The 72,089-nt window shown below is 37.1% G+C and overlaps 2 protein-coding genes across 2 annotated transcripts; one reads left to right on the forward strand and one right to left on the reverse strand.

Moving 5' to 3' along the window:
* Positions 1 to 15,993: 15,993 nt before the first annotated feature.
* Positions 15,994 to 17,594, forward strand: LOC149676392 (uncharacterized). Its single transcript, XM_089838677.1, has 2 exons — positions 15,994 to 17,184; positions 17,275 to 17,594. The coding sequence occupies exons 1-2, from the start codon at positions 15,994 to 15,996 to the stop codon at positions 17,476 to 17,478; spliced, it is 1,395 nt and encodes a 464-aa protein (XP_089694803.1). The 3' UTR covers positions 17,479 to 17,594.
* LOC149676393 (uncharacterized) lies at positions 17,456 to 21,316 on the reverse strand. Its single transcript, XM_089838676.1, has 9 exons — positions 20,816 to 21,316; positions 20,656 to 20,742; positions 20,367 to 20,570; positions 19,475 to 20,300; positions 19,363 to 19,410; positions 18,587 to 19,293; positions 18,301 to 18,525; positions 18,008 to 18,242; positions 17,456 to 17,934 (listed from the first exon to the last, which is right to left on the reverse strand). Exons 1-9 carry the CDS (start codon positions 21,065 to 21,067, stop codon positions 17,573 to 17,575), a joined length of 2,946 nt encoding a protein of 981 aa, XP_089694802.1. The 5' UTR covers positions 21,068 to 21,316; the 3' UTR covers positions 17,456 to 17,572.
* Positions 21,317 to 72,089: the final 50,773 nt, after the last annotated feature.

Raw genomic sequence — 72,089 nt, forward strand, 5'->3', positions numbered from 1 at the left:
ATATGGTTGAGGTGAGACGAGACGATAGTGTTTACACTGCAAACCATTTGTGAATGTAGCTTTCAGAATAAAGGGTAAACAGCTGAAGCGTAGACTTCATTTCCTGTTCTTTTCCCCATTGACTGATTCCCCTGTGTCCAAGATTTATCCTTATTGGATGTAAAATGTCGTCTGCTTTACTGTACATTCATTATGTTTGGAATACTGCTTCAATATTTCGTAAATTTTTACTTCAAAAAAGTGAAATAATTCCATATCTAGGTAAATATGTTTGTAGTAGTAGACCTCTTGACACGGAGAGGTAAAATTTTGGTTTTCCCAACTTGTTTATTTTTTTCAAGAGGTCTTCGGCGCGAGAAGATGAATATAAGACCGTGCAAGTTCAGAAAGGGGTTCCCCTCAACAAGTTTATGAAACATGTTGAAACCAGATGACTCACTCTCGAGCCTGCGTCACAACGTTTATTACAGCAAATAGAAGCTCTCAATGAATATTTTCTGAAGGTTTTAGCTAAGCAAAAGTTGGAAAGCAACAAAAATTACGCCGAAATACGCAGAATTTTGCGCAAACCAACGATTGTAGCGGAAATCAACATGGTACTTAGTGCTTGTCAAGCGTTTTCCCGCTGCATGACGTTTTTCCAGAAAGAAGATCCAATGATACATTTATAGTATGAGAAACCTAGAGATTTAGTGATAGTAATTCTTGCCAAGATATTGAAACCTGATGTTTTGGAAGCAAATAAATTCCATCTTCACAAAATTAATCTGAAAGAAAATTCCAATTTGGCACCTCTGGACAAAATGGAATTAGGCTTTAAGTCATCAAAAGTAGTGACAACAGATAGAACCAATATGTCACTACCTACTTTAAGCGCGATAATGTCTGTGAAGGACGCTGTTAAGGGCTATGAACGTGTCCTTCATTTATTTCCCATTTCCCAAAAATTACTATCTATGGCGAAGGAAGCTCATTCTTCGTACATCGTAAGATTGGAGTAGCAAAAAGAAGAGGAATTAGAGAGAAAAAGACAAGATAATTCGCAAAAAGAACTTCAAGCACGGAAACTAATGAAAAAGGAAAATATGCGTAAAAGGAAAGACGAAATAGCCGATTTATCTAAAAAAGTTGATAATTTAAAAACTGAAAGGGAGAAAGCTGAAGCTGTTGCAGGAAGCCTTCTTGAAGAAGCAAATGCCAAGTTAAAAGAATCTCTGAAAAACTAGGATTTAACGGGTGTTGCAGTTGTGCAGTTAATGATAGAGTCGTGCGGTGACCAATTTAAAAAAAGGATTAGACGCTGAAAGAAATATAATGGTAAAAGAAAACGTTTTGTTAAAGACGCACTGTAATGGATGAGTTTTTTCCAAAAACCAAAAAGTTCCTAAAAGTAGTCTTTATACTATGTGATATAGTTGGTGATATTTTTTTAGCAGTGCAAAGGCATTGTATACTATTTTAATTGAAAAATAAAGCAGTATTTCATTAAAATTGGTCGGTTCTGGTTATATACTAGTCATTTAAGAGTCCTATATTATTCTATAATTTCATGAATCTGGTCCTATATTATTCTATAATTTCATGAATCTGGTCCTATATTATTCTATAATTTCATGAATCTGGTCCTATAAAATCCTATAATTTCGCCTAGCGAATCCTATTTTTCCAATTAAAAATTTCTCTGCAAGAGATGGCGCCCTGCATATAATTACTACACGACACGTAACAATGACAAAACGATTTAGTCGTAGTCTGCTTTAGCCTCTGCTATGCCCGATACGAGCGAGGAGGACGCATAGTTGCATACATCGTCCTGGCTAGAAGTACGCCTTGTGCCACTCTCATGCCTTCTTTCGCTGGCCTCGTCACCAAGGCAATAGCCCACTCTATTACGCGTTAAGCTGCTCCAAAATTCCGTGTGAATAGTACTTTTTAAGGTTTCCGTCACCAAATAGTAATTGTTTTTGAGAACATTTCTCGGCTTGAAATAGGACAACTACGAAATAATTCGACAAAATTTTATTTATAAATATTTTCAACCATTTCAATTTCTATAAAAGTATTCTACCAAATGTATACAGAGTGCTACCAGAAGTCTCTGGGGCTACTAGAAATACTACATTTATATAGGAAGATTCGCAGCGACAAGTATATAAATCCAGGGCTATCCCTGATAAATCCCATATTCCTTTAAAAACCGTTAATACATTTATTAAACTTGTTCCTGAAGATATACAGACTAAGAAGTAGCAGAGTCGAGTCACAGCCTCCTAGATCACGCCACTCGGTGAACGCAGGCTATATTGCAAAATAGTCAAGTCAGAATTTTCAGGCTACGACCGCGCTGAGTCCAGCTGACACTCTCACACCCTAAGCGCCCTTAAGTTGACAATTACAAGTTTACAACAAAGAAAATAAAAAAAATTTCGAATAGTATGCACCCCCCTACTGCTTGCGAACCATAGAAACGATAGAGACGCCATGGGCCTGGCATAGAACCGTGTGACCGTTGTATGTCGTACCGCTGCTATAGACCCTTTCTACTTAAAAAAGAGAGATGTCAATCCTCAGTATCGGGATATACAGGGGGTTGACCCCTCGACGTCTCTACTCTTTTTATGATCTTTCCATCGAGCGAGATGGAAGGCAAAGTATTTTTCCTGTGTCTTTCCCTCTTACATATATTCAGTTTAACCAAGACTAAAAATCATAACGTCCCTTTGGAATTTGCTGCCATTGTTGAAATTTGCACCAAAAAAAGGTTTCACTATAAATCGTTCAGGCCATGAACGGGGATATGTTAGCAACCTATTAACGACAAAATGTCATACACGTACTCTCCCAAAAATGATAAATGCAGTTATAAAATGTAAACGGGGAATGGAATCGTGCTCGAAAACCCGAGATAAGTAAATTTTTCATATTATTGAGAGGGAGTAAATTGACTACCAGTAAATTAAGTTTACTCAATGGAATAGGGTGATGGAACATTAGTTTCTTCAAGGGGCTGTCCGACGCCCTCTTCTTTCTTACCCACCTGCCATGTTAAGCTCTACGAGGAAGATCGTCCTTTGTCCCACTGTCCAAACAGCATCTTAAGCATGTAAGTCTTAATTTAAAAAAAATTTTAATATCTGGCCTTCAGTCACTTGCTTAACTCTCTTCTTACCGATACTTTTTAGGTCTTTGTTAAATCCAAGACCTTTTGATTAATCTTTACTGATTTCCCAAATAATACTATGCCTTTTCAAAAAAATTGCTGTTTATATTTATTTCCGAAGTTACATTACTCCTTTTCGTATAATATTGTTCTTCATTTTTAAATACTATATAATAGAGATTTCCCTCCCAATCAATCACAGTTTTGGGGGTATTTTTTCTTGGGCTGGGAGGAACATTTTCAGGGGCTGGGGAGAATTTGACCTCGGGCTGGGAGGATTGTCCTCGACATCCATTCGGGGGAAATTGGCCGGGGATTTTGTCTCGTACGTGAGGGGATTGGAGATTATATCCTACATTCCACAGCAGTAGCTGACTGAAAGTACTCAGTTAAGCCTGTAAGTTTTTAAAAGTTTTATTTTATTATTTTTATTATTTATTGAAAAATATCAAGTTAAAGTTTCAAGGCGGTGAAATGGCAAATTAGCGTCGTCTACTTTAGAGTAATGAACAATTAGCGTCGTCTGCTGTAGAATAATCTTTTGAGGTACTTACATTTTTAATTAAATTAACATACTTAGACTTAATTAATTTTCATGAAACTTGAAAAAGGCACACCTTGAATAGTTACTTGTTAATTTGAAAGTATTCCGAAACGTAACTTCGCTTTAGTTTTTAAATGATTCGATGTACAGGAGCACCAAAAACCCCATGTTATTCCTATGGGAAAATCGGCGAAAATCTGTGAATTTTCATTTAACATTACGGGAGGGTGTGGGATCTTATCTAGAAGGGCCTACCGGCCCTCTAGAATGAGAAATTATTTAGATCCTTAAGAAGTATGTCTTCAGTCTTTTATACTGTAACAAACTTTTCAATGCTCGAACTTCTTAATTGCATTCATCGCCTTGATGTCCAAGCCCAGATAGCTTGTGAAGATTTCTTAAAATTTCCAAACCAAAAAAAAGATGGCCATCGTTTTGTTAATCAAAGAGTGACCTTGAGTTTAACAATACCCAACCGCTTTTGAAATTAAAATAGCCATTGAAAAAGCTAGATTGGAAGCAAAAGAAACAATTTCAATGTAAGAATGACAGATGTTGTTGGAGTTGTAGACGCGGGACTGTTAAAGAGCGTTTTAGTGAAGGTGTGCAAACCAAAGATTGAACCTGCGTTAGAAGACTTCGAAGAAGATGAAGACGAAAATAACGATGCAATTTGTGATGTGGTACCCTCGACTACGTCGAATCTGGATTACGAAGTAGTTTCTGAGGAATGTGGTGGCTTAGCAGAAGATATGGAAACAATTCACTCTTCGTGCAACAGAAACGGAGTAAGGTTTGTAAAGCGTCAACCTGATTTAAGAAGCAGTGGTCTTCCTGTGTACGACATGGTGGCGAGCGTTGGCGCAAAAAATAGCCGAACCTTGGCAAAAAGTAGCAAATGCAACTCTCCATTTACCGCTTTTACTAACACAGGCGAAACTCTTTTCATAAGAAAAACCACCGCACTATGGCTATTGAATTCTCATGAAACTTTGTCAAATGACCGCTTACTTCGCGTAAGAGATAACTCTAGTCAAAGTTCAGGACATTTCTTGAGAACGACTAATACGAAACCATACAAAGCAGATTTTTATTATTATTAATTTATTAGTGCTCATAATTCAATTACAAAGTTGTACAATTACATAATTCACTGCCCTATATGCCACAGGAGCTGAAAGCGCTTGTGCGTGGCAGGGCTTAATCACATAATATAATAAGTAGAATTTACAGGTTACGTTCTAGTATTTCTACAACAATGACCTTGGTGAGCTTTATATATAGAAAAATAGTGTTCACGTGTAATTTCAAGAGAGAAAATCATTGCGATTTATGTTTTTAACATGTCATTAATATTTGATATTCCATTGTTAATTATCCAAATTGTAATTTGTTTCTTAAATATTTGATAAGTATCAATGTCCGAGTTTAGATAGTCACATAATTTGGGACCCAAAGGGAAAGCATGTCTTTGACCAATGGTTTTGAAGTTTCTATCACTAGAAATATTACCTTCTGTGGTAAAACGTGTAATATACGTATGACTTGGTAATAAATTTACTCTGTTTTTAAAAGTGTATAACAAAATATCTTTTACATATAGTTGTTTTACCGAGAAAACTTTAAATTCGTTATATAATAATTGTCTAGAATATAAATTGTCTTTTTTCAAGCATATACGTATTATTTTCCTTTGGAGGATTTCTAATGGTTCCATTAAATCACCATAAGCTCCCCCCCCCGACCAATTAGGCCATAAGATATCACTGATTGTGTTATAGCAAAGTATATTGTTCTAATCCATGAAAGTTCCAGAAAGTTACGAATAGCGTGGAATTTACTTAAGCTCAATCTTATTTTATTTTTTACATAATTTATTTGACTGTGCCATTTTAAGTTAGAGTCAATTTTAATCCCTAAGTACTTTACTGTATTTACCTTTTCGAGTGTATGTCATTTTATATCGCATTCTCGGCGAGTTGAACAAGAGATATCTGTATGGATTATTAGGTCGTTAGCCAAGTCCATTGGTGTAGGAGTGAAGCAAATAAATTTAGTTTTTTTAATGTTAAGTGTTAGAATATCTTTGTCTAGTTGAAGTATTGTTTTGTTTAGAACTTCTTGCGCTTTGCAGAAGGCATCTCCGCAGTTTAAACCTTCAACTAGGAGCACGGTGTCATCCGCAAAGGATACTACTTTTCCATCAATTATAAGGTTACATAAATCGTTTATATATACTAGGAAAAGGATAGGTCCAATTACTGTTAACTGAGGTACACCAAACTCTATAACTAAGGGGCCACTCTGTACCCCATCGATTCTAACAACTGCATCACGTTCATACCAATAGCTCCTGAACCATTCTAAAGTAATGCCTCGAATGCCACCTCCATCTAATTTTTCTATTAGTATTGGATGGGAAACTGTGTCAAAGGCCTTTTGTAAGTCTAAAAATACTCCAATTAATTTTTGGTTTTTGTCCACCGCCCTATACAGCCGCTCGGTAACTTCTGTTATAGCATCTTTAGTACTTAAGTTTGTACGAAAGCCATATTGATTTTTTGATAAATAATTAGTTACTTCTAAAAATTGTGATAGTTTGTTTTTTCGAGATGTTACTAAGCAGCGATATAGGCCTGTAATTTTGCATGTCTAGCTTGGATCCTGATTTATAAACCGATATTATTATAGCTCTTTTATAAATATCTGGAAATATGCCCGTTGTTAAAGATTGATTTACGAGATGTGCTAGTGGTTGGCTAATGAATTTGCTTACTTTTTTAAGGCCTTTGATCCCAATTCCATCATGCCCTTTAGCATTGGAATTTTTTAAAGAGTTTATTTCTTTTTCGATGTCATAGGGGATACTGGTGTCAAGAATAAACTTTTAGGGTTCCTGGAATTATGTGTTGTAGCTTTTTGCTTTGACAAAATATCATGGGCCAATTTTGACCCAACTAGACTAAAATGTTCGTTAAAAGAGTTAACTACTTCCTTTGGGTGTTCTTTAACCGTGTAGGTAAGATTTTTTGAGATAATTTTTTCAATTGAGTCCTGTTTTTTACTATTACTCATCGCTTCATGGACTGTGTTCCAGACTTTTATAGTATCGCGTTTGCACGTATTTATTTTATTTTTGAAGTAGTTGTTTTTAACTATTGTAACCCTTAGTAGAATAAACTTAATTCAAGGGAATAATTTCCCGAGGGCCATAAAATAATTTAGGTTAACTTACAGTTTTAATCCAAATTCAATAACAATTTTATTTCAGTTAACCTATATAGGAATAAACCCGTAACCGAACTAGTATACAAAAGTCGATCCGTCTTCGGAGAAATCATAAACAGAACTGATTGACAAAACTAAAATTATCCTAGATAACATCTGTGGAAGAGGGAGTGGCTTGTAACATGGAGGCTAGATATGCCCTGCCAGAACCAAGGAGTGGAAGCTCCAAGAGTTCTGACAGCCATGTTACATCCCCCCTCTTTAGGAACTTTTATTTATACAAAATTATAGAAAAATTTCAAACATGTTGTTTCAAGTAAAGGGTTACCCCGAGGAACCCAGAAAAATCTTTTGCAGGGGTTTCAAGTACTATCACAAAATTTTAAAAAGTTTTTTTTCTTTGGCTCTTCCGTTTGATGACGGCATTTTAGTTTTACTTCGGCCACCGAACATTATACGATTTAGTAATTCTTTTAGTGGCTTGGGTGATAAGGAAAACTGAGATTGGTTCTCGAGCAAACGAGAAATGTTCCCTGGTTAGGTTCGGGATCTTATTATTTTGGAGGTAAACTTGGACCTCGTAAGGTGACCTTAATCTTTTATTGTCTGGAGGACGGTAATAGATATCGACCTCGTTTCCTCCCGGCCTAACCGTTGCCCGCTTACACACTTCTCTACGCCATCCCAATCGAAAAGGCTCTATATAGGCATCGGGTAAGGTAGCCCTGTTTAATCGTGGGGTCCTCATCGACTCAGATAATGTGGCCGATGAACTTTCGGACTCACGTAGCGATTGGGAATGCGACTGAGAAATCTGTTCAGGTGTCAAAATCTCCTCCGAAAAGCCGGAAGAAGGTGATTGATGTGGCTCCGGTTCCGCGACTGGGTTTTCAGGAGTTTGCTCAGGCGTTGGAATCTGTTCTGTAAAACTAGAAGTTGAGTAGCTCAGGTTCTTCGACTGATTTTTCATGCTCAGGTGTTAAAATTTCTTCCGTGAAACTAGAAGTTGATGTATGTAGCTTCGTTTCCACGACTGATTTTTCATGATCAGACGGGGAAGCCTCCCCTGCCGCAGAAGGCGCACTATCATTAGTGGGATGAATGAGCTGGAAAGCTCTCATATCATGGTTAGTATGGAGTAGGAGAGGAGGGTCTTCAAAAAGGGTCATGCCCGGTTCACTATCAGAGTCAGTTGGTTGATGTGAATCATCTGGAACTGCAGGAGGGATCTGTTGATCCGCTGCTTGATCTTCTAGAGTACTTGATGTCGACGTATGAGGGACATCTGAAATAGCAGGAATGATCGGTTGATCGACTTCCTGACCGTCCTGGGTCGATGACGGTGAAGTAGAAGATGATTCAGATGAAGTAGTTGAGGAAGTCGCCGTAGGAGGGTGGTCCATGGTACCACCGTTCGTTGCAGGACTAGACTCAGGATTATCTGGAACGTTCGATTGTGAAGTAATGGCATTTTCGGCGTTGTCGAAGACAGCTACATTACTCCAGTAGAGTTTCAGATGCTTTAGGTTGACTTTCCCTACATTTTGTCCTGAGTTAGCGTCTTCCAACTCGTAGACTACGGGAGAATGTTTTGCAACTATTTTAAAGGGACCTGCCCATTTAGGACTGAGCTTTTTCATAAGCTGACCTGTCGTACTTGACAAGGGATGTGTTTCCATCCATACTAACGTTCCTACCTCAAATTCTAGAGGGTCATGACGGAGGTCATAGTATTTCTTCTGATGAGCTTTGGCTAACTTAGATAATTCATTACTGAATTCAAATTGTTCCCTAAGAACTTTTAAAGCTTTTGTACGACTGGGGTCATCAGGGTCCTGAAGGGGTTCTTCAATTTCTAAATCCCAACGGAGACGTGGCTCCCGCCCTAAATTCAAAAAGATAGGGGATCTGCCCGTGGTTTCATGGGGTGCAGAATTAATTGCAAATTGAAGAAGGTCAAGGGATTCATCCCATCTATCATGATGATTCCCTACATAGAATAATATAAGCACGCCTATTACTCTATTTACTCTTTCAGTGGGATTTCCCTTAGGCGTGTAGGGGGTGGTAAACTTTGGATTAATTCTAAAAGCTCTGCATGTCTGCAGCGAAAGTTTCGAGGTAAATTGTACTCCTCTAACACTGAGAATAGCTTTATCTAGAAATAATAGACTTGAAAGCTTGGACACAAGTCTTTGCAGTAATGGTTTTAAGTGGTATCATTTCCACGAATTTTGTCATATAATCAACAAAGACTATCAGGTATTTGTAATGGTGTCTACTTTGGGGAAAAGTTCCCATAATATCGACACTAATCTGGTCCCAAGGACTTGTGATCTCAGAGGGTTGCATTAGCCCTGGCTTTTTCCTATTTCTAGCCTTAAATTGTTGGCATAGTGTGCATCCTCTAACATAATCCTGTACATCATTAACTATAGTAGGCCACCAAGATCTATACGTCATTTTACTTAGGGTCTTATCTTTGCCCCTGTGAGCTGATAGTGGGTGGTCATGTAATAACCTCATGGCTTCTAGCCTTAAACGAGGAGGTAAATAATTTTTTTCAGGATAGTTCCTGTAAGGTCTTCTATAAAGAAGATCATTCTTTAATTCAAACATTTTATTCCTAACTGGGTTAGGTCCTTGCAAGGAATTGATAATAGGGGAAGCAAATGGGTCTTCCCTTTGAGATTTTCTCACATCTTCCAATGTAAATACTGAATATAAGGCTCTAGGACCTGCGGGACGTATTTGACCTTCAACAGAATCACTAGAGGAAGTTGATGAACTACTACCGGTAGAATTTGAACGTGTACTACTACTAGTTGGATCCTGTTTACTAGTAGATAAAGAAGGGGAAAAGCTAAAATTTATGTTTCAGACGTTTATCGGAGCTCTCGATAAAGCGTCAGCTACCACATTCTCTACTCCTTTCTTATGTTTAATTGTAAAATTAAATGTTTGAAGGTACATTGCCCATTTAACTAGACGAGAATTTGGTTCCCTGATATTAAATAACCACTGTAAAGCCTGATGGTCAGTAAGGACAGTGAATGTCCGACCTTTTAAAAAGGGCCTAAATTTCTTAACTGCTCAGCAAATGGCTAAACATTCTTTCTCGCTAGTGGAGTGCCTAGTTTCTGCGTCTTTAAGTCCTGTACTAGCGTAAGCTATAGGAACTTCTATATTATCTTGGATTTGGGAAAGAAAATCACCTAACCCGGCATCACTAGCATCTGTAATTAAAATGCAAGGGGAATCCCTTCTAAAGGAAGCTAAAGCCGGGGCCTTACAAATTTCTTCCTTAATCTTTTCGAACGCCAATTGCTGCTCGTTATTCCAAACAAATATTTGATCTTTCATTTAAGTTTATTAATAGGGGCTACTATTTGAGAGTAGTGATTAATAAACTTATTATGCCATCCTGCCCTCCCTAAACCTCTCTGTACTTCCTTGATATTTTTGGGTGGTGGGAATTTCTCAATGGCTTCAATTTTTGAAGGGTCAATATGCACTCCTTTTTCGTTAACTTTGTGACCAAAAATAGTAGCTTCCTTTTGAGCGAAACGACACTTAAACTGAAGGGTGAGACCCGCTTCCTTTAATCTATTTAGGACGAATTCTAAACACGCCAAGTGTTGATCACAATCCTCACTAAGAGAGATTAAATCATCTAAATAATCGATTAGTTGGAAGTAATCGGCATCTCTAAAAATTTCGTCAATTAAACGCTGAAAAGAGCTAGGGGCGTTACAAAGTAGAGATGGGCCGATACCGATGCCATATCGGTATCGGTACCGATATTTGGCTTTAACCGATATATCGGTATCGGTTAAAAATGAACCGATATTTCTACCCGATAGTTTTTGAAGAAAATAAATACTTATGTTGAGAGTAGATGGCGCCATAAGACCTAAACTCTGAGACAGCACAGTTTTTCATCTATTTTTGGATAACGTAACTAGTGTCTAAAATGGGTTTTTCGTATGATAAGCCAGTTTTATAGTTTCAAGTACCGAAATTGGATCGAGAATCATCTATAGAGATGAGCCGATACCGATACCATATCGGTATCGGTTTGATATCGGTTTAATCGAAGGATGGGGTAAAATATCGGTATCGGTACGTATCGGTTTCCCAAGTATCGGATCATATCGGTATCGGTTTAAACTGGTATCGGCCCATCTCTATTACAAAGCCAAAAAGGGAGTACATTAAACTCGTACTTTCCCATGTGAGTCACAAAGGCAATTTTAGGTCTGCTCTTAGGGTGCATTTCTACTTGGCAATACCCTGATTTAAGGTCAAGGGTTGTAATGAATTTTGGTCTTCCCACTCTAGCTAGCATGACCTCTATGTTAGGCAAAGGATAAGGGTCCTTGATGGTAACGCTGTTCAGTTTTCTATAATCAATACAAAACCGATAGAGTTTACCCCGTTTTGTTTGATCAACTAAAACTACGGGCAATTGACCTGCAGGAATTCCTCAATTGTTCCATGGTAGTAAATTGTAAAGTTCATCCTTTAAATTACTTTTAATTATGGGAACTAACTCCTTTTCGGAAAGAGGATGAGTCATTACTAGATTTAATTTCATAACATCCCCGAAAAAATCCTCTACTGATTCTTTATCCTTCTGACTACTTTGGGAAATCTCTATTTTAAGCTTCGAGTCAGCTTCAGAATCTATAAAAAGAGCCTTAAAATGTCTTTTAAAAGTTTTCCAAGCTAAATGAGGATGGGCAGGGTTTGTATTGCAAATATCGTCATACTGACGGATTAAATCCCTGTACCAATACAAAGCATGCCCTCGTAAAAGGAGAGGCAATGCCGCTAACTTGTCTTCATTTGATAGCTTGTGAAATTTAGCATATTCCTCAAAAGCGGCTAAAAACTCTGAGGCTAACCTTTCTGGCTGTTCAATACGGACTTTTACCGTCTGAGGAATTGTACTTCTATTTAATAATGAGGGTAGATCCCTAGCTAATTTATCCAAACTAGTAGCTATAGCTTTATTTATTGCTATATTCTGAGCTACGGCGTTAGCCTGTGTGGTTGAATTATCAGCCAAGGTTTGGAGTAAGGCTAACATAAAGGATCATAATTCCTCATCAGTAGTATCTGGTCCTAATTGCGGTATACTTCGAGACGGAGACATTTGAGTTCCGGTTGTTTTAATTCTAGGATTAGGTAAGGTGTTTGTAAAACTAACTTTAGGCTTAACACTTTTGAACGCTGATTTAGGAGGGACAAGGGAATCTATCCCAGTTTGAGGAGGGAAATTCGAGGGAGTTGAACTTCCCTTAGGAGCGGGAATGTTCTTATGAGGGAATAGTTGATAGGGCGAAAATCCCAATACTGAAGAGGCGGCCGTCCTCTTTCTTGTATCAGAATCCTCTTCATCCTTCTCTTCTTCAAGGCGAAGAATCCTGTTAAAATTCTCCAAAGGATCATCTATTTCTGGCGGTGCTACCGTGTCGCCATCGTCCCCCGCAGAGGCAAACAGTTCTTCCTTCGAATTATCTTCCCCTTTATTTAAAGTAGAATCATCCTCTGATGGTCCGAGTAGGCCATTATTTATTTAATTAAGTTTAGTTTACAATGGTCAAAATAGTCAAACAAGTTAAGTTTATACAAATAATCATGTAAGTTATCTAAATTCAGTATATTAATTACAAAGATAATTTTAGTTTTAATTTATTATTTAAATTAATTATGATTAGTTTAGATTTAATTTAATTTAATTATTTTTAATCATTTACCATCGTGGAAGCCAAGGCTTAACACCACGTGGGGGGGCGGATATACCGACAATGATAAACATGTTTTTCAACGGGACTGACCAAGGCTTAAGGCCTAGTCTTATCTAGTCGTGTCCTTGTTCGGGCGCCCTTTATGTAACCCTCAATAGAAATTAACTAAATAGGGAGAAACTCCCGAGGGCCATAAAATGAATAAAGACAACTTACTTTAAATATCCAAAAATAAAAGAAATAATTCTTCTAACTTTTATTGAAGTAAATAACAAAGGGATAAAAATCCCGCCTTAACCGGTTAACCCGTACATTTTACGGTTCTTGACTAACTAATTACAAAACCGTTCTCATTGAGAGATAACTAACGACTGCGCTTTTGATCGCAGTGATATCACTAAAGTAAAGTCGGGAGGACGAGCATGTAACATGGAGGCATATATACCCTGCCAGATCCAAGGAGTAGAAACTCTAAGGAATCTGGCAGCCATGTTACACTATGAAACGTAAAAGATCTTCGAAACGACGAAGGAAAGGAAATTTTTGTCAAAGTTTAGCTAAAAAGAATATACATTTAAGCATAAGTAGAATAATAAAACATAAGTATGCCAATTAAGCCAAATCCAACGAGAACCTTTTTTCACGTCAACTGCTTAAGTTCTTCGGCGCAGCGACCCCTAGCAGAAACTAGCAGAAACTCAATCAATGTATCCATCCGCGAATTCCGGTTTTGGTCTTGGGCGGAAATAAGACTTTTTACTGTGTTTGGAAGAGAGGAGGAGTGGGGGTGGGGGTGTTATTAGGCTAAGGCTTAGAACACAGTAACTTGTTTGTTAGCAGTTGCACCGTTGTTTAGATTTAGAGTTCATAATTTTAACGGTCAAATTATTATATTTTTACCTCTCCGAGTGACGTATGTCACGGAGAGGTTCTAATTTCGACGTGTCTGTGTGTGTGTGTGTGTGTGTGTCTGTCTGTTGTTATTGACTTACACCCCAGGGGACCGTGTTCGCAGTTTCCGAATTGAAGCAAATGTGTTCGCTATTTCCGGACCGTATTCACAGTTCCCGGAAATTTCAAAACTTGAATCTATCCACAAATCAACTGGCCACTATTACTTCATCTGACTAGTCAATTGTCTATTCTACATGAATACCAATCTACACTTATTGGCTTCAAACACCACCATTTTGCGGTCTTTGTCCATTCCACATAGACACCAGTCGGTACTTACTGGCTTCTATCACCATCATTTCTGGTCTTTGTTTTTGTCCATCCCACATGGACACCAGTTTGTACACCTGGCACCTAACACCACCATCTTCTGGTCTTTGTTTTTGTCCATCCCACATGGACACCAGTCTGTACACCTGGCTTCTAACACCACCATCTTCTGGTCTTGGTTTTTGTCCATCCCACATGGACACCAGTCTGTACACCTGGCTTCTACTCCTTAAGGTTAAGACATACGCGGCGATCGGCCAGGGTTACGAGAAACGTCCGGCCTCCCAATGGTGGGGCTTCCACCAAAGGTTCACGCAATTGCGCTGTTCTTATCCATAGCTGAGATTCGACACCGTTATATACTACCTATTTGATGAAGGCGAAGCAACCGGCGTATGCTTCATTTCAAACGCCAATATTAGTCAAGTCTCTCAAGAATGTTTAATTGTTCTTTTTCAAAACGATGTAACGCTCAATAAGGCGAACAACTATCGAAGAAAATATTTAATATTAATTATATTTATTTTAATATTTAAGATAATCATGTCCCTCAACTCAAAATTAATACGGAAAGGGTAAAACAGCAGTCTATGTGTTTGTCTATATGTGTCCGTCCGTTGTAACACTAGTGCGCTGCGTTAGAAGTTCGTTTTGTTTTGATGTGTAAAGAAATCCTTCAGAACCTTAATATTCCCGTTTTCCATAATATAAAATGAATATGTGGAAATATTTTTCGTAATTATGATGCATTTAGTACTTTTGTAGCTTTAAAGCTCCGTTTCATTTTGATATTCCAAAGATTTTGTTTAATATTATTATTTAAAATGGATGTTTATATATTACTTAAGCTATACTACATCTGTTTATAGCATAATCCTTTCTAAAGTCACAGTGAATACAAACACAACGCTGCTATGTTGGTCAAATGAACTTTTATTTGTCAATAGGCCTAGGGAACCAAAAAGTAAACGTTTGGGTTTGGTTTTCGTTTCTGTATGCAGAGACATTAACGGTTCAGAGTGAGCCGAAAGTTAAATACACTTTTAAATAATTAGGCTTAGATTTTATAATCATGGTGGAAATCTGGGCCGCGTTCAGCAGAACCCAGCGCTGCTAGCAGTGTCCTACATAACGGGATTTTGCTTTTGAATTTTGACGTCACGGTGCTTAGCGCTGAGCTAGCGCGGTCTTCAAAGAAAATAGTCGGCTTTTTGGATAACGTGACGTAAAACGCGTAGTTCTCAGCTTGGCGAAAAAACCATGGAGGAATTAATACAAATAACTTTATGGGACTATAGCTATTTAATTGGCGTGAAACCAGTTGATCACCCGAGAATTTTAAGAGATATGTTATTTTCTAATTTTAATTATAAAAGTTGTTATCTATCTCTATAAATATGTTATCCTACAATTTTTGTTAAGCCTTGGTACCTTGCACGCTTTATTGCGCTAGCGTCATTTATAAAACGCCGATGACCGGAGAAAAGCTATGACGACAGAGCTCACCGGTAAACATTTCCAAAATCCGCTGTCTTTTTTGGTGAGCTCTGCCGAACGCAGCCCAGACCAGTGAAAGGTCTGATCGTAATCGGATAATAGCTTCGTGTTTTCATGCTTTTTATGGTACGCATTTACTTTCAGTGTGTGTAGCCACAAATAAGCTTTGTTGTTATGTAACGTTAACAGTCATGTTGTTAAACTAAGAAAATCGTTGAGGTGAAACGAGAGGATAGTGTTTACATGCCAACCCTGTTGTGAATATGGCTTTGAACATAGAGGGCATACAGTTGAGGAGTAGAAAATTGGGCCTTTACAAACACGTAAAGGTAATATCCCTCCAAAGTTTTATCTCTTCATTTCCCGTTTTTCCCCCATCGGATGATTTTAATGTGTACAAGTATATCATTATTGGATGTAAAATGTCGTCTGATTTACAGTAAATTTGCTATGCTTTGTATACTGCTTTAATATTTCATAAATTTTAACTTAAGAAACATTTCCATATCTGGCTAAATAAGTTTGTAAGTAGTCGTCTTGACTCGGAGAGGTAATATTTTGGTTTTCCCAACTTGTTATTATTTAAAATGGATGTTCTAAATGCTGATGAGTTTTCCGAGCTATTAAACGATACCGATTTATTGTTACCCAAGTTATTTGGACCGTCTAGCAACGTGATATGCATTCATAAAAAATTAATTGATGGAAATCTTGTTAAAACTTTACTTCAAAACGTCTACCATTCCTTTGTGAGACTGTACAACGACAATAAACCACCTATGACGAAGAAAGGCGAACTTGCTAATGCAAAGAGTAAAAGTAATCTCACAGTTTATATGCTTTCTCAATCTGTTAGACAAAATATTGAATTTTACAAGAATACTGTGTCGTCAATTGGCGAAGTGGACGACAACGAGTTGTTGCTTCTGATCCAAGCATATGCCGAAGCAATTTTAAACTATTGGTGTCAAAAGCGGCGAATTTTTTGTGCTATAAATTCTGATGATATTGAAGATAGCCACAATGTTTCAGTAGGTGAAGAAAACTATGCAAGATCCCTATTAACGGTGGGTGGTGGATGTATGGGCCAGATTTGGAAAAAAAGCAAAAGGAAATCGTACATTGGGAATCAGGTTTTAACTGACAAACAGAAAGCTGAAGCTAAGATGCTGTACGACACAGTTTTAAAATTTCGTCAATCAACGGAGGAGAAAGCTCAGATAACATTTTCAGGTATCAAACTACGAGACACTGGAGGGCTATTCATTCCAAAAGAACAATTGCAACCATATCTTATCTTGCTCAATAAGATTTGCCGTTCTGTCCTTGACAAAAAAGGAATTGTTAAGCATGGGCAAAATGTTCTTCAAGTCGTGTTTAATACTGTCAACAACGATGATAATAAGCAGAAATTACGAGAAGTTTTCTTAGAAGGAACCAAAGGTATTGTTGAAGATGAAGCAGCTGAAACATTCAGAAAGGAGTTTGAGCGAAAATTTGTCCATGCTCTAAGCAATGAGTTTCTAACCGGCATGGATGAAAGAATTAAAGATTCCAAAAATGATTATTCTAAAGGGGCCAATGGTTTGCGCGATGAATTGTACGTTATATCGAAGAAAGGTTCCAAACCAGGCAAAGACTCTAACAATAAAGTTCCTATCAAATTACCAAAGATAAAGAAACCTACCAAAAATCATTTAATACCAAAGAAAACATTGGAAATTGATCTAACACCTGAGAAATCTACCGAAGAGTTTTTAACACCTGATAAAAACTATGTAAGCCCTATACCCACGCAAAGACCTTTGAAAGAGGTCATTAATATTGCAACAAAAAATAATCCAACTGTTCATACAACAACAAAACAGGTTGTAATCAATAACGATAACTACAATAATTTAACCACAACAAATCCTAACCAAGTTCCTAAAACAACGAAAGATGAAATTCCTCAGACCCCTAAAAGAGCTAAAACTATAAAGCAGACTGTTTTGGCTAAAAAACTGTTAGACGAACCTTCAAAGACGAGAGTGAAAAGAGTCATAAAACTTCCTAGTCGTTATTCATTGTGATTTTATTAAAGAACATTTGTTTATAAAATTTAAAAAGTGATAAACTTGTGATAAAGTTTTTTAAAAAATAATTGGCAATAAATGAATTTAACGCTTATTTTTGACCATATTTTTCTTCAAATGATTCCCTGACGTAAAGGGGAACATCTCGATAACCTTGGCCGCTGTGATGACCCTTTATGTCTATTTTGGTTAAGATAGCTTTGCGTGACGTATTAAAATTTATGCTTGTAAGTTTTCCCCCAGCTGCATGTTTATATTGTGAAAACAGGGTTTCCACGGCGCTACCATTTATGCGGATGGGACTCAAATAATGATCTCCACTGGGATAAACTCTCAGATATTCTTCTGACAATCCTTTAAGCCCATAAACCATCACACGAAGTAATGCCCAAGTCTGCCATGAAATGAATTTTTTTTGTCGGGGATGCCCTGGATTAAAATCTTTGTCTTCATCTAAAACGTAAACAGATTGGAATTACAATTTAATATTTATTAAAGACATTGTTAGAATTTTCACGTGACCCACCTAGGAGATATTTTAGCCAATTTGTGAAATAATTCATTGCCATATCGAGATTTTTTATAATGGGACTATCTAGTGAATCGATTTTTCTGTGTTTCTGGAAGAAACCATCTTCAAATAAACATTTACACGCTTTTAGGTAGTTGTATGTTTCCATAACGTTTGAAGCATCTTGTGGTTTATCTTCACCATTTGGAGGGTTTGCGTATTCAAACAAAGCAGAGAGAACTTCATTTTGCTAAAACATACTTTGGGTAAACGTAAATATTCAATTAAGTCGTTGATTATTGTTTTACTTGCAAAATGCGCGCAGGTTTAACGTTAAGCTTAGTCCAAGCGTCACGTTCAACGTAGCTCTGAACCAGTCCAGGAACTAATCTAGGTACTCCCCTGTCACGCAGTTCGTCGTCCCTCATCTTCAGATTCACTATTTGTTTCCAACCAAAACGTGTTCCATTGTTCGAAAAATCTTTGGCCCTTTCTGGATCTGACGCAAAGAGCTGGTTGATCATGTTTTTTAACTGAAACACATAAATCCAGTTATAACTCAATGTCCAGAAAACATATTAGAATATTTTAAACCTGATGGGACGGGCATGTGATAAAATAAATGTTCCTATCAAGCCGAAATGGGTTCGGAAATGATACTGGGATTTTAACGTCAATTTCGCCATTAATGGTCTTGTAGCTAGGAAAACTATCGACACGAACCATCATTTTAAGGACTGACAAGTTTGAACTGGCACCATCACAGATAATTCCGCAGACATTAAAACCTTGGCATTGAAAGGCTTTTATCACTTGAAGCAAGCAGCCAAATGTGAAATGGGCATCTGCTGTAGAAGCTGTTGAGAAATACGGCCCGATCACGTCGTAGTTTGATGTAAGATCTCTCCATAAGAATTGAAGCATATAATTTGCTTTTGATATCGTTTTCTCATCGCTAACTTCAGAATAGAGATCATCTAAGTAAGCGTACTCTTCTTTCCGCATTGCCAATCCCATAATTTTGTGATTTTTACTGTTCCATATAATTTTTGCTGCAACTTTTACTTCATCAAAAATTAATAGACCATCAGATTTTGGTTCAGCTAGCCCTAAGGAAACCTGTTCCTTTCTGAACATATCGTAGGTTTTTTTTTGATCTTGTAAATACTCGTAATTTATTCCGGGCTCGTCTAGATTTTTTGCGGTTTTCCTTTGCATGCTTCGCCAGGAAGGCAAATTCAGGATATTAAAGCCCCTTAAAGCTTCGTATGCAGCTTTACTTCTACAAGCAATGGCCAAAGCTAAATTTGTTTATAAGTTTAGAATTAACATGACATTTTTAAGCTAAAAGATGGAAAACTAAACGTTACCAATTCGATAAGTAATGATGCTCCAACGGTTTTTGTGTTTACCATTTTCTACAATTGTAAAACATTTTACAACATTTTGTTTATTACAATTCATAAGGCAAAGTTAAATTACCATTTTTCTGCTGATCACGCCGGAAATCTTCTTTTTCTATGGCAGAGTACAGAGCAGTATCCTCTTCCCAAACTTGACGAAGCCTTCGGCGAGCCTCTTTCGTAGTTTCATTTGTTTCACTTTGTTCTGACAATATTGTCTCTAACTCGTCAGAAAACCGACTTCTTATTATTGACGTGGCAGATTTCATATCGTCATGCTGTTGATCGGTCACGGAAATTTTCAGTTCATTCAGCTTCGCTTTTAGCCTAATGTTTCTGTTCTTTAGGTTTTGATATCTGTAGGAGACTTTTATCTTTTTTGCTGCGAGACTGTGTGGTGAAAGGAATGAAGTTGGGTGTGTTGACGAGGGATCACTTCTTCTTTTCCGGGCACTGGGACTTGATAAGGCATTCACCCTTCTTCTCAAACAAGAGTTTCTCAAATATCTCAAGAGACTTTTACATTCTTTACAAACGTTTCCTTCATTGTCAGCTATACGATTTCCTTTTTTAAACCAACCTGGGCAACGTTTTGAAGCAACATGTTTTATGGGATACTCATAAATGATTAAGTTCCTGGGTTTATTTGGCAAGGTGGATAAAATATCTTTAGAGTCACTAGCAATGCCGTTGCAAAAGATGTTTCCAATATCTGAAAAGTCTAGCAGTATGGCGCTAGCCTTTTCCTCCAAAAAAATGTTATTTTCAAATATAATATCCTCTTTAACCACCCCTTTGTTAAGTACAACAAATTTCAAAACGCCAGCAGAATTTAGAACATATTTGAATGGTTCTGTACAGTATTGTACTTCAAAGGATCCTCTTCTTGTTATTTCCAAAACGCACTGAAAAGTCCTTATTTCAATATTTTGAACAAAATTGAAAATAAAAACAATATTAAATCTACAAACTTGTTTATCTGGGGAGAATTTTTCAGCGATTTCAAGATTCTTAAAATGAGAAGCCAGACTCTTCATTGAATTAGCCAAGACCCCAGGAAATTCTTTTACGCTATCCCGTAGTTCAATTTCCGTCACTTTGAAAGTTTCCAAACTAGTTTGGTTTTTGGGTGATACACTCTGGAACTCATGTTCGCAATCTGCAACGTTATGGTCCTTTGTGGAACGCAAATATTATATTAAGCCAGATTAACACAAATATTTTGTATTATATAACTGAAAACTATCATAAAATAAATACCTTCACAAAACCTAACGAAGTTTCGGTCGCTTTTTTAAACAACTTTACAGATCCTTCTTGTAAATTAGGACACGTTATTTCAAAATTCTGGTTAAATGATAATTAAAATTTCATTATCGATCATACAGAAATTAAAATTGTAACAAAATAAGCAACTAACTTGATTAAAAGAATCATCTTCTTTTGTGTTATTTCCAGACTCAGTGCCCACGCTTAACTTAACCCTTGGCAATTGGTTTTTGAGCGCCGTAGTTTGAGTTAACGCGGATTTAAACGTTTTAAGTGTTAGATTGCATTGAATGGACTTTGATACAGCTTTTATCGATTTAGGAATTAAATTGCACTGAATAGACTTAATTACCTTATTAGCTACGATATCTTTTGAAACATTTGACTTCAAAATGCTGTACATTTTTAACCACCTAGTGACCTAGGCCTAGAGTAACAGTCTGCTTTGCTGGTAAAGAAGACATACGAAAAAAGTAGTTCGCGTTCGAAACTCGTCCATATAGAAACACGAATAGAGAGAGACTAAGGCAGCCTAGGCAGGTGAACTAGTAAAAGCGGTATAAGCCTGCTGAACGTTATAGTCCTCTCTATTCCCTTTAGCTGGTGGACATATGATAGCCAATCAAAAAATTCCAATTTTATAATTCCACCCCATTTGTCTATCCTTCCGTTTATGTAGTTTGTGTTGTAGTCCGCTATGCGGTCGGTTGTGAAAAAAGGTTATAGACATCAATTAACACGGGAAATGGGCTAATTGGCATACTTATGTTTTATTATTCTACTTATGATTTAAGTAAATTAAAAAGAAATCAACGTTTAGGTCTTTTGAAAAATGCTGATAAAGAACTTATCGAAACTCTAAGCGAAGTCGCTCTTAATATCCTTAATGGAAATCTCGAATTAAGTTCGAATAATTTTAAAAAATTATCTAAATATAAAAATAAATTAGGAAAAATCGCCGATAATAAAGTTAGTTTGAAATTAAAAAGATCGATATTAACAGAAGTGGATCATATTACAGCTCCCTAGAAGTACTGGACGATATAACATCGCAATGCATCAGCATCGTCTCCCAGCACTGAAGAGAAAAGGATATATGCGAAACGCAGCGGCGAATTTGTGAACTAAACCAGAGGAATGATTTTGGCGCGAAAGTAATTTTTAAAAAGCGGGCGAAGCAAACGGAAGTAAGTGGTAGGCTGGTAGCCAATGAGGAAAGGTTTGAGAGAGAAGAGCGCGGAAGGAAACAAGTTGTTCCATACATAGTGTTGGGTTGTGAATATAATAGTGGAAGTCCACTTTATTTTTCCGCGGTCTATAGGTATTTTTTAAACGCTTGTGTTGAAAAGGAAATTAATATGAATTCAAATTATCAAAATAGCCTTCATCATGCTAGAATATTTCTAATGTACCCTTTGTACAGTACAGCACTGAGCTAAGATTCCACCGATCGATTTAAAGGTTTTTAGCGGGGATAGTTGGACCGATTTATTACTAATTAAAGGTTATGTGCGTCGACATGGAAATTTGTTTTCCTTTTTTAAGTGTGACAAATTTTTCAATGCTTTAACGTTTTCCGTTTGCGAAAGATGCTGGTCAATATTTTTCAGTTTTACAAAACGTTTTTTTTTTGTTGCTTACGGTTAAGTGCTTTTAATATCACATAGATCGTGTTCTGATGTCTCTTTAATGTGGGCATGTAACCATTGCAATTAGTTACATTGATCCTAACATAAGTCATTCTAAATCAAAATTATAACGCGTTAATAAGCTTCACACTAATCATAACACTGACGGCTGTCTGACAGCCATTATCATCAACCGGAACATCCGTAAGCTAACCTTACTTAAGATCCGGGTTAATGGGAAAACTATACTTGTAAAACTGAGCTATAGATGGCGGGCTTGGATGTCTTGGAAGAAAACGCTGTTTACAAAAGCATAACCTACGTCCAGTACTTATAGGGAGCTGTAATATGATTCACTTATGATATTAATTAATCAAAAAGGCGGAGGGATCTTTTCTTTGCTTTTACCCTTGGCCGCGGCTGTTATGGGATCTTTATTTAGAAAATGAAATTCGCAAAAAAATTACTTTAGTACCTCATGAAAAACCCGAATCGTCTCCGGTTTCCAACGACGTCAATACGTTAACTAATATGGAAAATGATATGCGCGAAATAATTAACAACGTTCATTTAGACGATAAAACTAAATGGGTTTTATATCAACAATTATGGGAAAGATATCAAACCACTAAAAATTCTAAAGAACATAATTCTTTACAACCTTGGATTAATTTATTTTCAATGGAATATAGATCACGCGCGAAAGATATTTTAAATTATTTGTCGACTAACGAAATAAGAGTCAAGTGGTCTGATAAAGACGGATCCGTTTTTATAGACGATTCTCGAGTATTAAACAGCGATATTAGCGAATTAGTCTATTACGCTATTAAATATTTCGACGAAGGAAACGTTTTATTATCCCCGCCTATTGGATGGAAAGAATTCGAACCATTTGTCGAAAATTACGATAAAAAACTAATAGGCCAGGACAGATAGGCCGAAAAAGGGCTTGACCTAGAACATTTGAACATAAAGATGAAAATTGATACATGTGTTGTTTTTGACCCAACAAAAAATTTACTAAAAGTCCCCTGCTGTAGAGCCATCTTGGAAAATGGCCGCTGTGAATTTCAGCTACAATGTATTCCACGTTCTTCATCAAAAATTATGAAAATTGGTTCACTTTATGATTGGAACCACATGAACATCTTGGCAAAATTTTATAGCTCTGTGTTCAATAGTGTGGCCGCCATATTGGAAAATGGCCGCCGTGAATGCTAGGTACAGTATATTTCACCATGTTTTTGGAAAATTATGAAAATTGATGGGTATTATAAACCGAGCTGTATGAACCTCATAGTAAAATATTGAAGTCATTAGTCAGATAGTTTGGCCGCCATGTTGGAAAATGACCGCCATCAATGTCATTTAGATTAAGCATATGGTTCAAAAATTATGAAAATTGGTAATAATTATGTTAAAGACTGTCTTAACATCATACTTGAATATTGAAGACGTGCTACAGATAGTTTGGGTGCCATCTTGGAAAATGACTGCTGGAAATGCTAAAAATATTTCAAATATATGTCTGGAGAAGCACCTAACATTGGAAGTGTTGGATTTACAAAGAGTCCTACTGAGAAAGTGTATACATTTTTCCGTATCATTTTGTATTTGCTTGTTGCAATGCTTTCATTTCTAAGTCCTTCTTGAGCATACTTGTTGTTTGATAAATCTGCACCATTGAATACGCTTTTAAGGAACGCTATATTCACTTCTTTCCTTCTTTTACATATTAAACCAAATTTTGAGGCGGTAATCCTGGGTCTCCGTTCACTTTTCCACAGGAGGCAATTTGATTCTTCTCGAGTATCTCTTTCTTATACAATGGCTGTGTTCAAAACAAGTTTAATAGTGTCGGGTGCTAGGGACATGGCTCTCTCTAAAAGTGGTTGGACACTTTGGTCAATTTCATGCAACCTCAGAGGAAGTGCGATCTGCATGACTAGTTCCTCTTGAGGGTGAACATTGTGTTCGGTAGCTGATGTGCTATCCTTCTTAGCAAATGAGCGAATTGCTGGAGCAAAATTGTTTTCTTGTTGAATTTTACACAACATTGAGTGCTTTTTGCCAGCTTCTAATTTCGCGACAGTAATTTTAATTCTCTCCTGCATGATATTCACATCAATGTCATTTCCTTCATTATCTAATGAGTTGAACTCTTGTTGTTTCTTGCATCTTTCCCTAAGCAACTAAATACAAAATACATGTAAATCGGTGTTAAATTAAGCATAATAATTAATAAAGATTATCTTACTTGCTTGATGTGGCGCCTTCCACAAATTCCATAACCAAGGCTTAGGTGCGACTGGCCCCTTTTTGGAAACGGAAATGCTACCCCTCAATACATCTAAGTCACGTGACTAGAGATCGAGCAACATTCGAACAAAATGGCCAAGACCACTAGTTTTATTTTATAAAACCAACTGTTGGGGATTATTGGACGAAAAGTATATTTTCCGAGTCGTTCAATAGAATTTTTAACCCCAAAGTGTGGCTTTACTCGTAAGCTTCAAAAAGATACCTTAAATGCTCAAATCTTCTATAATATTGTAGATGGGCAGATCTTTTAGGAGAGAGTAGGATGGAGCCAATTAAAACGAAGAAAATTATATCGTGATCCCTTCGTTTAAATAATGAAACATTAAAAACATGAGTGGTCAAAATCGATTCACTGAAGTCACAGATATTCAAATTTTCAGTTTTAAAGACATGATTATAAAACATTACCAGGAGTACATAAATCCCGAAGGGAGTTTATTATACTCCTGAAAATATCAGTTTTTCACCCTGAATGATGTTTTCCCTGCAATAAACCTATGACGTAGTTGTGACGTTGCACAAACACTAATACAAGCTGGAGCAAACTAACAGTTTGCGAAAAGACCTATTGGAAGTATCGTCCTATTAGTGGGCGGTACCTTTCTATTGGCCGACTCGGAGTGTTGTCAGCTGTTTCATGGACGAAGTAATACTTAAGGACCGATGGCAGCCCATAGAGCCGCATACTAAGCGACTAAACAACCAAGGTTAAGCTTACTTCCCTCTTTTCAGCCCCAAAATGGAGGGGGGGGGGCTATGAAACATACCGAGTCAAATCCCGGAAAAAGCTGGCGCCATCTAGACTAAATAAGACGTTAGCCACTTCCCTCTTTAGAACGTTGATTCCCCCATATGCCCCCCACTATCCAGTTTGCTACTATGTGCCGCTAGAAGGCGAATTAACAAGTTTTTTTCAACTTTCTCCCTCTGCCATCCGTCCTTTAGTATTGGTTCGTCCATGGCTGTTTTAACCTTTCCATCGCGATTGATAAGCAAAAGCTCACGCAAATATCTACCCGGGATAGATATTTGCTTGACAGATCACGTTTTGGTGTCTATGTGGGATAGACTAAGACCAGATGAAGGTCGTGTTAGAAGTAGATAAGTACAGATTGTTGTCAAGGCCGAGCAGATGGCATTGATAAAAGCCAATAAATACAGATTGGTGTCTATGTGGGATAGAAAGAGACAAAGACCAGCAGATGGTGGTGTTAGAAGCCCACAAGTATATGTCCATGACGTAGAAAAGGCTAGATGAAGGAATTTGTCTCCAGTGGAATAGCTACCATTGTGAAATCCATTTTTCAAAATTTCTCTGAACTGTGATAGCGGTTCGGAAATAGTGAACACATTTGCACCGATTTGCAAAATGCGAACAAGCTCCCCTTGGGGTGCAAAAACAGCCACAGACACAGCCTTAACAGAACCTCTTAGAGGTAAAAGCGCTAGAACGACTGTTTTCTAAAAGAGTACTCAGTTTTATTAAGCACGCACAGGATTAATAATATCCACCTTTATTTCCAAGATAGCGTAGCAATCCAATTGTAAAATTTGAACTATCCGAGATAAAGAACGAAGAAGCTAAACTTGGATGTGTATAGTGGGAAAATATGACGAACGTAGCACGTATTCTTAGATATTGCTCTACCAATGTAAATATTAGCTCTATTAAAATTCTGAGTAATAAGAAAAAAATATTAAACTCTTATTTTTTTACACATTGTAAAGATTCCAATATGGGGATCCTATGAAAAAACAGTTCTTGCGGATGTTTTTGGTGTAGTGAAATTAGTTGTGGATTCTACAATTGCCAAAATCGGCCTGAAGTAACTCGCTACTATCAACAGGAATACGTAGATTTCTTCAACGTGGAATCTTTACCTTTAACAGTCCATTTTCTTGGCCTTTCTGCTTGAATTAAAGGGGAGAGTGTAGCCTGACGTCATGCATAATTTTTTTGCACTTAAAGATAACGTGATAACGTCTTAGCTTCCACGTCCCAAAAGAGTTATCCAAACCATCCTTTACATTCGAATGACCAATGAGAATCTGGTGGATTAATGAAGTTTCAAACCCTTCCTCATACCGTCAATCAGATTTTAGTATACATGGGGGGTGTACCTCATATGAGCAGTTCCCTGTAGAGCAGTTCTCGAAATAGCAACCGCGATTCCAAAAAACAGCGGAGTTTTTCAAAACTGCTGTTTTAGAAATAGCAGTGTTTGTGTTGAGTTTTGAGCATTTCTTAACAATACAGTTGTATTCGTTGGTTTCAAAAACTACCCTTTTCTGTGATCATTTAATTAGTAATGTGACCTACTAACGGATCGTGTTTATGATTTTTTTTAAATTACACTTAAATATTGTACGATTCTTCAATATCAATTTACAAGAATTTGGAAAAGGCATATTAAAATTCGAGAAAGGTTATTTTATTTTGGAATAGATAATTGTAAACTATTATTTTTTGGAAAGGCATATTATAGTTCGAGAAAGGTTATTTTATTTCGGAAGTAGATAATTGTAGTAGACATTGTTACACCATTTCCAAAATATTACTAACCTAAGTCTAACCAAACGAAACAAAACCTAACCTAACCTAACCTGACCTAATACTATTTAGTTGAAATAATCAACTTTAACCTAACCAAATTATCCTTATCTGACCTAGTTCTTTTTGAGTTCATATAACCCAGCTGGGCAAGCTTACACCATAATATACAACTATCGCCGTCAATTTGCCAGAATGGTTCTGGCAGAATCAAGTCGGGAGCATGTCGAAAATTCTGCCAAACCAAAAAAGCAAAAATACCTATAACCATTTTCAGTACAATGTAAAATTAAATTAAAAAAAAATTAAAAAAGCCTTGTATCTTCCCCCACGAACGGTGAATTTTCTTGAAATTAAGCATACACATTCTAATTGAACTCCTCTATCGAATAAACCCGGTCTCGTTAATTGCAACTTGGTCATTCTAATTGAAATTAACTAAAAACGGAAGTTTTTGGGGGAAAAACCGTCTACCTTCCCCCACGAACGGTGAATTTTCTTGAAATTAAGCATACACATTCTAATTGAACTCCTCTATCAAATGAACCAGGTCTCGTTAATTGCAACTCGGTCATTCTAATTGAAATTAATTAAGAACTGATTTTTTCGGGGAAAAAGCCTTGTATCTTCCCCCACGAACGGTGAATTTTCTTGAAACTAAGTATACACATTCTAATTGAACTCCTCTATCGAATGCACCCGGTCTCGTTAATTGCAACTCGGTCATTCTAATTGAAATTAATTAAGAACTGATTTTTTCGGGGAAAAAGCCTTGTATCTTCCCCCACGAACGGTGAATTTTCTTGAAACTAAGTATACACATTCTAATTGAACTCCTCTATCGAATGCACCCAGTCTCGTTAATTGCAACTCGGTCATTTTAATTGAATAATATGAATAATTTAAAGCTTCGTTTATTTAATTTCTCTTTTACCAATTAATCATCAATACCTATTGGTTTCACCTATGTTTATATACCTATCTTTCACAACAGGTATTAAACACTGGCTACTTACGACTCTCGCCACGGGAAGGCTGGTATGATTCTTACGGAACAGATCCGTTGAGAGTCATTAGATAGGTTGAATAAGTACTAGAGATAGTATCATAATATCGTATACAAACTTCTGGATCAATGTAAATCTATTGTGCTTCATCTGTTATTCTATTTAAATTTTAAGCACATTGACCCCTCTCTCTTATTCAACCTTCCTAACCATGGAATATCACCATGTAAATCGTCGCTGCCCAAATTCAAATGACGTAATTCCGTGTACCAAATGCCGTAGTTATAATTTATACCAATTTGATTTCTATTTTACAGAAACATTTGAAAAATTGATTTTATTTCAGATTTATATAAATTTCTAAAATTTTCAGTAATGCTTGATGTCAAAGAATTAGATGCATTTAGGCAACGAGTTTTTAATACCGTACTACTTAAAATGAAACACTTTCCCAAACAAAAACTTGGTACATTTTGAATATTTTCATATTGAAATTATACCACTCTCCATTTCTCTTTTATAAATTTCTCGACATTGCAGAATGCCTTTTTCTGCCTTTTTTTACCCGGATAATTGACGATGACCCACTTAGCGTACAAACATGTAATTGGACCGCAATCCCACCCGTTTCCTTCTGGTTGTGGTGGAAAATCGTCGCCAGCCTGTTTAATACTCCATTCTTGTTTACAATTACCAGAAGCTAGTCTCAAAGCGTTTGCAATTTCGTTTGCTTCTTTCATGTGTCGTACGATTTGCGATTTTATCGTCATGGAGTCGTACACAGTGAGCTCAAATAGTACTGACTCATCTCGTACTCCTAAATATTTTATAGCAAGCATGAAGAAATGCAAATCTCTTGTCATGATAATTAATAACCTTTTGCATGATAGTATTTTTTCGTACACTCGCTCCAACCACACTGTACATTGAAGAGGAACTTGATTTAACACGCGAAATAAGTGTCTGTAAAAGTCGTTAGTTTCAAACTCAAAGCACGGATAATTTGATTTTAGCAAAGTGAAATATTGTATCAACATTTGATCGACAAAACATTGTTTCCCTAATAAAATTTTCTTATGTGACTCTGTCAACTTATTATTAGCATTCGAACTGGAGTTAATTTTACTACTTTCCTGATTCCCCCTAATTCCAGCTGGTTGGAACAGTGTACGTTTCTCTTTGGTTCGACGCTTCACTTTTGGCGTTACTGTGGGATTGAATTTTAGTTTTTTAAACGGAGGTTGTTGGTATATCCCCCTGGTTCTATTAGACGCATCTTCCCGGACTAGAGGTTTCGTTTTCTTAAATTTCTCTTCAAGTAATTTTAATTGTTTTTGTCTTCTTTGATTTGGTATATGCTTATGAGCGTTAAGCAAAGCTCGTTTAAATAACTTCTTGTTCAATTCATACAAATGTTTTATGGCTAAATCTAACCTAGGTTTTTTGTCGTATAGGGCTTGTTCTTTAACGACTCTGTTGAAACTTTCAACATGACCCTGAGTCGGTGCCTCTTGATCAAAATAATTCACTAATCCGTCTTTAAAATTAACCCTAGTCTGGTAAGATGCTGGAACCACTTCAAAATGTCTGCTTAAATCACCCGAGAGAAGCCTAGTCCACAGAGGAGATGTGGGATAATAGTTTTTTGCATGTATGCTAGAAGGTCGGGACCATAATATTCGTTTCTAGAAAGCAATTAAGGAAAGTATTCTTCGCGGGCTACATCTTGTTTAACTTTATCAATAATTCTATCTGCGATGTCTTTAAAAAAATTATTACCATCCCCAGCTAACAAAACTGCTTCTTCATTCCAACTCATGTTTAATGAGTCTTTATTCATTGGGCTCATACTAACACCTGGGATATCACTATCACTACTAACTAAAGCACTGATTTCTCCATTACTATTTAACTGATCTGCCCAATCAGATATGTTTTCATAGCAATGTTCAAGAAGTTTAGTTTTAAACTCCGAGAGAAGTACGACAGCCGAAGCGTAAATCCTATGCTTCAATTCTTCTAACAGTGAACTGTTTATCAGAACACTTATCATAAACATTCCAAATTTATGTTTACTGGGTGAAGTACTATAAATTTTTTTCATAAGTCTGCTACCATCTTTCATCATGTGGCAAATGCCACACTGAATAAGAGTAAAATTAAAGTCATCTCCACTAGCAACCCCCTCCGTAATTCTCCGGCAAACGCCTAAGTACTGATTTAAACTCATTCCATTAAATACCTTCAAAGCAGCAGTGATCAGAACGAGACTTCTATCGCTGGAAATAACTGCTGGGTATATAACATTACGTTTCCCCGCTATGGTTTTTTGCGCTTGAAAGAAGTGATAAAGAAAATTGGTTAATGTCTCCGCGCTTTGATCCTCCGTTATTAACTCCGCAACAGGCAAAGCTATAGATTTCTTATCAATTTCTGGACATCTCATGACTATGGGGTAATACATAAAACGTTTAACGTTTTCAGTGGCCACTACCGAGCCAGTTCCATCCCAAAATAAAATATCACGCTTAGCATGGTCACGAGTGTAATTAACCGACGCTTTGGAATAGAGGGAAACATAACGCGGTTTGGTTGATATTTTCTGTACATAACCACTATTCGTAGGGTCTTCTCCGAGCAAAGTTAAAGATTCGTTGAGATCTTTCGATCTGCATTGTTTTTGATAAGCCTCGTATCTAATTTGCCTCATCGTACCTGTCTTAAGTATAGAATTAGTTAAGTTCCCCATACTAATATCAGTTGATGAGTTTTTAGAATCGAGATCCCATACAGCGTCCAACGGTCTTAATCTAGGGTTTTTTAAGAACTCTTGCCGCAAAGTTTCTCTTTTAGCGTCTCTAATCTGATGACAAGCTAAACTCTGTGGCTCATCATAACGTTTATCGCTGTTAGTAATTTTGCCTTGATAAGTTTTAAAAATTTTAATATGGCATTTAGCCTGGCAAGGTCTTGGTGTCGCGTTCATTCTTGAACAGTAAAAATTACAGGAAAAGAGCAAATCAGAATAGATACTATTATATGCCGCATAATGGTTAAGAACATTCCATATACATTGCGGATTATTTTGTTTCAAAATATCATCCAGGAGAACTTTATAATTGTTATAATCAAGAGTTTTAGGTGAACGGCGCTGGGCGCTCATTTTACCCCAAGTATCTTTTGCAATGGAAAATTTTACTTTCTCAGGAAAGCGTTTCTTAACCTCATGCTGTTCAAATCCGTCAGTACAGGATAGAATGTCCTTGCGAACTTCCTCAGACATGGAGAGTGGACCAACGTCTCTAATGTTTGAGGACGGATCATAATTACTATGTATAGAATTTAATCCGGGACTAACTGACAGTATTTCCGATATTGAGGTATCCTCAGAATTAGAGTGGGATATAGACCGAGTGGGGAAACGTAAAGCCCCGCCCATTGACATGCGCAGAAAACACTGGATGTTTTACTTTCAACAGCAAGACGTAGATGGCGAGAAAAAACACCCTGTGGCGCGAAATTTAAAATGCTTCGTTACTAAAGACATTGTTGGTTGAAATTGTAATGAAAAACTGAAAATTGGTGTTATTTTATAGATTGTGAAAAATATTGCCTCCATTTTTTAAACACAACTTACACATTGTTTATTACTAAAGAATAAAGTTGAATATACTCAAGTTCATGAGTTTTTCTTTATTCAATTTAAAGTCAAGGGAGTAGGTTGAATTTAAATTTTCAATTTAAAATTTACTATGACTTGTACATGCGCATTCCCTTGCACAAACACAGAAAAGGATGTTTATTTATTTTATTTTCCAAATAATCATGACGTTAGAAAACAATAGTTTAAATTTATCGGTAGAAATAGCAATGATGCCTTAAGTGGAAAATATCGGCACTTGCGTCTTTGTAAGGTAATGTCTTGTTTTATTAATGAATGAATAATAGTTATCTAATAACCCCTTTGTTTGAAGGATCATTTTTCTCCGAATTGCTTTGGCACGAATGGTAGAAAACTCCCAAATGCAGTTCCTACAATTGGAGCACCAAACCCAATTCAAAAAGAAGTATCCATGTCTGAGAGGAATAAAAAAAAACACCGGAAATGATATGGTTAGTTTAAATTTAATAACATCGCAATAATGTTTGGTATCAGGGATGTTTTAGTTATTTATTGCAATTAATCCCAGGACGATATGAAAAGACTTTCTAAAGTACGGCGTTTGGATTCAATTGATGTGGCCAAAAATGTAAATAATCACGATTATGAAACAGATTGAATGTATATTAAACCTTTTTAGCGTTGGTCTAAACTTTGCATTAATATGTTAAAGGCGTCTGTTGACAATTCACGAAAGTGCCACATCGAAACACAGAGAGAAACGTTTTCTGATGAGTCAAAGAATGCCTCTGAAAACCTGAAAATAATTATAAAAGATTTGAAGACTTCAATAGCGGAATTGACAAAGAAGAATACAGACCTTGAAAAACAGCACGCTAAACTGTTTTCGGAACACAAAAGATCGAGGTACCAATTAGAGAAAATAATGACGGCCTTTGGCAAACTCTTCACTGCGGATCAAATAAATCACGTTGTAGAACAGCGCAAACGATGCAAACAGTGGTCTCCTCAAACCATACAATCATCGTTACAACTTCTATACAATATTGGTACAAAAGGGTACAATTTCTTACGTGAGCAAGGCCATCAACATCTAGAGTTGCTTCAATTTCCGCCAGGTATTCAAAGTGCCACGCTGCGCCTGCTGCAAAAACCATCACCCCAAATGACAAAGATGGAAGAAAGTGTTATACTCTTGGTTGACGAAATGCAAATTAAGTGGTCATACGAATATGATGCTGGATTAAAAACTGTATTGGGACATTCAACATTGTCCAACCATGCAGTCGCTACCCAGGGATTAGTGGTAATGGTTCGTTCTGCTTGCTCCAAATGGAAATACATTCTTGGTTGGCAACAGAATAGACATCGGTGATCTGAAGAATTTCATGACGGACTGTATAAAATGCCTTCATGACATTGGATTTAACTTTGTGTCGATAGTAAGTGACATGGGCCCTAAAAATATGGCTATGTATCGTGACCTAGGAATTAAGGTGTCATGTTATGAAAAGAAACACCACTTTACACACCCGTGCAATCCAGAGAACAAAATTTTTGTAGTACCAGATCCACCTCATGTTTTGAAAAGTGTTCGAAATTCTATACTGGTCAATGTCTTGGAGCTGCCAGAGCAATGTGTTGCGAAATATAATCTTCCTCGCAAAAATGTTGACATTAAGTACTTGAAGCACCTCATACACTTTCAGGCAACTTCAGAACTGAAACTAGCGCCTAAACTTACCCCAACACATGTTAATCCAACACATTATCAGAAGATGAGAGTGCATCTTGCGCAACAACTATTAAGTGCCGATACAGCTGCTGTGGTGAAAACCGCTGTTCACATTGGACATATTGAAAAGGAGGCCTTAACAACTGCTTGGTTTTGTCGGCTTATGCATAACTGGTTTCAAATAATGAATGGTCGTTGTAAAGGCAAATCCTTAAAAGCCAGCAACATTGAATATTTACGTGAAGTGGTAGTTCTTTTTGAAGGAATGAAAATTGCTAAAGCATGGAAACCAATTCAGACTGATGTTATAATGGCATCACTCTCAATCATAGAATTGAATACCTACCTTTGTCAATGGGGTTTCAAGTTTGTCATGGCTGGGCGCTTCATTCAAAATGCACTAGGAAGTTTATTCTCGTGCGTTTGCATTACTATACTTATGGGGACCGCGACGAGAAAACACACCAATCCTGTGGGTACCGTAGTCACTTATGGGGACGCACACCCCGGTCCCCATTAAACCCAAAAATAACATATGCTCAAATTAATTATTTTTTGATTTTAATTGCATAAAATTAGTTTTTAAGGTTATCCCCACAAAGGCGGTAAATTACACATTGCCGATTTTGTTTAACACACGGACTGATAATAGCGCCCCCTTATCGGTCCTCGCAAGAACTAGAAAGCACACACTACTACTTCCGGTATGAGTGAAGTTCCCATAAGAGCGGTATTTTAACAATGATCAGAGAAATTAAACACAAACGCACCGTTTTCTTTATTTTGAGAAGATTAGCACATGAATACTTGCTTTCTTAACTAGCTCTTATATAAAATGACTATGAAAAGGCACATGTGTTGCCAGTATTACTGTATTAATAAAAATCTAAGAACTTTTAATTTCAAATAATAATAATAATAGTATGAAAAAAATTATAAGGTGTAGGTGATATTTAAGTTTGTTTAGGCCTCTAAGATAAGAGAGCATAACGTCTCTAAAGTATATATATATATATATATATATATATATATATATATATATATATATATATATATATATATATATATATATATATATATATATATATATATACTTTAGAGACGTTATGCTCTCTTATCTTAGAGGCCTAAACAAACTTAAATATTACCTACACCTTATAATTTTTTTCATACTATTATTATTATTTGAAATTAAAAGTTCTTAGATTTTTATTAATACAGTAATACTGGCAACACATGTGCCTTTTCATAGTCATTTTATATAAGAGCTAGTTAAGAAAGCAAGTATTCATGTGCTAATCTTCTCAAAATAAAGAAAACGGTGCGTTTGTGTTTAATTTCTCTGATCATTGTTAAAATACCGCTCTTATGGGAACTTCACTCATACCGGAAGTAGTAGTGTGTGCTTTCTAGTTCTTGCGAGGACCGATAAGGGGGCGCTATTATCAGTCCGTGTGTTAAACAAAATCGGCAATGTGTAATTTACCGCCTTTGTGGGGATAACCTTAAAAACTAATTTTATGCAATTAAAATCAAAAAATAATTAATTTGAGCATATGTTATTTTTGGGTTTAATGGGGACCGGGGTGTGCGTCCCCATAAGTGACTACGGTACCCACAGGATTGGTGTGTTTTCTCGTCGCGGTCCCCATAAGTATAGTAATGCAAACGCACGAGAATAAACTTCCTAGTGCATTTTGAATGAAGCGCCCAGCCATGACAAACTTGAAACCCCATTGACAAAGGTAGGTATTCAATTCTATGATTGAGAGTGATGCCATTATAACATCAGTCTGAATTGGTTTCCATGCTTTAGCAATTTTCATTCCTTCAAAAAGAACTACCACTTCACGTAAATATTCAATGTTGCTGGCTTTTAAGGATTTGCCTTTACAACGACCATTCATTATTTGAAACCAGTTATGCATAAGCCGACAAAACCAAGCAGTTGTTAAGGCCTCCTTTTCAATATGTCCAATGTGAACAGCGGTTTTCACCACAGCAGCTGTATCGGCACTTAATAGTTGTTGCGCAAGATGCACTCTCATCTTCTGATAATGTGTTGGATTAACATGTGTTGGGGTAAGTTTAGGCGCTAGTTTCAGTTCTGAAGTTGCCTGAAAGTGTATGAGGTGCTTCAAGTACTTAATGTCAACATTTTTGCGAGGAAGATTATATTTCGCAACACATTGCTCTGGCAGCTCCAAGACATTGACCAGTATAGAATTTCGAACACTTTTCAAAACATGAGGTGGATTTGGTACTACAAAAATTTTGTTCTCTGGATTGCACGGGTGTGTAAAGTGGTGTTTCTTTTCATAACATGACACCTTAATTCCTAGGTCACGATACATAGCCATATTTTTAGGGCCCATATCACTTACTATCGACACAAAGTTAAATCCAATGTCATGAAGGCATTTTATACAGTCCGTCATGAAATTCTTCAGATCACCGATGTCTATTCTGTTGCCAACCAAGAATGTATTTCCATTTGGAGCAAGCAGAACGAACCATTACCACTAATCCCAGGGTAGCGACTGCATGGTTGGACAATGTTGAATGTCCCAATACAGTTTTTAATCCAGCATCATATTCGTATGACCACTTAATTTGCATTTCGTCAACCAAGAGTATAACACTTTCTTCCATCTTTGTCATTTGGGGTGATGGTTTTTGCAGCAGGCGCAGCGTGGCACTTTGAATACCTGGCGGAAATTGAAGCAACTCTAGATGTTGATGGCCTTGCTCACGTAAGAAATTGTACCCTTTTGTACCAATATTGTATAGAAGTTGTAACGATGATTGTATGGTTTGAGGAGACCACTGTTTGCATCGTTTGCGCTGTTCTACAACGTGATTTATTTGATCCGCAGTGAAGAGTTTGCCAAAGGCCGTCATTATTTTCTCTAATTGGTACCTCGATCTTTTGTGTTCCGAAAACAGTTTAGCGTGCTGTTTTTCAAGGTCTGTATTCTTCTTTGTCAATTCCGCTATTGAAGTCTTCAAATCTTTTATAATTATTTTCAGGTTTTCAGAGGCATTCTTTGACTCATCAGAAAACGTTTCTCTCTGTGTTTCGATGTGGCACTTTCGTGAATTGTCAACAGACGCCTTTAACATATTAATGCAAAGTTTAGACCAACGCTAAAAAGGTTTAATATACATTCAATCTGTTTCATAATCGTGATTATTTACATTTTTGGCCACATCAATTGAATCCAAACGCCGTACTTTAGAAAGTCTTTTCATATCGTCCTGGGATTAATTGCAATAAATAACTAAAACATCCCTGATACCAAACATTATTGCGATGTTATTAAATTTAAACTAACCATATCATTTCCGGTGTTTTTTTTATTCCTCTCAGACATGGATACTTCTTTTTGAATTGGGTTTGGTGCTCCAATTGTAGGAACTGCATTTGGGAGTTTTCTACCATTCGTGCCAAAGCAATTCGGAGAAAAATGATCCTTCAAACAAAGGGGTTATTAGATAACTATTATTCATTCATTAATAAAACAAGACATTACCTTACAAAGACGCAAGTGCCGATATTTTCCACTTAAGGCATCATTGCTATTTCTACCGATAAATTTAAACTATTGTTTTCTAACGTCATGATTATTTGGAAAATAAAATAAATAAACATCCTTTTCTGTGTTTGTGCAAGGGAATGCGCATGTACAAGTCATAGTAAATTTTAAATTGAAAATTTAAATTCAACCTACTCCCTTGACTTTAAATTGAATAAAGAAAAACTCATGAACTTGAGTATATTGTCACTATCACTTTGACTTTGAAAAGCGAAATGATCCCGGACGGGTCTAAGTTGGTTAAAATCTCCAACTAGAAGTACAGAGACACCACCAAAATAATCTAGGAAACCCATTATCTCTTGCATTCTCGAGTTAACTCGGTTAAAAACTTTCGCACCAACCATTGATATTTCGTCAATAATTAACAACTTCACTTGACCATACATCAATCTACAATTGTGAAGAGTTTCACTTTCTAATCTGGAAATGTTTCCGGCAAATTGACTAACGGGTAGACAAAAGGTACTATGCAAAGTCGCCCCACCTATATTAAAGGCAGCCTTGCCCGTATGTGCGCATCGCAGAACTTTAACCTCCGAGGGATTAGACCCTGGTTGCTTATTGTAAAATCTAGTAACAGATTCAAATATGGCACTTATCAAAACGCTTTTTCCAACACCAGCGCCTCCTGTAACAAATAGCCGTAAAGGCGTTTCTTTGCACTTTAAATGGTGCAGAACTTCATAAAATATTTCTTTCTGTTTCAAATTCAGCTTTCTAACAAGGGCATTGTATTCTGAATCATTAACTAACGTGACTGATGGAGCAACAGTTTTTTCCGCATTACCATCAAGAATATCTCTGTTAATATTTCCTATTGCCTCTTCCACTGTATTAATTAAAAATTCAGAATCTTCAACAATTAAAGACCTATCTATTTCATTTTGATGTTCCAATTCAGGTTGGATATTAGTAAGATCAGCATCAATAGCTTCACTTTCGAAATCTCTCACAGCCTGTTCAATAGCTGCTTCGTCAATTTCATTATGAAATTCTATTCTAGATTCCGTTATAATCTCAGGTCTAAGCTCATACTCAGATCTTACATCCTTTGTCAAAATATCTCTATTCTCATCACGCCAAGGCGAGAATAACATTATTTGCTCACGATAAAACTGCTCGGGATCTCTCACTAAATTGAATCTACGATACCGTATAATTTTAGAATGACTAGGTTTTCTAATGAACCCTGAATTAATCTTCAGTTTTAACCATTTAAAACATTGAACTTCATCGGTCTCACCGTCATCAATATGACTTTGAGTTTTCGAAACTCTACGACTTTTGGAAAATTCATACCATGCCGCAAATTGAGCTAACGTTACTGCCTCTAAATCATCTGGCCTTTGAACATAATGGTCTAACATTCCAGAAGCGAAAACATCCATACTATCTTTGGACAATTGTTCAAGCTCAACTTTGCTTTTGAGAATATGAACACGATTTTCGGGCACATTTGTATTAACATAAATGCAAGCCCGACTACACCTGGAGACTGGAATTTGTAAAGCACTATAAGCCGCTTCCTGCGCGCTTACCTCGTGCGCGTTCAAAAACTGATTAGAAATCACCTTCAACTTTTGCTTCACCGTGCATTTATCTGACTGCGCTCGTTTAGCGGCTTCACGCAGAAGCATTGACATACCACGCTGAGATTTCCCTATATAAGACACGAAATACATAACCAGAGCGTAAGGATCAAGTACAAACTGAATGTCCATATTCGCTTGCCAAAGGCGCAGAGTGCACGGGTTGTACGGATTAACCCTAGTATCTTCGGGGTGTCTTTTCAATAAAACCACTTTCCTTTTGAGGTCATACGTAATGGCTTTAATATATTCATCTTCAGTTAAACGCAAATTTTCCAACAACTCCTCAAAACTATCTACCCATAATTCTTTTTCTTTTGATTGAAAAAGCTCACGCAATTTACTGGAATTGTTCTTACACTTAAGTTCTTCCTCAAGAGTACCCGGTTCTCTTAAACTCGGATCATAAATAATAGTTCTAGGCATGGGAGGAAATGGAATTCCAAAACGACAAACTGAACTATTATTAACCTTCTTCCTACACGTTGTCGTGTGTTTATGCATTTGCAATGACGTTAATAAATCCCCATTATCATCGTTCAATTTACCAGCGCAAGAAATAACTTTATTAATATATTCCTCTACCTCTTTAACATTTGACAAGTCATCTTTAAGCTTAGGCGCATCTTTAATCCATATCAATCAATGTTGATGAGGAGAGCCTCTTTGCTGTATTTCAACTCTGAAGTAATAATCTTCAATAACACCAAGAGGGCCTAGCTTTTGCAGGGCTTTAAGAAGAGCCCGAAAACGGTGGTCAAAATATCTAGCACAAGTAACAGGATCATCCTGAATCAACTTGGCCTTTTCCGAAAAACTTAAATTGCTAATATCGTCATTCGCTAAGCGATCCTGACCCGAAGTCACCGTCAGTATGTTCAAAAGCTCAGGCCATTTGCCTTCCGCAGCTGAAAACGTTATAAAAAACGTAGCCGTACCAAGCTGCCAAATCATATCCCACCCTTGTCCAAAGAAAATGGGTTTTGTTTTCCTGATTTGCCTCTAGAGTTGAAAAATCTAACGGAACTGGAATGTAGAATGGTTTCTCCTCGATTACCGTTTATGCAAATAAGAAAACTAGGAGTTGATCAGCAAAGAGGCATTCGAGGTAATGTCGTAAATGTACCAGTTTCAATCGACTCTTCGGTTTCTATTTTACCAAGGAGTCCCACTGACACTCAAGTTGTTCAAATTAAACTCATGAGGAAGAAGGAATATCAACACCACTATATGTTTGAAACCGTTCGTCCCAGAAAAATTATGGATGCCTTAAAGTTCCTAATAATTACTCCGCTATATTTAAAACATGAAGTTACAGTTCCAGATGACCTGGCTTTGGAATTCAGTCAATCAAATAGCATAGATTTCCTTTCAAATGAAGAAGATATGACAACTCAAGTAGAGCGCACGCCCTCTATTGGTACAGATGCACGAGAGAGAGGATCCCAAGCCATATATGGGTTTCTTACTCTAGGTTCCCAAGCCTAATAGGGGTTTCTTTTTATGGGTTCCCAAGCCCGTTGTTGATCTTGACAGTTGTAAGTAGCTCAATCTTGATATTGTATATCAAGCAGTTCGATCTGGGATCTTGTAGTATATATGTAGATCTCATTTTCTAGGATCCTTATATGGATCCACCGTTGACCATGTAGTTAAAGTTAGTCCGGAAATTGTAGATCTCGTAGCTTCGTCCGGATACTGTAGATCTAGTAGCTTCGTCCGGATACTGTAGATCTAGTAGCTTCGTCCGGATACTGTAGATCTAGTAGCTTCGTCCGGGTACTGTAGATCTAGTAGCTTCGTCCGGATACTGTAGATCTAGTAGCTTCGTCCGGATACTGTAGATCTAGTAGCTTCGTCCGGATACTGTAGATCTAGTAGCTTCGTCCGGATACTGTAGATCTAGTAGCTTCGTCCGGATACTGTAGATCTAGTAGCTTCGTCCGGATACTGTAGATCTAGTAGCTTCGTCCGGATACTGTAGATCTAATAGCTTCGTCCGGATACTGTAGATCTAGTAGCTTCGTCCGGATACTGTAGATCTAGTAGCTTCGTCCGGATACTGTAGATCTAGTAGCTTCGTCCGGATACTGTAGATCTAGTAGCTTCGTCCGGATACTGTAGATCTAGTAGCTTCGTTCGGATACTGCAGATCTAGTAGTTTCGTCCGGATACTGCAGATCTCGTAGATTCGTCCGGATACTGCAGATCTCGTAGTTTCGTCTGGATAGTGTTGATATCGAAGTTTATCAGTAGATTTCGCAGTTTTGGTATAGTCTGGACTCTGGATATTGTAGGACTTGTAGTTTCATCTTGTACTGAAGTTTCAAGTTGCACTTGTAGATTCATCTGGAATTCTGTTAATTACTTGAAAAAATATACGATTATAACCTCAGATCCTACTTTAGCGCGAGGGCCTCTTTCTCTAGCCCAATATGGCTTTTTTTAACTAGGTTCCCAAGCCTAATATGGGTTTCTTTAACTGGGTATCATATAGACAAGTGTTGATATTATAGATTCATCCAGAACGATGTTGATCATTGAAAATATGCAAACATCGGTTTGAAAAGTCAGATGATGTCATAGATTCTCGGTTATTTAAAATGTAAACATATTCCTTTATGATAAGAATAGTAACATTCTTGATAAGCAGCGCTGAAAATGGTGGAAAATTTCTCATCGCCAAATGCTAAATCCAGTTGAGTACCACCATCAGTTGATTGCTTCAAGTTAAGACCTGGTAAAAGTTGAAACCCATTATGAGAGAAGAAATCGATTAGCTTCTTGGTTTCAAGAGATGATGTCTCAAGAAGGTTAATGTTGAAGTCACCAACAATGACGCTGGGAATATCATCATCATAATATTCCGCCACGCATTTCCCAATACCATATATTATGTCGCGAATGTTGCAAGCTGGGGAAGAGTAAACTGCTAGTACCGAAAGGCGTAAATCATTTAACGATCCATCCAGCCACAAGCATTCAATATGAGAGGTTGTTGTTGGTTCGGAAGTATACATACGAATTCTGGTGTGAGTTACAGTTTCTTTGATATAAGCTGATACTCCATATGGTTTTAGTCGAGACTGACGAGGAAGGCATATACCATTTTGCTCCGAAAATCCAGGAATTTTAAAATTGTCAGTTTCTTTGGCCCAGGTTTCCACAAGAAATATCATATCCGATTCCATTATCTTGAGATCCGAGGTTACATCTTGTAAATGACAATTTAAAGACTGTACGTTATGCACATAAATAGACATTTTTTGATCCAAAATAGGTAGCATCAACGGGCAATCTTTTCGAAGTCGCTCCATCTCTAAGGCAACAGAGTCTTTACTTTTAACCACTGGGTTAGGCGCCGTGAACTTTCCCACGATGAACAAACCGTTTGAAGTTTTGGCTCTACTACAAGCGACGTATAATCGAGGCCTTTTCATCTTTCGCTTTTGATTAAGATGAACAACTACTTCGGAATAGGTGTCTCCTTGGCTCTTGTGTACAGTAATAGCTTCGGCAATTACTAGAGGATACTGCTTTCTTGAAACGTAGATGTTTTTTTGTCCTGAACGTCTAGTGAAACTTCTGACAACCTTCTCAACACGCGTCCATAATTCATTAATATTATTGGCTATCATTAATCCTTGAGACTGGGCTCTAGTCTCTTTTCCAGTCTTGTTATCATTAAATTCAATCCAAACTCGAACGGGGACTTGTTCACCTTTTTGATTTTGACCATACTGTATTTTTCTTAACCTTCCAGTTGCACCATTTACTAGACCATCGGCGGTGTTCAAATTATTGGTGATCATGTACCTGATACCAACCATTAGGGTTAATTCTCTTGGTAAACCGCTGGTTTCTTGGGATTTCAAGGTTTTTACGGCTTCAAGAATTCTTGTTTTGATTTCATTGCTAGCGTCACCCGTAGCCGAGTCAAATGCGACAGAGCATATCTTTTCAGCATTCCGTGAACATAACTTTGATTCATTGAACGCATTTACCTCATCATTTGTTGCAAACAAATGAAGGGCTTCCAGAGGAAGAGGCCTTGAAATAGATGTTTCCAGGCTTCGAAACAAGTCAACGTCGGCGGGTGTCATCTCTCCCATGGACATTCGATTTAAAGCCATAGCGAATATTTTGTCATCTTTCTGTCTCATAATTTCGTCAAGCTCATACAACTTAAATTCTTCCCACAGTGGACTTCCAATTAGGGCCGCATAGGGGTTGTTCTTTTCTTTCAAGGGCATAAATGTGTAATTATCCCCAACAGGGGTAACTGGTTGAAGTCTCCCACGAGAACAACTGAAATACCACCAAAATGCTTTGGAGATCCGAAGATTTGTTGGGCTCTTACATTAATATAATTGAAGATTTTGGCTCCACACATAGATATTTCATCTATTATCAGAAGTTTCAGACCTAAAAGTGAACATCTTTTTCTGTTCAAAGTGTCGTTGTCCAAAGGATTCATCTTGCCAGAAAATTGATTTGTTGGCAAGTTAAAGGCAGAGTGAAGAGTGACACCATCAATATTAAAAGCCGCTTTCCCGGTGAATGCCGTTCTTAGAACAGATAATCGTGATGGATCGGCACCGGGTTTATTCTTTTCATGCCTGGATACGGCTTCAAAAATGGCTTGAATCAAGAGGCTTTTCCCAACAACAGCACCGCCTGTTATCAGAATCCTTAGAGGTTCTTGAGATGTTTTGAAATGATTAAGTACGTAGTAGAAAATCTCTCGCTGCTTCGAGTTAAGTTTTCGAAGCATGCTGTAATATTCTTCATTGTTGACAAGAGTAATTGTTGGAGTGAAGTCGGCAGCGCTTGACTGTTGAATATCAGAAGTTACGTCACAAACGGCTTCTTGAAGAGAGTTGACAAAATATTCCGGGTCATCCAATGTGAAACTTCTATCACGCTCGTTTTGATGTTTAATCATAGGTTGAATATTTTGAACGTCATTTGAGTGTTGGTTTTCTCTTACTTCTTGAAGTAAGGGAGGGGAAACAAAACCGAGTTCTGCCTTATTATTTTATGCTTAATAAGTTTAATAAATTTGCATGAGTAAATGTGGTAGCGTGTCAAACAAATTAAGTTTAGGCCATGGTTTAAAACATTTCCTAATGTTCTGAAACAAAAAATAACAGAAATAATGGTCATTCCGTCCTTTAAGTGCACACAGAGCGCTAGTCATAATTCAGGGTCGAAAAAGTATCGATTGCTACAAAAGTTACGCAAGTCGTTGCTTATCAAATAGAACGTTTTTGACTCGAGTGTACACCTCAGGTTAGGCGTTTTTGGCGGTGTATTAGTAGACATTTTTGGAGACGTCGATGGTATAATATTTCACACGCCAATACCATACCGGCTATTAAGTGAACATACAACATGAAATTAAACAATGTTGATAGTTGTTCGAGTTTAAATGGTGTCGCCTCCTCGTAATTTGTCACTTTTTCACATTTTTCGTAGTTTAACAGTTTCTTATTGATGTTACGGACGATGATGGCTTGCTCGTGAAGTCTGAGTATGCTAGATTAAAAAAAAAATACTGTTTGAAAATTTCACGCCCAGCATTTGTTCAAAAAGAGAAGTTCATATCCCGCCTCGAATTACAAAGATGTAAAGCTTTGTTTAACTTAGGATAACATTTTGAATTTTCTCTGGTATTAAAAACCAACAAACAAAAAGAAACCTTCGAGAAGTTTTGTTTTGACAAAGGGTCTGACATCAACTATTTAGCCTATCTTCTAGCATACATAGCGATTTTTTCTATTCTCGCTTGTTCAGAACCTTTCAGACACACTTAGGTTCCTATGAACTTCCATGAGTTCGACCAAAAGTCTATAAAAAACCCCTTTGAGGGTTCACCGTAAGTGGGTTTTTATAGACTTTTGGTTCGACAAATAGCTTCCACGATTTAATAAAAACAGCGGCGTTTTTCAAAACTGCGGTTTGGGAAATAGCACTCTTTAACTCGAGTTTAAAACAATTCTTAGCCCTACAGTTTACCTTATCTATTAAATACAGCTAGAACATCATACACTAACCGAACATAACCTTACCTGGCCTAATATTGTTGAGGTTGAAAAGCAAAAAAAACTAACCAACTATTGGGGTTCAAATAACAAAAACTACACCATCATAAACGACTGTGGTTTTTCTCATCCCGTTTGTACTGCTCTTTAGGGAACTGCTATTTGTAACGGTACGCCGTCTTTAGGAGAACCGCTATTTAGGGTTCCGTGGTTATGAGGAGCGCTATTATGGGATCATCTCCTACGGGAATTGCTTATATGAGAGCTTCCTGGCATTTTCAAAGACAAAAAATAAATGTTCATCTAGGGAAAATATGTAAGAAATTATGTGGTGGGGGTAGAATCGAGGTGTTTGGCTGTCTCAAAGCCAAAAAGAGTATGTACTTCGGGTGTCATTAATTCCTGATTCAAATAGTAATTTTGTTAGTTAATATCTGGAAATTCACGTTTCCACGTGACCTTACCAATCGTTAATTCGGCTGTATAATTCTTTAGAAAAATCTCTTCGTACGAGGAAAACCAGCAACATGGAAAAATAGGATTCTTTTGAGAAATTGAATTTTCTCTTTCCAGTGAAACTTCCACATAAAGGCGACATGATCGTTTTAAGAATAGTCTTAGAGTATAAAACTGCTGATTCTCCGGACCAAACTTCATCGTATAATTTTCGATCTGATAGCTCTTTTGCAGTAAGGTATTTGTTAACCATCGATTCGTCCAGACGTTTCACAAGATCATATTTGCCCATTTTTTGAAACGCCTGTGTATGTATTTTCATTAGCTTTCAAGTATATTGTTAAGTTTTTTACATTATACCAGTAGCAACAGAACTGACGTTGGTTCTAAGGACAGTTTTGTTACTTTTCGGGCAATTATTTTTAAAAAGGTGGGGTTATCAACCCCAAAATCCATATAACCCGTATGGGTGTATCTTGTATCAGCAGTTCCCGAAATAGCAACCATTATTCCAAAAAAAAGCGGAGTGGATCAAAACGTTTTGGGATATAGCAGTGTTTAACAAACGTTTTCAATAATTCTTAACCCAACAGTTTGCCATACCTATTAAGTACAACTATATAATCATACGCTAACATAGCCTAACCTTACCTGACCTAATACAATTGGGGTTCAAATAACCGAACCTAAACTGACCTAATACTAAAGAAGTTCAGATAACCTAACCTAAACCGACCTAACACTATTGGGGTTCAAATAATCTAAACAACTGACCTAATACTATTGGGGTTCAAATAACCGATCCTAAACTGACCTAATACTATTGGGGTTCAAATAAACGAACCTTAACTGACCTAATACTATTGGTGTTCAAATCACCGAACCTAAATTGACCTAATGCTATTGGGGTTCGAATCACCGAACCTAAATTTACCTAATGCTATTGGGGTTCAAATAACCGAACCTAAACTGACCCAATACTAAAGGGGTTCAAATAAACCAAATTAAAATACCTAACACTATTGGGGTTCAAATAAACGAACCAAAAGAGACCTAACACTATTGGGGTTCGAATAACCGAACCGAAACTGACCTAATACTATTTAGGTTCAAATAACCAAACGTACAGCATCATAAACGACTATCGTTTTCTTTAGGGAACTGCTGTAACGGTACACCGTGTTTACGAGAACCATGCACTGTAAAGGTAACTGCCGTAACGGGCTAACTGCTAATACGGGAACCACTTTATGATGGCATCCCAACCTGTCTATTTGAAATAGTCCCGACAAATTCACAGCCTAGTAGGTAATGTAGTTTGGGCTGTGAGTTGATTATCAGTTAGTGAGGACTTCTTATTAATAATTATAACTTACACTCTTGTAAATTTTGTAATCGTCTCCCCTTCTAGCCCTAATAACGGTGTTTACAATCTTCGACAAATCTTCCAAATTATTAATAACATTCACTTCCGTTTCCTTTATAATCGATGACTTTATAGATCCAGAAAGCGCTTTCATCAAAACCATTATGAAGAAAATCCAACAGATAATTACAAGGCGAATATGTCGAAATGAATGACCAGGATTTGGAACGCCTATAACCAAAAATTATGAGAATCAGAAATGATTCATTACCGTGATGTTAGGCTCTCTATGAGCATATCAACGTGGTTTATAAATCATTCTATAACAAATGTTAGTGGTTTCACTTTTCAGAAACCAATTTTTGTTGTTCACGTCTCATCATCCTTTGCCTAAAACACATTTTTACACAAGGCGGGAAAGAAATATAAACCCCTTAGATTCGAGACGCAATGAAGAGTTTGTTTTTAAATAATTAAGTAAATATAATATATATTAGTTATTTTAATCGCCATTAATTTACCTAAATTCTGGTTAAACCGTTACAAAAAATCTTATTCCTAAAATGATTTTAAACATAGCTAATGTTGACGATTGAATTCAAGCGCATGCTTCTTTAACAATTTTTGGAAATTTAGAGTATATTAGGCCGTTGATTCATAATAAATGCTAAGGAAACCCACAATTGCGTGAACCTTTGGTAGAAGCCCTTCCATTGGGAGGCTAACCCTAACCGATAGCAGCGTAGCTCTTAATCCTAACGATGATAGTGGAGTAGATTTAGCTAATATTGCTTTCTACGAACACTTTTGCTCCGATTTACCAACAGCAAACGCGGTGACTGACACATACACAGTAACAGCCACGTCCAGTGTAATACCTCTCCGTGACGTTATCGTCACTCGGAGAGGTAAAAACCTAGTTTATTATCACTTAAAGACAATCTAAGGTAAAATCTAAACCTTGATAAACCGATATTATAATGTTTTAACTTTAAAATGAACTGCGTAATACGAAAAACAGTAAAACATATTATTAAAGCTTACTTTGCTGGAAAGTATTCATTAATTGAATATACGATACATTTAGGAAATGTTCTAAGAAAGAGATCTTCTTTCTTGATTTAGGCCTACTACTTAGGAGATACGAGTTCGCAGCGGCAACGAGTGAACAAAACGCGAAGGCAAAAATGAAAGACAACCATATCTAAAAAAAAGGAAATTCAGATACTACCTTTTTATGTTCAAGATCTGGCCCCATTATCAAAATTATTTCTGTACCTTTACAATCAAGGCAAACATGATTAAAAGAGAGTGCATTATGATATTTAGGGTGTACCATGTAACAGCCAGCAGTTCCCGGAAGAGCAGTTCTCGAAATAGAAAACTGAGGTTCTTAAAAATAACAGCAACTGCAGTTTTGGAAAATAGCAGTGTTTGACTACAGTTTTGAAAGATTCGTTTCTCATATCCTGGTTCTACTGCTCTTCAGGGAACTGCTGTAACGGGTTAATTGCATTTTCGAGAAACCGCTATTTAAGGAACCGGAGCTGTGAGAGGGCTTTCCTATATTTGCGACGCATTAACACTTGTTTATTTGGACCACCAATCAACGCTTTACTAAAGCTATGTTCACACTTGCAAGGGAGTCGGTTGACAACTCGTTTGCCCAACTATAGCTTTGAAACACTCTTCATTGCTGGTTCGGTGCGATTTCAACAGCCTCGATTCACGCCTTAAGACGCTTCTGTTAGTGCTGTCTACTTATCTTTTCGTTGGTTCTGTCCAGTCTGGGAAATAGCACACTTCCTCTGGTCCAAAACCAGTTTATTAATTGCTTGGACTAGTTTTTTAATTAAAGAACTGGGGGTTACTTGTCCTCAGGACCAGTTTATTAATTGCAAATCTATAGAGAACAAAGGCTGCGACCAGTCCGGAGACCAGTTAATTATTTCGGGTACTAGGGGGTCACTGGTCCCAAGGACTAGTTTAAAAAATATCCTTATTTCCCAGACTGGTTCTGTCTGCTAAAGCCGGTCTCATCCCATGTGAAATACTCCTGAAAACTAGAAACTAGCTACCAAAATCCAAAACCGGTTTAAGTTGGTTCGCGAATCAACTTCAAGAAACCGCATTAGTAATTAGCTTCTCGAGTATCAGTTTCGTTCACACCTAACTTTGGAAGCGTTTCGAATCACTTCGAACTGGTTTCCCATGTAAATGTGAACGTGGCCTTTATAACTTTATCATTTTCCTCTAGCGGACAAAATTAACTCCACTTTCGACGGATTTGGGGCTTTCAAAGATATTTTTAGTTGTACTCGCTCTGACGTAGACCTAAGACGATTAATGGCATTGCAGTTATTTCAATTAGCCTTTTGGATAACTATTTCCGTCGCAAAACAGGCGAGTATTTTGGAAGTGTATTTTAGAAATATGAAGTGCTTTTATAGTTGTACCACCTTTTCAAATACCTCATTCTCCAAGACTTCGAAAAATCTATGGAAGTGCGTGAAACCCACAAAGAACTAGATGATAAAATTCGTGTGTTGGCGCCTCACAGTTTTACCAACTTTTGTATACGGCTAATGTACCAAGAACATTAATTAAAATTAGAAAAACAGATTTACCCCCACCTGAAGAAAGTGAAGCGAAGAAAGAAAAAGTGGAGAAGGAGGCGGATTATTATCTCCCATCCCAGACTGGTGAAGGTTTCAGAAATTGGATAAACTTGTAGCATTTGTTTTTCAATAAAATATGTTTCATTTATATACCACGGTTCACTTATTTTAAGTATCTTGATATGGAAGGTTGTGATAATCAAGTGGGCACTTTTATGGCGTTAGCCAACCTAGTAGACACATTTTTTAAATCCCCTAAAATTTTAACTGTGGTTTTAGTAATTGCTATATTTCTAATTATAGAGGTTAGCGATTTTCTCTTCTGGCATTATCACAGTGTAACAAACTGTACTCTTAATGGATAGACTTAAAGAAATTTATTCCAAGGTTTCTGACCCTGGTTCCTACGGGAGTGTTCTCGGGTTATACCGAGCCGCTAAGGAGGATGGGTTAAAGGTTACGGTAAAAGACGTGGAAGCGTTTCTGAAAACTCAGGACACGTATACGTTACACAGAAATGCTAGAAAAAACTTTCCCAGGAATAGGACAATAGTTTATGGAATTGATGAACAGTGGCAGATTGATTTAGCCGATTTGAAGAGCATAACTCGCCACAATAAAGGGTTTAGATACCTTCTATGCTGCATTGACGTTTTCAGCAAGTACGCCTTTGTGGTGGCAACCAAGGACAAGAAAGGACCAACCATCCTTAAAGCTTTTAGGGCCATTCTAGAGTCTGGTCGCTCACCGAAGCGAGTGCAAACTGACCACGGTAATGAATTCATATGCAGAGATGTGCAAAAGGAATTGAAGAGGAGGGGGATTGAGTTCTTTGCCCCGGATTCCGAACAGAAAGCTACGATAGTCGAAAGGTTCAACAGAACTCTAAAAAGCTGCATGTATCGGTATTTCACGGAAAACAATACCTACAAGTACATTGACGTTCTTAAAGAAATGGTTCGAGCTTATAATAACAATTATCATCGATCCATAAAGTGTAAACCGGTTGAAGTCACACCGGAAACATCGAGACGTGTATGGGGAAACCTCTACGGTGATTTAGACTTCTCTCATCCATTAAAGTATCCTTTCGATATTGGTGACGTAGTTCGGATAAGTAAACATAAGAATGTTTTTGAGAAGGGTTACCTGCCCACGTCGTCGGAAGAACTTTTCAAAGTGGTGGAGAGATTACCTCGCAGTCCGCCGGTGTATAAGATCCAGAACATGACTCGTACATGCTTCATCGACATCGTTCCATTAGAGATGGTATTTATGCAGTTGAATTTCACTATTGTAGGTTATTAAAACTAAACTCCACTAAAATCCAATATCAATCAAGGAGACCACGAAGATGTAAACAATCCTCTGACGTTTTGGAAAACGAATGATTTCCCTAATCTAAAACGTGTTGCTAGTTGGCTACTTGCTATACCAGCGTCCGAAGCTTCCGAAGAGAGAGTCTTCTCTTCATCCGAATATACTATTAGCCCGAGAAGGACTCAATTAAGTGCCGACGCTTTGACAAAGTTATTATTTGTAAATAACAAGTTGGGAAAACCAAAATAATACCTCTCCGAGTCAAGAGGTCTGCTACTACAAAGTTATTTACCTAGATATGGAATTATTTCTCTTTTTTGAAGTATAAATTTACGAAATATTGAAGCAGTATTTCAATCATAGCGAAAATACAGTAAAGCAGACGACATTTTACATCCAATAAGGATAAATCTTGGACACATGGAAATCAGTCAATGGCACAAAGAACAGGAAGTGAAGTCTACACATCAGCTGTTTACCCTATATTCTGATAGCTACATTCGCAACTGGTTAGCAGTGTAAACAAACACTATCGTCTCGTCTCACTTCAACAATATTCTTAGTTTGCCAACTTGAGTGTTAACGTTAAACAATACCAAAGCTAAATTGTAGCTAGACGCACTGATAGTCAATGCGCACCATAAAGAGAATAAAAACTCTGTAGCTTAGCCCGACTAATCTAATTGCCACCATGATCTTTTCTTCTATTATAAAATCTTAACCTGATTATTTAAACGTGTATTTAACTTTCGGCTCACTCTGAACCGTTGATGTCTCTTCATTTCAGACACGAAAATCAAAACCCAAAGTTTAATAATAATAATAATAATAATAAAGGCATTTTTATTGACGATATTCTTTTTAGCAATTCTAATTTACAAAAGTGTCGTCCTAATTAACATACTGAGTCAATTTTCAATTTAAAAAAATAAAAAAATCCCCATGAAATTTCAATAATATTAAATTAAATATCGTTAACATATCTGTTTTTTAAAATACGAGTCAAGTTTCAATTTAAAAGTTCCATAAGTTTGTAAATCCTTTAGTTTGGAAGGAAGGCTATTCCACAGCACTGCACCCCTAAACGATAGTCGCTGTTTAGATAGGTTAGATGACTGTGAACAGATATAAAGGTTACTTGCCGCTGATCTTGTTTTGTGTTCATGAATATGCGACTGATCTGTGAAGATTTCGCTGATATATCTGGGAACATGGCCCTTTTGGGCTTTAAATACTAAGCACGCTAGATGAGCTTTCCGGCGAGTCTCAAGCATTAGCCATGATAGGCTAGTATGGACATATTTGGTACATGTCCGTCTTTTTACTCCTAAGATAATTTTTCCCGCTGTATTTTGTAAAATTTGTAGTTTTTGTAATGAGCCAGCTTTTCCTGTCATGTATAAAACATCACTATAATCGATAACTGGTAATATAGCAGTTTTGTACCTCATGCCCAGAATGGACGGAGGAATGTGGGATCGTAGATGCCGCAAGATGTAGATGCGTGATTTAACTTTACTTATAGTCATATCAATTTGCTCATCCCACGTGAGATGGTCGTTTATCTTAAAGCCAAAATATGACAAGACCCTCACTGGTTTAATTTTTTACAAGGGTAGTTCCGTTATGTGATCTATAGCGGTTAATTTTGAAGAAGGGCCGAACAATATGAATTCACATTTCTTTATATTTATTGACATGCTTATGTCATTGAACCAAGTCGTGCAGTTTTGAAATTCACTGTCCAAATTCGTTATAACTGTGTCAAAACTTTGATCAGTTGTGATCATGGCTGTGTCGTCGGCAAATTGAAAAGGTGTGGTATATTTTAGAGCTCGAGAGAAATCATTTACATAGATTGAAAACAAGATTGGGCCCAATACGCTTCCTTGTGGTACGCCACGACCGATTGGGCGTTCTGTGGAGTTTTTACCACTTATAGTTACAAACTGTCTTCGTCTTGTGAGATAAGAGTGGAACCATTTTAAGGTTAACACCGAACATCCTATTTCCGCTAGCCTTTTTAGGAGGATTACATGATTGACCATGTCGAAAGCTTTTGAGAGATCGATCGATAAGATGCCCGTTACTTTGCCACGGACTGTATTTTCGAGAATGTTTTCTACCAGATGAACTGTTGATAGTGTAGTGGAATGATGCTTTGAAATCCAGCTTGTTTTGCAAAAATTATGTCGTTTTCATCCAGGTAATTTGTAAGTTGGTCATTTACAATTTTTTTCAATTGGCTTGGATATTCCTGGCAGAATAGATACCTGTCTGTAATTATTAGGATTTTTCACCTCGCCCTTTTTGTATAGTGGCACAACTTTAGCCACTTTCCATGCGTCAGGGAAAATGCATTTATTGATAGATAGGTTAATAACCTCACATAGAGGCTGTGCAATAGTGGTACATAGTTCTTTTAGAAGAGATGGTGGGATGCCATCCTTTCCCACGGCTTTCGTTGATCGCATGTTACGTATAGCTTGTTTTGTTTCTTTAGTCGACACATTCTTAAGTTGAAACAGTGATTCTTGGTGTGGTATTTTCTCAATTAAAATTAATTCTATATCCTCCCATATAGGTGCATCGTCATCATTACTATTTTCCAGAAAGTGAGCGTTAAACTTATTAGCTACTTCCATCGGATCTCGTATTTCAGTGTTTGTTATAATATCCATCAGATTTATAGATTTTCCAGGGTGAGAAGGGCCTCGAACATTTTTGGTTTATTAGTCTCCAGGTGTCAGACATATTTTTAGCCCGCGCAAACTTGTTTGAGAAATAATCTTTCTTCGCATTTCTAACCTCGGTGACAACGAGATTCCTGTTTATTTTAAACTGTTCAATGTGATAGGCTTCGTTTTGCCGAGAGTGTAAATTTCGTAGGAACTGCAAATGTTTGATGTTTTCATTGAACCAGGGTGGTAAATGTGTATGAACCCTTTTTCTATGAATTGGTGCGTGTAGGTCTAAGAGGTCAGTTAGAATATTTCCGAATAGGGTGCATGCATCGTTTACATCCACCTGTAGGTCATCTCTAAATACTGTAAGGAAAGCTGGTTTTAAAACCGCGTTGTGGACATCCAATACAAAATTCTGAATGTCAAAATTGTGATAGTTTCTCGTCATTACGAAATGCGTTGGTAGCTTTTGACACTGGCGCTTCCGGACACAATATATAAAATTATGATCTGTGAGTCCACAATCCTCATTGACAACGTCCAGGATATACTTTGGATGAGAGGAGTAAATATGGTCCAGTAATGTTTTAGACGTTTGGGTAATTCTGGTTGGAGTTTTCACTAATTGCTCTAGATCAATAAGTATCTTATTTAATGTCTTTGTGGTTGGAGAGCTACTTTTGGCGAGAAGGTCGCAATTGAAGTCTCCGGTTAAGATTATCTCTATATTTCTTGGGAGTTTCTTGTCGAGAATGGCTTTTAATTCGTCCAAGATTTTTCCATCACTATCTGGGCATCTGTAGAAACATCCAACGAGAAATTTCGGGCTGGATTTAAAGGAGACCTCTGCCCAGATTGAATCAATACTATAAATTTCTAGTTTAGAGACAGGTAATTTTGATAAATAGTAGATAAGGGTGCCTCCACCTCTACATGCTCCCAGTCTGTCTTGTCTAATAAAGCTGTAGCCTGGAATTGAGATGAGCGAGTCTGGTATTTGTGGGTTTAACCAGGACTCGCTAACGCAAAGTATGTCAACTTCGTAATCTTTGAGCAATAATTGAATATCCAGAAGGTGAGGTACAACACTTCTGGTGTTAATGTGTCCTATTTTAAGGCCTTTGACCCTTTTACGCTTTTGTACTATTTCCTTTTCATGCTGATTGTTTTGTAGCTCTAATCGAAATTGAGCGTTTCCAAGTCAGACCTCATCTTCAGAAGACAGGGCTGTTTCGGTCACTTCTTCCGAAAAATCTAGAGGCTCAAATCGTGGGCGAAATAACTGGTACGTAATACCAATGGGCCAGAAGTCTGAAGTTCTGGCATGAGGTAGGTCCAAACGACGACGACCAAAGTTACGGAGACATTCTAAGCAGTGTTAGAATTGGAAATATTTCTGAAGCTGATGTTGCAACCTTATTGAAAAACCAGTTTTACGTTGCCTCCAAAACACGATAAACGACATAGAGAGTTCTCAAGGAAGTTTCAGTCGTAAAGGGTTGGAACTGAGAATGGCTGTCGGAACTCATTTTACGCAAAACGTTCAACAAGACGCCAGTGAATTTTTGATGGTAGTCTTGACGACACTAAGCCAAGAAATGGAAGGCGATTACTCTAAGGCTCTAAAAGATCTTTTTTGGTGAAAGTCGCGAAACGTTACCAAATGCCCTAAACCAAAATTCGGAACAAAATTCGGAAAATATTGTTGAAAGCAACATTTTCAATCTTCCACTAGAAAACCGAGATAAAATTGATTGGAAATCCCTAGAAAAAAGAATGAGATTAACAGAGATGCCATGCGTATTTTGTAACAACCCAAAAATACAAGAGCGTGATGTATTTATATCCAGCGGGAAGTACGTATTTTTGTGTCTTCTCCGTGGCGATTACAAAGATGGTCGTCCAATTAAGATTTCGACCAAAATATCAAGTTTTGAAAATCAAAATGTCACTTTGAGAGAGATGCTTTATAAAACTAAAGGAGTATCCAAATTTTAAATAAATACTGATTACAATTAATATATTCGAAGAGTTTTCTAAATATTAACTTCGCGACTACCATTTTTTTCTCTTTTAAGCGCGCTATATTTTTTTTAATTAAGACGCCCATAATTTTTTTACCTTAACAATTTAAAACCGTTCAAAACATCTACGTGATTTTATAAATTAAATTTATCTAATCTAATATTATCCTGTTACAATTATTCGCAGCGAAATTGTTTTGTTTAAATATTATCTATTAATATAACCTTTTCTTTGTATAACTTATGAATAATGAGTATCCGACCCAATCTTATACCACTTACAAAAATGAATTTTTAAACTATTTAATAGCCATATGAACTTATTAATTTGCCCCACTAACTAATATTGTTGGAGAATTTGTTTTTATAAAGTTTGTATATATATATATATATATATATATATGTATTTTATATGTATTTTATATGTATTTTATATGTATTTTATATGTATTTTATATGTATTTTATATGTATTTTATATGTATTTTATATGTATTTTATATGTATTTTATATGTATTTTATATGTATTTTATATATATTTTATATGTATATAAAATAACTAAAACATTTTTTAAACAACTAATATTCCAGGAAGTTATGCATATTCTCTTTGTGTTTCTCACCAGCTGGAGTAGTCTGAGTGACGGGTGGCATTGAGTAAAACCAACAGCCTTCTGGAATAATTTTTTTCTTCAAAATTTAATAACCTTTTCATTGTCCCTTTGGCAACCCACGCGCAAAACAATAATTGTCATGTTCTAGCAGCACTGTTTCCAAACTTAAAGTTAAGAGTTGCGTGACAAAATTTAAAAAAATTGACCCTCAAAATCTTATATTTAAATGAACATATAATAGCCAGTAAATGGTAAAGTTCTCTTTCGCCTCCTCCCCCTCCGCCCCTTTACATAACTAATATAACGAAGAAGAAAATTATTTCGACAAAAATGCTACGAGCAGTGCATATTTTCAAGTTTGAAACATACAATTTAAAGACAATTTTCGTACAACTACAAGCGTATTGTATCAACACGTGCCAGCTGCTAAGCTTCAACAGAAAGATAATTCATCATAGCCTTTACCAGTATAATAAAAGGTTAAAACTACACAGCTAAAAAATATGAACATCATCATTATTATAAAAAAACGTCTTGGTTTGGACCAAGGCCGAAAAAAACAAACGATATGTGTGAGGTTTATCATTTGACTAAAGTTCAGATATTGCGATTTTTTTAAATTATTTTTATTCCTTTAATCCTTAATCAATATTTAATTCAATCAACTGATTTTACTGTTAATCGATCTATTCCCTCTAAATTAATTTAAAAAATTACATATCTACGCTTTTTCAAGAACAATTACATTTTCCGAAAACATCTCATCATGAAATTAATTATTTTGAAGGGAGTAAGGGGTGAGATATCAATATTGAATGTTTGAAATATTATTCTAAGTGTCTAAAAAGAGCAAACGAACTTTGATGTAACTCTTATCTAAAATGTAAATATTTAATAGCAGACGCATATATAGTTGACGCGAATTTATACATTTAACTTCGAATATCGAAATACTACATTTCTTTGTCCCCCAATAGCAGCATCGCCCCTGGTATGTATGTAATTTCCAAAATGGTGTAAACCCAACAAATGTACACCGCCTAACTGATCGGTCCTTCGACGCAAGCGAGTGTCAAGCTATAATCATAATCATTTATGTACATGTATTTTTTATAGTGTTAGGTTATTAAGGTTAGGTCTGGAAAGTCATGTACCGTTTACTAATGTGAAAAGGTTTCGACCTATATGGTAATACGGGCTGAGTGTGTTGCGACGGCTCAGATGACTCATACACTGGAATCATATATTTCATATATTGGGAGAGGAAGAGGGGAGGTCAGAGTTGAGTGTGACTTCGCACAACTGATAAGGTACGATGTACTTAACCATATTATTTCCACAGGAAATGAATATAACATACCATTGGTACTGAGACGTATTTCTATTAATGTAATCTTTACCTCTACCTTTGGTTATAATTATACCGATATCATATTTTTCCAGTGCATAAAAGGAGAGCTACCTACTAAAAGAAACCACAGAGTACCAAGGTTGTTGCTTCGTCTTAAGTAGACAACATTAGTTAATAAATTAGTTTGAGCAAAATAAATTCTTTATCATATTTTCTGGAACATCAGTCTTCTCAGCAACTTACAACAGATTTAAAAATTTGTGGTGCAAACTTGAAAATTTGTCAAAACAGCCTTAATTAAAACTATGTCCGTCAAAGTGCTTACAAGTTAGTGAGTATAGACACGATATCCCTTCAAAATAATTAATTTCATGATAAAATGTTTTCGGAAAATGTAATTATTCTTGAAAAAGCGTAGTTATGTAATTTTTAAAATCAATTTAGAGGGAATAGATCGATTAACAGTAAAATCAGTTGATTGAATTAAATATTGATTAAGGATTAAAGGAATAAAAATAATTTAAAAAATCGCAATATCTGAACTTCAGTCAAATGATAAACCTCACACATATCGTTTGTTTTTTTCGGCCTTGGTCCAAACCAAGACGTTTTTTTATAATATCTGTACCTTCAGTCTTAATGTAATTAAAATTTGAATAATTTTATGTTTTTTGTACCGCCATACACTAGGGGTTGATATATTTCTAATAGCTTAAGTTAGTACTTGAGTAGTGGTCGGCGTTTGGACAAGATAATCCACAGAATTTTGGTTAATCAGTTATTCATGAATAATAATCCGTGGTTACATTGTTAATCATAGACTTTCCGTGGATAATTTCAAATTATGAATAAAGATAAACAGATATTATCCTATCCAAATGCTGACCACTATACTTGAGTATCGTTAGTTCCATTTAACTTATACCTAATAACATAGATTAAGATAAGCATATTATGTTGTACTTATTTATGAAGTTAGTTAAAAAATGACATTATTTGAAACGTTGAATATAAATGTTTATTTGTTTTATACACTCTATACATTTATCATTGAGAATTTTTGAGGAAGTACTTGAGTATCGTTAATTACATTTCACTTATACCTAATTTCTCTGTGTTTTCAAGTTCCGCATGCCATCATTGTTGGTCTCATTCTTTCGATTAATAGTTTCCAATCAATTTTAGCGATGTTTGGCAAAGGAAGAGTGAAAATGCAGGTTTGGATAATGTTTCAAGAACTTTTTTCAAGGTGACAGTTCGGGCATTTGGTATCGTTTTGCGACTTTGACCATAATAGTTCTTGAAGAGCGTTAGAGTCACAAGTTTCCATTTCTTCGCATAGTTTTGGCAAGAGAACCCATAAGAATTCACTAGCATCTTGTTGTTGTTTGTGGGTAAAAGGCAGACCAACAGCCGTTCGCAAATTGAAACCATCGTCGCCGGAACTCGAATTTGAATTTTCAACATGCTCAATAGTGTTACGAAGGCAAGTCAAAATAGGCCTATCGCTCAGTGATCCATTATGCCCTTTAACTATGTTTCTTAATTCCGGAATCAGTAAGAGCAATTGCCAAACGCTATTTGCGTAGCACGTTACTCCATCTCCATTTTCAAATCCTTTCAAGGGAAAAATGTCTATACTCTGAAGACCTAGTCTAATCTTTTTATTTGGTCTTTGTTTTGCCGTTTCATCAGATCGCTCTCCTTCACCTTCTAAAATACTATTCGACGTCGGCCTTTTTGTACCTCTCTTTGCTTCCGACCCCACTATTTCTATAAGTGGAAGATCAGGTCTGTGTTTTTGACGCAGCCTGTTATCCTCCGCAATGGCTCGTTCATCTGCCATAATTTTATTCGGGTCTAACTGCAAGAGATGGAGACCGGCCAAGGAAGTCACTCGCGATAAAGCAACGTAGGCCATGCCGGTTCCAAATAAATTTGATCCCAAATCCATAATTGCGCATTTTAAACTCATTCCCTGGCTTTTGTGTATGCCAAGATTATGGGGAATTGCGTTCGTTTCACGTATACATTAGTCATTAGCAAGAACTTGACGCTCATTTTCTCGACTAAAAAGTCGGGCTTATTGTTCTCGTCGTTTGGTTCCCGATCTACTCTGACCAATGATGTTTCCACGCTCGTTCTTTTGGAATCCCGTAATAACGGCCATGGTGCCGTTAATAACACCTTCTTCGAAATTTATGTTTCTCCTAACCATTACTCGAGATCCAACGCATAGATACAACTTTCTCTCAAGACCTCCGGTTTTAGACGGCGCATTGTCTAACATTTTGAGTCTCCTTACAATATTTTTGGAATTGTTTGTCGTAATCAACGAGTTTGTCTTCGCATTCAACGCATTCAACTTTCTGTCGGCTTTCTTCGAGCATTTTTATGTTGAATTTATCGCACATGGAAAATTTAGGCATCAAACAGATGGGATGAAATCCTTCTTTAACCAGCTTAACGTAAAGATTCATAGCCACCTCAATTTTGTTCCCTCCCGGAACTAGTCTACTTTCTAAGGTTGAAACGTCATCTTTCGTAAGTGTTCCGATTCTAATTCGGTCTAGTAGGTCGCCATAAGTCGGTCGTCGGCCTTTCGTACGTTTTGCGTTAGTTCATCGTATTGGAAATACTTCCAAAGATCAGTGCCACCAATGCTATTTAATCTTAGTCTCGCTTCCTGGGAAGTGACTTTTAAAAACGCGGGATTACCCTGTACATGCGGCAATTGGAAGAAATCTCCAAAAACGAGAATGCAAACGACACCGCCGAAAGGCTTGTTCATTTCCCAAAATTCATTTAGCCTCAAATGAACGTAAGTTAATTAGTAAGACCGAAGACACCATAGAGATCTCATCGACTATCAAGAGTTTCAAATTTCCCAGAGTTTGTTTCATAATGGAAATATTTTCGAAATTGAGGGAATGGTATTCCGCGGTACGCCCATGTTCTACTGGCTACATAAGTAATGTATGCAACGTTACGCCGTTGACATTTAGAGCAGCCAAGCCCGTGGGAGCGGCGATCGCGACGCTACCGGCATTTTTAAAGTGGCGTCTAACGGCGTTGGCGATAGTGGCAATAAGAAAGGACTTTCCAGTGCCACCCGGGCCAGACACAAAATGGCAAAAATTTTCATTTTGCCCTCCCTCTTGGGTGAAGTGATCCATGACTTTGTCGTACACCCTTTTTTGATCAGTGTTGAGTAGCGCAACTTGGTCTAGTGTCATGCTCTCGAAATCAATTTCCATAGCGGCTTCGACATCGTGCATCGCATTTTCCGTTTCAACGACGATTTCTTTCCCTTGAAGGGCATTTTCATTGTCATAGCTTTCTGTATCCGAAAAAGCTGAAGTCTCTTTAGCTTTTTCGGAGGCTTTGCGCTTCTTTTCAACTTCTTTGGAAACCGAAAATTTCTCATGGTATTCTCTCATGGGTTTTAGCGTCGATGATGAGCTTTTGAAAGCTTCAGCGAAGGTTGCAAATTCGCCCAATAATTCAGTTTCGTTTCGCCCTGGTTTGAACAGAATAAGTAGAGCGTGGCAGTACTTTTCTGGTTCCTCTATTGGGTCGTGAACGTAATGTTCTATTATGTAGGACTTAGTCCTCTTTCTCATCAAACCGAGATTATTTTTCAACTCGATTACATTTTCAGATTTTTTCGCTGCCTCCGAGTACTTGACGTAATCGTAAAACCGGCCGAACTCTCGCAAGCTTAAATCTTCCAAGCTATCGGGTCTGTTGAGATACTTATCGTCCACAAACCCTTTTGGGCAATGTCTTCGCTTTCAGGATCAATTTCCCTCAAGCGCGCAAGATCCTTGTAACATTTCAAAACTTTGGATCGGTTTTCCTTCACGTTAATGTTAATAAATTTGGTGCTGTCAGACTTTTGAAACAATTTCTGACCCAACATCATGTCCAAGGCTTCGTAAATACCGACCGATTTATTTGTGAAAGATTTCAGTCCATAAGCGAACAGTCTTTTAGACAAGCTTTCGAGTGCCAACTCTGCGAATCACTGATCCATTTCAGTCCGATCTCCCTTTGTCACGTACGACGTGACGTATATCGCCACTTGTTCCGAGGAATCGGCGACAAACGGCAACTCCATATTGGCTTTCAATGCCAAAAGTAATGCCGGATTGTAGTCATTGATAAAAACTTCGTTCTCATTTCTGGGCAAATCATACAGGCGTTTTTGGCTTCGTTTCATTTTACGATGACGCGTAACTGATTCAGCAGAGTTCAAAGTCGCAACGTTTGTTACGTTTCGAGGAAAACCGTAACGACACACTTTGAGCTCCTTATTTCCTCTCTTAACCTTTCGGTAGCAACTGCTGCAACATTTATGTGTTTGAAATTTTTTACTAGCCGGTAAAGTTCTGGACTTTCAGCAGCTTTTGGGATTGAACAAGTAACGTACTTTTGCAAGTACTCCAAAATAGCTATTGTCGAACAGGAACCAATGACGGGAGCTTCCTCAGCCCACAACAAGCAATGATAGTGGGCTAAGCCGCGAGATTGGTACTCGTCGCGTACAAAATGATGCGCTATCGGTCCAAGAACCGGATTAACTTTACATAGCACAAAGTTGTTTAGGAGCGATTTCACTTTGTTGTGAAAATGTAAACTGACTTAAATTCGATCCCTGGCACGTCAGCATTCACTCGTCGTAGGTGGTCGTGAAGTTCAATGTCATCGTATTCGGCTGGATTAAAGGTTAAAAGCCAAGTAGGTGGGCCATACTCTCTAATAATCGCCAAAACACATTTGAGAACTTTATACCAATAATCCTTGGTTTCTCGAATGTGGCCCATAAAAGCCGCTAAATTAGTCTCGAGCTCCGAATCTCGAGATTCAACTTGATTCACGAAATCATTGACCGATACGTTCATGGGTTTTTTCACGCGTACACTCTAAGAAATCGAAGTGTTAAAAATGTGTTAAAAGGGTGTAAATTTAGAATACTCTTTTTTTTACACCGTAAAAACACCCAAAAGAGAGTTTTTATTACCTTGAGTTTTTGTGGCCAATTTAAGGTGTAAATACAGTGTAAAGTAACACTTTAAAAACACCCTTTGAAATTAAACATGGAAATTTATAATATGGCTGGTTTCTTAAATAAGGTCTTTTATTTCCATTAATGTTTGAATATTAGAGTAAAAAATTATTTGTTAAACATTTATTTAAAGATGATATTCATGAAAGAACATATTTTTCCTTTAAATAAAATAACTAAGAAATTGGTAATCAGGCGGTATTGTACCATTATAAAACACTGCTAAACGTGTTAAGCGACACTCTTACAGGTGTTAGGCGACACTCTTAACGGTGTTAGGCGAGAATCTTAATAGTGCTAGGCGACACTCTTAATAGTGTTAGGTGACACTCTTAACGGTGTTAGGCGACACTCCTAATAGTGCTAGGCGACACTCCTAATAGTGCTAGGCGGCACTCTTAATAGTGTTAGGCGACACTCCTAATAGTGTTAGGCGACACTCCTAATAGTGTTAGGCGACACTCCTAATAGTGTTAGGCGACACTCCTAATAGTGTTAGGCGACACTCCTAATAGTGTTAGGCGACACTCCTAATAGTGTTAGGCGACACTCTTAATAGTGCTAGGCGACACTCTTAATAGTGCTAGGCGACACTCTTAATAGTGCTAGGCGACACTCTTAATAGTGTTAGGCGACACTCTTAATAGTGTTAGGCGACAATCTTAATAGTGTTAGGCGACACTCTTAATAGTGTTATACGACAATCTTAATAGTGTTAGGCGACACTCTTAATAGTGTTAGGCGACACTCTTAATAGTGTTAGGCGACACTCTTAATAGTGTTAGGCGACACTCTTAATAGTGTTAGGCGACACTCTTAATAGAGTTAGGCGACACTCCTAATAGTGTTAGGCGAAACTCCTAATAGTGTTAGGCGACACTCTTAATGAGATAAAATAAAAAACTTACTAGAAAAATTAAACGAATAGAAAGGGTTTTTTCATTCTTAAATTCTTTATTTTATATTTAGAAGTTACAACGATTCCATCCCTAAAAATCTAATAATTCTTGATGTTCTATTATCTAATCTCATCCCTCAGCCCTTTAAAAAAAGAATGACCATCGTCTACCATATGGATATTCACGCCAAGTTTTGCTGCGTTTCAAATTTCGCGGGAAATTTAGGTTCTAAAGCGTGCCTCTTGCGGACGCATTCGGCGAATTAAAGGGTACCGAAAAAAATTGTCGAAATAGGCCTGAATTAATAATGTTGGCGAAGTTACAAGGTCAGGTTTTCTGGTAACGTTAAAGAGTTACTAATAATGAAAATATTTCTCTGATGGTCGTGTTTTTTCCCTACCCTTGAACAGAATTTACAAAGGAAACCAACCTTGGGACGTACCATTTAACCGAACTCCCGCGCCTAGTTCGGCTTTACCAAAGTACGAAATAGCGTCAAAAGACGGCACTTACTGAGTGTGTATAATGCTAATATATCTCCGATAATAATAGAGTAGTAAAGGGATACCTTGTTTAACGATTTGCTAGCTTATCTAAATATAAAAGAAAGGTGAAATAAGCCATTATCAATAACATATCCTTTGATATTATTGCAAAATGATGCTTAAAAGGATAAACTTATATTAAAATAGGGGGAAATAAACAATTTACAGTAAATTGTTGAGATTTTAATGGATTTTTAATGAAAGTTTTGTTTGTATTTCAAATTTATATCAGCAGAAGCAAGCAATTTTAGATCAGAATAAATTTTGTTATTATTAGGGTTTTCTAAAAATTTTTTATTCAACCGAAGCCCAGCACTTTGAGCCTTTTAGGAAGAGTGTGGGCGCCGTGTACACTTAAAATTAAATTAACCTTCTTTGTTGCGCCATCTATATTTAGTTCAGCTTTTGATGATTTTTATATATTCATTTCCTTGGTTTTGAATAAATATAGACTTAGTTCATTAATATTGGCATTAGGCAACACCAGACGAAGCCCCGGTCACTACACGCGGAAGGCTGGCCAACTCCCACTGCCTCTAACGGTGCTTCTTGATGTGAGGGAAACCACCTCCGATGGCAGCCTTGCCCTGTTGTGTTTGCTTCTCTTATGGCAATAATCAAATGTTCTCTGATGGTATAGGTTTTAAAACCACAACGCTAGTATTTTTTTCTTAAAAAAATTAGGATTGAAGTAATATCAATAGTAGCGTCATGAACTCTGGATCTCTAAAGGGACTGGTAAACGGGATAGATTTTTCTCTATAGCACGTTTCCTTTGTAAAAAAATAAACCATAATGCACCTAAATTTAAACTACTACTGGTATGATGTTTAAGTTTAAACCATGTAGAGACCATTTTCAGACCTCTAGTCTAGTGTTGACAGGCCAACTTGTGGGGCACTTGCTTTTTTGACATGTTTTATCATCATTTTGAGAAAAATTAGAGTACAAAAAGGGTTTTGCTTTTGTAAATGTTGTAGAGTAAATTAGATTAAACGCGTTTCTTATGCTCGAAAAACTCTTAGTGAAAAGAGATTATTAAATTTAAGAAGAACGTCTAAATCTACTGCCTGAATATTATGGCCTCAAAAACCAATTTAATTTCCATTGCATTTGTACAAATCGCAAACTGTCTGCCTTTTTTCAGAAGGTTTAATACGGGAAAATTTACCGATTTTTCCATGCAATTTTACACTGCATTTTAAGATGATCAAATGGCTGACTTAATGCATATTAAGTTAGCCATTAGCACACTTCACTCCTGAAATACACTAACTTAAAGGGGTATAGTTCTGCACGTGAGAAATTTCCTCCTACTCTTAAGGGTGTTAAGCGACACTCTTAAAGGTGTTATGCGACACTCTTAAAGGTGTTAAGCGACACTCTTAAAGGTGTTAAGCGACACTCTTAAAGGTGTTATGCGACACTCTTAAAGGTGTTATGCGACACTCTTAAAGGTGTTATGCGACACTCTTAAAGGTGTTAAGCGACACTCTTAAAGGTGTTAAGCGACACTCTTAAAGGTGTTAAGCGACACTCTTAAAGGTGTTAAGCGACATTCTGAAAGATGTTAAGCGACACTCTTAAAGGTGTTATGCGACACTCTTAAAGGTGTTATGCAACACTCTTAAAGGTGTTATGCAACACTCTTAAAGGTGTTATGCAACACTCTTAAACGTTTTATGCAACACTCTTAAAGGTTTTATGCAACACTCTTAAAGGTGTTATGCAACACTCCGAGAGGTGTTAAGCGACAATCTTAAGGTGTTATGCGACACTCTGAAAGGTGTTAAGCGACACTCTGAAAGGTGTTATGCGACACTCTTAGAGGTGTTATGCGACACTCTTAGAGGTGTTATGCGACACTCTTAAAGGTGTTATGCGACACTCTTAAAGGTGTTAAGCGACACTCTTAAAGGTGTTAAGCGACACTCTTAGAGGTGTTATGCGACACTCTTAGAGGTGTTATGCGACACTCTTAGAGGTGTTATGCGACACTCTTAGAGGTGTTATGCGACACTCTTAAAGGTGTTTTGCGACACTATTAAAGGTGTTTTGCGACACTCTTCAAGGTGTTTTGCGACTCTCTGAAAGGTGTTAAGCGACACTCTTTAAGATGTTTTGCGACACTCTTAAAGGTTTCATGGGACACTCTTAAAGGTGTTATGCGACACTCTTAAAGGTATTATGCGACACTCTTAAAGGTGTTATGCGACACTCTTAAAGGTGTTATGCGACACTCTTAAAGGTTTTATGCGACACTCTTAAAGGTTTTATGCGACACTCTTATCTTTGACACCCATTGCTTAAAAGTGTTATTAAATCCTTTCAGGGGTGTAAAGGAACAACTGAAACGGTGTCAAATTTCGATCCATATAAACTTATTTTAAAGGTGTTAAAGAACACCTTAGAGTGTGTAATTTAACACCCTTTGGGTTGTAAACCAACACTGGAAATGGTGTTGAATTTAGCACCATCAAAAAGAGTTAAAAAGGTGTAGACTTACACCTCTATTTCTTAGAGTGTAGAACGTAATTCAAACTACTGTTAATGGATTTCATTTCGGCCTCTTGGTATAAATGGAACATGAACGCATAATCTCGTCTAAACATTGGATTCGCGTTCAAAAGACGAGAAAGTCGGTTTTCAGTTTCCGTCATTTTCCCAAACGGTCTTTCGTCGTGCTTGCCATAGCGAGCCATTGCGAACAAGTGCACGAATGACATGTAAGCTGGGTCAACAAGCTTTGTACTGGGAGTTACTCCTTTTCTTGTTGGCCTCCAATTTATTGGGAAATAAATATTATTATTATTATTATTATTATTCTAGATTTTTGTCCCAATTACTGAAAGGCTCGGCTTCGACACGCTTCATTTGGTAAGAAGCCAACAAATCTTTTGAAGGCTGAACATTCACCGGGTGAATTGTATAGTGATCGTACAGCTCATTCACTTCATCTTTTGAGAGTTTTCGCAACAGTGCCTCAGGTTGAGTTAAAATTTTATAACGGTCGTCTGGCGAAAGATTTGATTCGATCACACCATCATCGATAACATCGATATCGATTTGGTGCGATTCCGCTTGCGGATTTTTTGCAACTGTAGTGAAGCCGATTGTATTGACCTCGTCGAGGTTGTTTAACAGCGCCAGCGGATCCGTTTTCGCCATTAATTCATCGGGAGTTAATGAATTTTCGTGTTCAATAGTTCCGTTAATCTCTTCGGTGCCATAAATATAGTCCTCATTGATCTGAGTAATATCAATGTCTTTGTACAGGGGATTAATATTTTTCAGCTCAGCGACGGCCTTTTTCAAAGCATCAAGGCGAACAATTTTTTGCCAAACCTTTTCATCAATAGTGGGCAGACCATTAACCAAGACGTGCAATTCGTGATCTTTAGGTAGTGCTGCTGGTATCATATCCAAATTTTTTTGGACTGGAATTGGCAAGTATATGATTCTACCTTTCAAAGCTTTCACCGCACCAAACTGCATGTTGGAATTAGTTTTGGTACCTAACCGGACAACAGTGTGAAATGCTTTCACAAGCTGAATTAAGGCCTTTTCAAACATGTTCAAACTCGTGACTTCAGACTTCTGTCCGAGGGACGTCAACTCCCAAGCCGTTGAGGAAACATCTAATTGGAATTTTTCCCTTTCTCAACTCTTTAGAACAATAATGGCATAAAAACATGTCCATTTCTCTAAATTCAGGATTTTTCAATAGCACACCAGATCTTAAAATGAGAAAGGCGTGGTTGTCAAAAACTGAAGTGCATTCCAGTTTTTGCGCGGTCCTCAAATCAGAATTTTTTAATATTCTAGCGCAACAATCGCAAGATGTGTCGTGAAATTCATTAATATCACGCACAGCTCTAGCAAATTGTTTATTGTAGAAAGCCAAGATTTCACTCTCATCGAGACAAGGCCTTATATCACTTTCATCGCCTTTCGCCGCCTAGTTGTCCGCATTCAACATTTTCAAGCCACGTGCCTCAGCAATTTTTCTCATTTTGGGTATAACATTTTGAAGAGATTCGAAATCACCATGGTCTATCTCATCAGTCAATGTTGATAAAGCGTTAAGCAACGCTCGAACAGAGTAGAGTTTACTCAAAATTGTTCTAATCCCCGAGTAATGCGAAGCCAGTTCTCTGAAGGCTCTCAAGTAACTTTGGCATTCCTCGCTTTCAGAGCAGTATAAGAAATGACCAAGATACGGAAGAACTTGCACTTCAAAATCTGAATCGTCCGATGGCAATTTGACAATGGATTTCTGGCAAAACTTATTTTTGTAGGAGCAAACGTCAAAATCAGAACTCAAAAGTTCATTTAAGACGCTATCACTGGCCTTTGCCAGCTGATTAATGAAAGCTATGACTTTAAAATTAGTCCGCTCTCTATCGTTGCAAATGTCACTGCATTCCCAATACGAAGCTATTTCTTTGGTTTCAATAAACCCAGATTCGTTAACTACGATATTCGCTTTGGGATTTTTGTCCTTTCAAACGTTTTCTACTGCATTGAATAGATTCGTGACAACAACGAAATCATTAACTTGCAAGCAGCCTTCAATGCCTCTGTTCAGTCTTTTCTGGTCAATAAAATTACCAGTTTCATCAACCCATAATTCATTAACTTTTTCGTCGCGACGAGAGCTTTCTCGTAGCACCTTTATTCGAAGACCATTTTCGTCGAACTGCAAAATCTTTTCAAAACATGTTTCGTGGTCCTCGTTTTTTAAAATTCTGCCATCATTCCCCAAAGTAAAATATGTTGTCTCGTGATAAAAAGCTTCTTCGAGACTATTATGAAGCCTTTTTCTTCCAATGATAAAATTGTCACTACCTACCAATCCAATTTCTTGCTTTTTCTGGCAAAACTTTTGAAATCTTCAATAAGTAACGAACGCCTTGCCTGGAAGGCCGAATATATTTGCCTTTTTAAGTGAAATGTTTTTCCAGATAGCAACTGGCATTGGAGTTTGTGGGATGTAAATTTGGAACTTTGCTTTTTACATGAATTAGCAGAAGTTTTTGTTGACAGCAAACGTTCCGTAAGTCGCGTGATCAAAAACCTCTTGAAACTTTCGGCAATCATCTTTTTATTTTTTCATTTAAAAATTCCTTTGTTGGAGGAGATTTTTTTAACATAATAGTTGGCAAGATTCGCACCACCTTTTCTTTGTCGCGAAGTGCCACCTATTTTGGGGGCCTGCAAAACCTTTTCAATTTTTGTTGAACTTGTCAATAAAGACTTACGATTACGTCCATCACTCGATTTTCTACTCTGAGAGAGCTGTTTTTTTAAATAGTACCTTTTACACCTAACTCGGTTTGATACAGAGTATTCCAAAATCTTATTCACCCTAGCCTGAGCTTGGTCTTTCAACGCAATTCGCTTTAAATATTTTAAGTGATTTTTTGTTTCTTAGCACGTAGCAGCGAAATCATTTTAGTTCTCTTTCAGAGCCAGAAAGGCTTCTTTTAAAGCAAGAAAGGACTCCCTCTCTGTTGTTAGACCTAACTCGGTTTGATACAGAGTATTCCAAAATCTTATTCACCCTAGCCTGAGCTTGGTCTTTCAACGCAATTCGCTTTAAATATTTTAAGTGATTTTAGTTCTCTTTCAGAGCCAGAAAGGCTTCTTTTAAAGCAAGAAAGGACTCCCTCTCTGTTGAACCACGAAAAAAGGTTTCTCTGTTGAACCACGAAAAAAGGTTTCTCTGTTGAACCACGAAAAAAGGTTTCTCTGTTGAACCACGAAAAAAGGTTTCTCTTTTGGACCACGAAAAAAGGTCTAGTAGATAGAAAGTGTCACTTCTGGCCCACTGGCGTCAGACAGTGCTAGATGGCTTCAGTAAATATGGCGTCAATGGGCGACCACAGCATTTTTCTTCTTATAGCGTCAGTGAATCAAACATTTTTCACCCAATATTGTTGTAACGTCAGTGAAACGTACATGGCGTCAGCGAATCAATTATGGCGTCAATGTTAGGCTTAAGCATCATATCCGGCAACGTGGTAAATAACCCTTGTCATACACGCGGTTTAAACGTCATGTCCACTATAAGAACGTGATAGGTTTAAAAAGAGCGCCATGTTTACATGGTCAGAAAGTCACGTGACATTAAAGTATAAAAGACGAGGACGGTTTAAAGATAAGGCATTCTACATCCTTCCTTGAAGTACCAATCCAGATACGAAAAATGTAAGTATAAATTTCTTTAAATATAAGTTTACGGTAGTTAATTCCTCCCGCAATTATCGATATGGATTTAGGTAGGCAACACCCGTTTACCGGTTTAGTGGCTGGAGTCACCGGCTGTGGGAGAAGTGTTTTCGTAGGAGAAATTATTAAGCATAAGGATATATGTATTTCGCCCACTCCCGAAAGAATAATTTGGTGTTACACGGATTATCAGTTGAAACTATACGGTGCTATACTATCCCATACTCCTAGTGTAGAATTTCACGAGGGTTTATTAGATGTTAGCACCCTAGATGCTAGTGTGAGGAACTTCGTTATTTTAGACGACTTACTATGTGAAATTGCGAATAATAAGGACGTGACGAAGCTTTTCATTATGGGTTCGCACCATAGGAATACCTCAGTTTTAATTTTAATGCAGAATCTTTATTATCCCGGGAAGGAAATTCGTACTTTAAACTTAAATGCCCATTACTTGGTTCTATTTAAAACACCACGTGATCAGTCTGCCATTATCCATCTTGCGAAACAAATTTCGCCAAGAAATAGTAAATACGTGGTAGACTCCTTTACACAGGCGACGTTAGAGCCTTACGGCTATCTATTTGTAGACCTGAAGGCTAACACCCTAGATAACCACCGTCTAAGAACAGGTATACTTCCAGGTCAACAAGCAGCAGTGTTCATACCGAAATGACGGCCATCCTTGAAGCGAATTTTTTCCGGATTAAGGGACGATGGATAATCAAGGAGCTGACGATGTTCTTGAAGGAGACCGACGCGTACGAGGTCTGGATCTTCCAATCCCCATGCAAGTTCTCAGAATTATCCGCCAAGGATAAAAGACAGTGCAGGTGGCTCTCACGGAACACTTGCGATCTAGCATTCGAGGAAGGAGATTACCCATTCGAGACGACGCAGGAGGCCGCCGACTACATCCGAGCTAGAGCATCGTCATACGTGACGAAAGGAGCGGAGAAGGCCGAAACCCTATCAAAGTTCTTGGGGTGCGAAGTTATCAACGCCGAAGACTACGGTTGCCCGAGATTATCAAGTATCGAGTGTGATACCCCCAGGGCTTGTACATTTGATAGGGACAGCAACAACTGTACCTTGGTGAAGGCGTCCAAGCTATCAAAATGGCTCCATCATAACGACTCAACGATAATTTAATTTTTTTTTAAATATATTGCAAATTGTAACTCATGTCAAAGAAATGCCGCAATTAAATTTGCCAATAAAGAAGCGATTAAATCTATTGTCGAGTGTTGTATAAATATCCTACGGGGCAATGTCCCTCTTTCAGAGGAGGAGAAGGAGCGGTTGAAGAAACATCGACACGTTATAAGAAAAGTTACGTCTAACATCCTCCCTTCAAAGAAAAGGAAACTATTAATTCAAAACGGAGGTTTCATCCCTTTACTTCTCGGACCGTTACTATCTATCATTATTTCAGTAGCAGGTGCGGCTATAAGTCGAGCTATAAAGTAAAAATGGCGCGAAAAATGTTTTTAATTTCCGAAGAAACGTATAATAGGTTAAATTCAAATAGTGGTTTAAAAGTCGACACCTCAATGGAGTTGGATAAAGAGGATAAGTTGAAATCCATCATAAGCGATACTAAATTAAACGATACTGATAAACTATTAAGATATAACCACGTACTTTCGAGGGAAGTTAGTAAAACGGTGAAAAGGGCGAAAGTAAAACCAGCGAAAAACCGGAATTGTAGTCCTGAAATCGTCTCTTTGGTTCCTTCCTATAGCGCAGTTGATTGTTTGAACTTGTACAAATGGATTAACCATATATCAAAAATAAGATGGACACACGCCGGAAAGTTAATATATGAGAACCGTAAAATCATCGGTTCAAATATAATTGATTTATTAGCTTATACCGCGAAGAGTTCGAAAAAACAGTTGTCCGTCATTGGCGCCCCACAGTTTTACCAACTTTTGTATACGGTTAATGTACCAAGAACATTAATTAAAATTAGAAAAACAGACCTACCTCCGCCTGAAAAAAGTGAAGCGAAGAAAGAAGAAGTGAAGGAAGATTATTATTTCTCCACTCAGACTGGTGAAGGTTTCGGAAATTGGATAAACTTGTAGCACTTGTTTTTAATAAAATACGATTCATTTACATTCCACGTTTCATTCATTTTGTGTAT

Source organism: Phalangium opilio, unplaced genomic scaffold (assembly GCF_054372755.1).
Source record: "Phalangium opilio isolate 3A_F unplaced genomic scaffold, DU_Popi_V2 ptg000046l_1, whole genome shotgun sequence".
NCBI classification, from domain to species: Eukaryota; Metazoa; Arthropoda; class Arachnida; order Opiliones; family Phalangiidae; genus Phalangium; species Phalangium opilio.

Excerpts from the sequence above, each read along its gene's own strand:
- LOC149676392 (XM_089838677.1), top strand. The coding sequence starts at position 15,994 with ATGGATGTTCTAAATGCTGATGAGTTTTCCGAGCTATTAAACGATACC. Across the intron at positions 17,185-17,274 it reads TAACACCTGATAAAAACTAT|GTTGTAATCAATAACGATAA; the intron begins GTAAGCCCTATA and ends ACAACAAAACAG.
- LOC149676393 (XM_089838676.1), bottom strand. The coding sequence starts at position 21,067 with ATGTACAGCATTTTGAAGTCAAATGTTTCAAAAGATATCGTAGCTAAT. Across the intron at positions 20,301-20,366 it reads AATTCTCCCCAGATAAACAA|TGCGTTTTGGAAATAACAAG; the intron begins GTTTGTAGATTT and ends AGGACTTTTCAG. Across the intron at positions 19,411-19,474 it reads GCGTGATCAGCAGAAAAATG|AAAATGGTAAACACAAAAAC; the intron begins GTAATTTAACTT and ends TTACAATTGTAG.